This window comes from Haliotis rufescens, unplaced genomic scaffold, assembly GCF_023055435.1.
Source record: "Haliotis rufescens isolate VD_foot unplaced genomic scaffold, xgHalRufe1.0.p SCAF_29, whole genome shotgun sequence".
Lineage (NCBI taxonomy): Eukaryota > Metazoa > Mollusca > Gastropoda > Lepetellida > Haliotidae > Haliotis > Haliotis rufescens.
Window position 1 is genome coordinate 2,458,958 of NW_025963990.1, and position 72,089 is coordinate 2,531,046.

Genomic DNA, 72,089 nt, shown 5'->3' on the forward strand with positions numbered 1-72,089 from the left:
GGTTGGCTGACCCAAACAACAAATCAACATACAATTAAAGGTTTAAAACTATAGATGTTAAAAAATATATATCACATGTCTATATCACTCACAAAACACAAGGGGCGGTGGGGAAGCCTTGTGGTTAAAGCGTTCGTTTGTCACGATGAAAGCCCGGGTTCGATTCCCGACATGGGTACAATGTGTGAAGCCCATTTCTGGGGTCCCCCGCCGTGATATTGCTGGAATATTGCTAAAAGCGGCATAAAACCATATTCAATCAATCACAAAACACAAAGCTTTTCCAGCACAAGGAAAGCCGGAATCAAGCCTGTAAAAGTGAGTGAGTGAGTGAGTTGGGTTTAACGCCGCCTTTAACAGTATTCCAGTTATATCGTGGCGTGTCAGCTTAATGTGGGAGGAAAGCCCGAAGTGATGCAGGTCTCAGACGTTTACCACTTCAGTGAAACCCACGAGCACGGCCACGGTGCTGACAAACCTAGAAACATAATCGGGGCGAACCGGGATTCGAACCCACAATCATAGGTTTCTGGCGCGCCCAAGGGACGCAACTCTGCACAGCGAATCGCAGCGCCTTAGACGACTGGGCCACCCGTGCCCCCCAAAACTATAAAAAGAGGGCTACATTCTAAAACGTTTCTGTGGCAAAGCATTGACGTCACAATAAATTCCGCCTCTTAGCATCATTGGCTGTGGTTGGGGGTTCAAATCAAATAAATGTTTAGGGTGATAAAAGGTTATTGTAGTGCGCAGATACAACATTTCTATTTGACTCAGCATACTGCTGGTTGGACCGCCTCTGTGGTCTAGTGGTAGAGCGTCCGCCCGGAGAGTGGAAGGTCCGGGGTACGATCCCCGGCCGCGTCACACCAAAAGACGTTACAAGATGGTACTTGTTGTTACCCTGTCTGGCGTTCAGTATTAAGGGGCTAAAACAAGGACTGGTCGGCTCGGAGTATACTGTGTCTGAGTGGGATATTCATGTTAAACTGCGGCATGGTATCTCAGTGGGCTAGCACTATAAATCGGCATCACTCCGGACTAGTACAAGCAGCCACACAAACACAAACACGTACATGCACGTCTCTATATAAGTGCAATAATCTTGGACGCGACGTTAAACCCCATTTCACCTCACCTCACCTCACCTCACCTCACCTCACCTCACCTCACCTCATGCTGGTTGGCCATTGAACAATAAAACACCCTTCGATTCCCAATACAAATCCTAAACTGAGAAAGATTTATGAAACCAATGCAGTACATTTCCACTGCTAATAGGCGAGAGTGTTTTAACTATTACATCTCTTGTAGTTTTTTAATCAGCTAGTGTCAGTCGATAAACTCCCCGGAATAGCTAAATAACGAGGGCGATTGGCTTGCTAACGTGAACACCAGATTGGAATGCACGGTAGGGAAGTAACCTGCTGCTGGCGATGATCCTTGCCCCATTGGCCCTGTAGTGAAGACTGTGGGGAAAGAAACACAAATCGGTTCTGACGGCAAATCGCGGTGTATTTCCAAAGCACCGTATCAATGTCATGTCATGTTCTAACGTTACCTCCCCTGGTTTGTCCGTTTCATGGAAGGCTCACAATTTGGTTTGCAGAGTTGCGTCCCTTCACCGTTCTTGGATCTGCTGATCGGTGTTTCGAATCCCTGATTATGACCCTTGGGTCTGTCAGCACATATCGGGTCCTAGGCACAATTTACTGGACAGAGTTGTGTCCCTTTGACGTTTGCTGGATCTGCTTGTCGTTGGTTCGAATCACCAATTGTGAGCTTTGGTCTGTCAGTTGTGCGTGTGAGTTTTCCAGTTTAGTTTTTGTCCGTGACCTGTGTCATTTGGGCTTTTATCTCAAATTGGTTAATGATCGAGTGAGTGAGTGAGTGAGTGTGGTTTTTCCACCTTTAGTAATATTCCAGCAACATCACGACGTTGGACATCAGAAATGCGCTTCACACATTGGGTCCATGTTGGGATAGAACAGGGCCTTCGCCGTGACGAGCAAACGCTTTAACCACTAGACTGCCCAATCGCCCCTCTCTCACATTAAGCTGACGCGTCTTGGTATAACATCTTATAGAGGCATGGGAGTTATGAAAGTCCAGTTTCCACCATTGCCGAACAAGGCCGAATTATGGAATTATGAATTATTATGGTTTGGCTGGACAAACGAGTCTGTGCATAGCCGAATCGAGTTGCGAAATCGACATCCATGGCGTGCAAATTTCGGTCGACTGTAGGATTTGCTGTTACAGTTCAACTTCGGGATCTCGAACAGTCAGAGAGAAGTCGTGAGCTGGAACACAGAATAAATCTCGTGATCTCGAACACAGTCAGAGAAAACTCGTTATGTCGAACAGTCAGAGCAAAGAAAAATCTTTATTTCGAACACAGTTTCGTGAAAACTCGTTATTTCGAACATAGTTACGGAGAAAATTCGTCATTGCGAACATGTTAACGAGGAAACCTCATTCTTTCGAACATTGTTACGAAGAAAATTCGTTATTTCGAACATTGTTACGAAGAAAATTCGTTAATTCGAACATTGTTACGAAGACAATTCGTTATTTCGAACGTGGTTACGGAGACAATGCGTTATACTGACAATGGGTTCAGAGAAAACCCGTTATCAGAATAGGTCCCCAGGACTACCGTAAAGCCACTTAAAAAGTGGATCGACTGGTCAAGATGTATAACCTGGCTTTACGTCATCGTTTGTGACGATATTAACCATGGTCTTCTTGGTACAGACTCGATTACGTACAAACCACAGAATTAAATGAAACGCATAAAAAGATTGCCACGTAACTCAAATTAACCCAAATACATAACAGGGCTCCAGAAAAGCTGTGTATTTGGGGGAAATGCGCAATATAAATCACCATTACCCAATTAGTGTTGTGAAAAAAATTAAAAAACACAGAAGTTTAACAACACTGCGTAATTACGCAATGTAGCCTTTTCAGCTCGTGTACATGCATTTCTTTACAGGTCTTCATTTACTGATCGAGTCCGCTACACTGTAGTGTGTTATGCATAAAAAGAGGCGCCACGTCTCGCTTATTGTTAATGAGACATGTGTCTCGCCTTGTTTGCAACGTGTTACACGCTTCGGGCAGCACTCGAAGAAAAACAAACTAGAAATCACCTGACACAGCATTTCATAGCCGTAAAAATACACAAGGGAGTAAAAATATATTAAACACCAAGGAAAACTAGGACTACTCAAAGTAGATGATAACTTGTGATTTCTCAAAACACGATGTGGAGCCCTGTATATGTTACAGTCAATGTGTAAAATGTGATTTACTGAGGCAGTTATTGAAATGCTTATTTCCTTCATTTTACAAATTGATAGAAAAATCTGTCCATTTATTGGACAAAAAATATCATGTAGTTCAAAAGGGTTTATAAACACCACAACAGGGTCATTACGCTAGGATTGAAAGGGTTTGGGTACAAAATAAATACGTTGACTTTCTTTGTCTTTTAATCCAATCATTTTCAGTCACTGGGTGATGAAATCAAATGTTACAATGGTTGGAATATTACAACTAACGTCATGGGGTATTGTGACGTGTTTGCGAAAAATGTGATACTGTATTCTAAAGGTAGGCCGGAATTCGTTATCACAATAAAATAAGGGGAAACAATTTACTTTCATTTTGTAAAATAACTGATATATCGTAGATGTAACAAATGTTATATTCGGGATAACACTTGGTTAGTAAAGTACAGATTCTTGTACTTTTGGGGGGGGGGGGGGGGGATTTACTTATCCCAAATATATCATTTGTTACGTTTGAACACTTTATAAATGGCATTGTATTTTCTTGTTGTAGCCGTTTTGTAAATTGCCTTAGTGAAACTTTCAGTCATTTTACACATTGCAATTGTATCATATAAACACAACCACACAGCGACGTGAACGCTAACTGCACGACCACGCCAACGGACGTAAGGACACGCCAGCGCACAACATTCTCAGCATTAGAGTAGCCTTCAGCAATTAGAGTGGTTCCCAACCATTTAGCAGCACATTCCCGCAACCCAATGCCTCTGACTGGCTCAACCTCGTTCACCCCTTCTCGGAATCCGAACAGTAGCGTTATTCAATAAGAGGTGTGTCGCCCAGTCGGCGGAGTGAGCGACCGGGCGGGAGCCACGTGTGGCGGATGTATATCTGGTTCTATTGTCTGGGGTCGGGGACACATGTTGAAACACACAGGGGCTGGCCTTCCACACAGGGACACAGTGCCCGGACAAGAACCCCAGGTGAGTTCAGTCACAGACAGTCGCGTGTCTGCACAGTGCCATCTTAATGTCATTGTCAGTACCATTAGTCTACAAACTGCAAGGTGGACAATACCTGTTACCAACTTTCAGTCAAATGGAAAAGTGATGATTTTGTTATTAATTATACGATGAGAACCTCATTTTCCATAGTTTACTATCGAGGTAGGATTTAGATAGTAGTAGTAGTAGCAGTAGTAGTAGTAGTAGTAGTAGTAGTAGTAGAAGTAGTAGTAGTAGTAGTATCATTATTATCATAGTAGTAATAGTTATTATGAAGTTTATATTTCTTTTCTATATGTGTCTTTGATGTTATTTCTTTCTCTATATGTCTTTGATGTTATTTCTTTCTCTTTATGTCTTTGATGTTATTTCTTTTTCCATATGTCATTGGTGTTATTTCTTTCTCTATATGTCATTGGTGTTATTTCTTTCTCTATATGTCATTGATGTTATTTCTTTCCCTATATGTCATTCATGTTATTTCTTTCTCTATGTGTCATTGATGTTATTTCTTTCTCTATGTGTCATTGGTGTTATTTCTTTCTCTATATGTCATTGGTGTTATTTCTTTCTCTATATGTCATTGATGTTATTTCTTTCTCTATGTGTCATTGATGTTATTTCTTTCTCTATGTGTCATTGATGTTATTTCTTTCTCTATGTGTCATTGATGTTGTTTCTTTCTCTATATGTCATTGATGTTAAAACAAGGACTGGTCGGCTCGGAGTCAGTATACTGTGTCTGAGTGGGGTATTTATGTTAAACTGCGGCATGGTATCCCAGTGGGCTAGCACTATAAATCGGCATCAGTCCGGACTAGTACAAGCAGCCACACACACACACACACACACACACACACACACACACACACACACGTGCATGCACGCTATGCTATATAAGTGCAATAATCTTGGACGCGACGTTAAAACCAATTTCACCTCACCTCACCTCACCTCACCTCACCTCACCTCTTTCTCTATATGTCATTCATGTTATTTCTTTTCTTTATATGTCATTAATGTTATATCTACAAAGACGTGTCACCAGTTGACAAATTGCAAGGTTGTAGCTGGATACTATATCATCAAACTGTATGTTTAATGAAGAAGTGATGATGACTAACATTATGATACGTTTATTGCTTGTTTTACGGTTCTTAATGCCATGTATACCTAGCTAGAAGCCGGGGGAATATTTTCCCGAACAGCGTCCACACTTCTCTGTTGTTTAACGGGTTAGGTACATCCCGCCGAGAATATACGCAGGGAGAACATTCTCGTGCGACGTCGAGTAAAACTCAGTCACGTGATAATTTGTTTTTGAATGGGTACAGGTAAATTTCAAAATATACTGTATATTAACGAATATTGAAGTGTTGATCTAATGACTAGCGTCTTTTTACCGTGTCTCTCATGACTGAGAAACGTTCTAAAACATCTACGTTGTTTTTTCACCAATTTATAAACAGAATAATCGAAGAAAATGGTTAATGCATATATCTTAAACATCTGGTTTTTATTACCCTGTCCAAAGAACAGTGCAAATGTATATCATTATCGATTTGCGAATTTTTTCCAATATTCTTGTGCTCGCCGATATTTTTTTTCTATAGAATATTAAACACTACCATCTCAGACCCGATGTCGCTAAACGAACAATTGTCTTATGCATGGCATAATAGACATGACCATACGGCGGTAAACAACAGTCTGATATATGTCAATGTTACCATACGATTGGAATTCAAGTCGCGTTCCTCGGCGCTGCATGTCCCGTCTAGGATCTATGCAAATTTAACCGACTTTCTGGTTATGAGGTTAAGAGCAAAAAACGAAACTAGCGTTAGGTGCATAATTGTTCTGACAGAGTTTAATGTGTTGCCTGATACACGCAACAGGTGGGAAAGCAGGCAGAAAGGTGAGACCCGTCTATGCTTAGTCTGAACGCTGGGTGAATGAGGGGGGCAGATAACAGACAGATAACATCCTTGATAACAGAGCGATAGATGAGGAATCTGTGCGTTCATCTGCATGTAGATGGATGAGATTGGCACTCTTTTCCCTTAAACCCTCCAAACCCCCTCAAAATGCACAACACACGCGTACAACCTGATGAAGTCACCTGATGGGACAACAGGCTCCCCTTACTGCTTTTGATCGAGTATGAGAAGATATTTTATTTCTAAATTACCCAATTCACGGCTGTGTTTCTTTCTTTTAAAGACACCTGTATAAATATACATGGAGGCCCGGCTCATTCATCTCTCGAGGGGAATGTATATGAGACATGTAAACGTTACTGGGTAATGAGTCTGGTGGCGGAAGCACGAACAGGTAGTATGCCGCATGGTGTTTAATTATAAATATGCATTTATTTGTTTTAGTATAAGTGTATAACCCTTTTCTAATGCTTGTGATCTGCTGATTTGTAGCTCTCTCTCCGTCTCTCTCTGTGTCTTTCTGTGTATCACACTCTCTCTCGATCTCTCACTCTCTCTCACACACACACACTTTCTCTCTCGTCCACTTTCTCTCACATACACTTTATCTCTCTCTTCTCTCTACATATATATCACACACACTTTCTTCCTCTCTCTTCTCACCCTCACAGACCCTCTATCTCTCTCTTCTCTCTACATATATATCACACACACTTTCTCCCTCTTTCTTCTCTCTATATATATCACACACTTTCTCCTCTCTCAGATACATGTTATCTCTCCCTCTCTCCCCCTCACACTCTCTCTCTCCCTCTCTCACCCCTCTCTTCTCTCTATACATATCACACACACTCTCTCCCTTTTTTTCCCCCACACACTTTCTTTCTCCTCTCTCGTCTCTCACACACTCTCTCTCTCTCTCTCTCTCTCTCTCTCTCTCTCTCTCTCTCTCTCTCTCTCTCTCTCACACACACACACACACACACACACACACACACACCCCACCCCTTCTCCAACTCTCGAAATATTTCTATCTCACCGTCAATCTCACCAATTCTCCCCCCACCCCACCACCCTTCTCCCAATATCACCCTCCACCCCCCTCCCCAGGCTCCAACCAATCCCACTATTCTGATCACCCTGCCCTACTCCACATTCACCCTATCCTCCGTCACTCGACAGCAGGGAGTGCAATCAGCACCTACCCCCTCCACCCCGCGTCCCCCACACGCATCTCTTTCTCACCCCCATGTCCTACATCCACATTATTATTCTCCGTTATACGACAGCCGGGCTTGCAATCAGTGTTTTATGAAATGCAGGTTTTGGCGCTGATGGCCTCTGCCGCTGTGAACACCGTCGGTCCAGCCAGAAAGCAGAACAAATCCCCCACCAACTCTGTGCGCGATGATAACAGATAGTAGAATCCCTGTAATAATGTTCCCTTCGGAGAATATAAATGTCAACTGAAGCAGCAAATCTTCGACGTAAAAACGTCTTCTGGCAGCCAGCGTTCCAGCGTTGAAACTTGTAACAGAGACTTTTTACGTCTATCAATACGACCCTTGAACTGTAGCCGCATTTCTACATTACGTCAGCCCTTGTGGTGGAAATTGTGCCTCATACGCTGCGGTTAATAATCTCGATGCAAGGACAACTGTACGAAGAAGATTTATAAAAGCTTCTTTAATTAGAAACCTACATATACCTCAGCTGTGGAATATCACCAAGATCACGTGGAATAAGTGTACTGCCTAACGCCGGGATACGTTCGGTGCACGTTAATGGAATATTTCCCCCATACAGACCACCGGCGTCATTCTCTCTGTGGTGATCATCTTCTCAACTTGTGAACTACGTCAACAACTGTGTGATCTATATTATGTAATAATGACGTCACTACGGGACATCATCCATGTGCTGATATCAGTGTTGTTGTTATTATTGGCGGTAGAGGGCGCCACAACCCGGAAGAAGACTAAAGACTCCGACGATGTATGGCTGTCTGATTTGGTAAGTTATTATTATTATTATCATTATAGGGCAACACTTATATAATCATTTATCGAGACAAGGTATATATATATATTGAGCATTTACATACTTTGAAACAGATACGGTTTCGACATATGGTTTCTATTGTTAATTAGTGAGTTCCGCTTCTTCCTGTAATGTGATGTGATGTTATTTTTTCTACTTCTGTTTCAAGGACCAATATTCCGGGACCAGTTATATTTTATCATTGATTGTTTGTGTTTTTGATTTTTTTTTATGTGTGAACGGCAGATACTAAGGAACGAAACTGAATAATTTTAGCCGCCTATGTACTCCTCAGTAGAGCTGGCCCGCTGGTCGACACGGGATTCGTTAGTATTGCTGGTGAACTGTTAGACACGGGACTCGTTAGTAGAGCTGGTCCGCTGGTCGACACGGGATTCGTTAGTAGAGCTGGCACGCTGGTCGACATGGTATTCGTTAGTAAAGCTGGTCGACACGGGACTTGTTAGTAGAGCTGGTCCACTGGTCGACACGGGATTCGTTAGTAGAGCTGGCCCGCTGGTCGACACGGGATTCGTTAGTAGAGCTGGCCCGCTGGTCGACACGGGATTCGTTAGTAGAGCTGGCCCGCTGGTCGACACGGGATTCGTTAGTAGTGCTGGTCCACTGGTCGACACGGGATTCGTTAGTAGAGCTGGCCCGCTGGTCGACACGGGATTCGTTAGTATTGCTGGTGAACTGTTAGACACGGGACTCGTTAGTAGAGCTGGCCCGCTGGTCGACACGGGATCCGTTAGTATTGCTGGTGAACTGTTAGACACGGGACTCGTTAGTAGAGCTGGCCCGCTGGTCGACACGGGATTCGTTAGTATTGCTGGTGAACTGTTAGACACGGGACTCGTTAGTAGAGCTGGCCCGCTGGTCGACACGGGATTCGTTAGTATTGCTGGTGAACTGTTAGACACGGGACTCGTTAGTTGAGCTGGTCCGCTGGTCGACACAGGATTCGTTAGTAGAGCTGGCCCGCTTGTCGACACGGGACTCGTTAGTAGAGCTGGCCCGCTGGTCGACACGGGATTCGTTAGTATTGCTGGTGAACTGTTAGACACGGGACTCGTTAGTTGAGCTGGTCCGCTGGTCGACACAGGATTCGTTAGTAGAGCTGGCCCGCTGGTCGACACGGGACTCGTTAGTAGAGCTGGTCCACAGGTCGACACAGGATTCGTTAGTATTGCTGGTGAACTGTTAGACACGGGATTCGTTAGTAGAGCTGGCCCGCTGGTCGACACGGGTTTCGTTAGTAGAGCTGGTCCGCTGGTCGACACGGGACTCGTTAGTAGAGCTGGCCCGCTGGTCGACACGGGATTCGTTAGTAGAGCTGGCACGCTGGTCGACATGGTATTCGTTAGTAGAGCTGGCCCGCTGGTCGACACGGGACTCGTTAGTAGAGCTGGCCCGCTGGTCGACACAGGATTCGTTAGTGGTACTGGCCCGCTTGGTCGATGCCTTGGTCCCAAATATGTCCCTTTTTTACCATTACCATGCTCATGGGGTTCGCCAACGTTAATGTCATTGACTTAACGTGCCTGTGTCACAAAAGCATATTCATAAGTGTTCGTAATGTATTAATATTGCAGTTACATATTACAATTCATGGCGGCTGTGTTGGCAGTAACGTAGCACAATTTAATTAAATGCAAGAAAACCCTTTCCATGATCACAAGAAATCTCAACTCAGTTGTACGATTCCGACTTTCACATGCATTTGTTTATGTATCACTATCCAATAGTGGTGAGCGTATGCTGCCACACCGGTGGTACACGTCACAAACACATGCAAGGCCAAGTCAATTTTTCACCTGAAAAATATACGGGAACAAATGGTACAAATAGGGGTTTGTATCGGACACTGATGTGTCAAATTTGGAAATAACTTCAACATGTCTACCATGAAACTCTTTGAAAGCTTTCCTAAGGCCTTTAATGTTGTAACCCTGATCAAACAACAAGTTCTACAACGCTTTTTGAAGTATTCACAGATGCCATTTTTCAGCCGCAAGCCTTTAATCAGACATGTTTATAATGCTTTTGTCAGCACTTTGTATCAGTCGAGTCATGCTGTAAATTTACACTGTAAACCGTGCATCGCTACCCCATGCATGGAGTCCATGTTGTCCCTTTCACAAGAAAAGGAAACCTCGGTCTCACTGGATGAAACCAAAAACTCGTTTGCAGTGTTAGACACAAAACGGCAGCTGTTCTGCGTCCAAATAATAATAGCTGGTCTCCGGGAGATCACGTCTTTAATGGCTGACCGTAGCCATGAGGAGAAACAAACAGCATTTGGTTTAAATCTGCTGAACGGCGGCAAGTGCTACAAAGCTAATGGTCTCTTCTTTGAAGTCTGAGGGTGCTGTATGTTTGAGCGAAGGAGGGGGTTGAGAGTAGATTTAAGAGGGGTCGGAGCGTTGAAGGGATCAGACAACCGGGGTCAACTTACTGAGCTACCGTTGATTTGTTTTCCGTCACAGTACTAATTATCTATCTCAAGCCACATATTTCAACGTCTCCGTGCAAACAGCCACGAGGAACACTCAGCGGTGTGCGTTGTAGGTAGATAAATTATATTACAGCCGTGTGTCTGGTACATGTAGCTTGTGTAGGTCAGCTTTGCTCGACTGCGTGTGTATCCTCAAGCCTCTCATTGATGTATTTGTGCTTGAACCGCAAAGGAGTGAGTGTGTATGGTTTTACGCCGCGTTTAGCAATATTCCAGCAATATCACGGCGAGAGACACCAGAAATGGGCTTCACAAATTGTACCCATGTCGGGAATCGAATCCGGGTCTGAAGAGCGACGAGCGAACGCTTTAACCATTAGGCTATCCCACCGCCCATGAACCACGAAGGGGTACTGGTGACCACGTGGTACTTGTGACCAAGTGGTATAAAGTTTCACCGTGCAGAGTTGCGTCCCCTGTGCATGTCTGGATCTGCTGATCGAGCGTTTGATCTGAGATGATCCTTGTTTTGTCAGAACCTTACAGTGCTCAAGGGTTTCACGAAAGAACTATACGACTATCACCGGCGTCTTCTAGGTCCGACAACCTCCGCAACTATAACGCCGTGATATACTTAGACGGGTACCAATTTTGGTACAAACACGCGAGATGCTGATCGTTCAAGGATCCTAAAATGAGATTCAACCCCTCCGCCACGATCCGTGCACGACTGCAGTTGTAACTCTACACCCGTGAAGATCCGGGGTAGAATAGGTCTTCAGCAACCCACGCTTGCCGTAAAAGGTGACTATGCTTGTCGTAAAAGGCGTCTAACGGAATCGGTTGGTCAGGCTCGCTGACTTGGCTGATGCATGTCATCGTATCCCAATTGCGTGGATCCATGCTCATGATGTCAACCACTGGATTGTGTGGTCCAGACTCGATTATTTACAGACCGCCATCATATAGCTGGAATGTTGCTGAGTGCGGCGTTAAACAACAAAGAAATTGTATACATAGTGAACTCGAGCGTCTTAAATCATTGGGCCACCTCTGCGACCACGTGACTGTGTAAACAATCTTGACAGCTGATATGCATGTCAAAGCTGTGTTTCTTTACGTGAACATAAGAGGTGAAAACGTTGCTGTGGAGTTTACCGATAGATGCAGGGAGTAACCACACATCACATATCATCAACTTTTTAAGACTGAGTTATGTAAACATGTTTATATTGCTTCAGACAATTTAACGCTCAGCAGATGCAAGGCGATTTAAGTCTTCTGCACCACTGACGTAAGCCATCAAAAGTTAACTAATTACTTTTTACCACATACTGTTAACGAGTAAGGTTATTTCTAAAATGCTCTGACCGCCTCCGTGGTCTAGTGGTAGAGCGTCCGCCCGGAGAGCGGAAGGTCCGGGGTTCGATCCCCGGCCGCGTCATACCGCGTCGTTAAAAGATGGTACTTGTTGTTACCCTGTCTGGCGCTCGGCATTAAGGGGCTAAAACAAGGACTGGTCGGCTCGGAGTCAGTATACTGTGTCTGAGTGGGGTATTCATGTTAAACTGCGGCAGTATATCTCAGTGAGCTAGCACTTTAAATCGGCATCAGTCCGGACTAGTACAAACAGCAACACAAACACACACACGTACATGCACGTCGCTATATAAGTGCAATAAACCCCATTTCACCTCACCTCACATCTAAAATGCTCTACTTACATACATCGACGAAGTTCCAGAGGTAGTGCAGATCGTACCGATTAGATAATGCAAATTCGAACCCAGTCAGCAATGATATAACATGATATATGTTCCTCCGCTATGGATGCGAATGTAGGAAAAAGACCCAACATCCGGGAAATCTCGACCCATTCGTTACCACTCGTTACTTTCCGTAACCTGCAAGAACAGACTCGTCGCCCTATCGATGAGTGTTGTGTGATAAAAATATGACCAATCAGAATGTGCTTATGATTATGGGTACATTGGTCATATATAGTATCCCGCCTTGATAGTTTTTTTCATAGGAAGAGTTTGTTTTTAAACATGCTAACGTTGCAGTCACAGTTGATTTGCCAAACTGAATTACAAGTGTAGTTGTTTTCTGTTCACAAAAAATCCATAGAAACGCACAAAGCAAAACCGGATGTGGTACAAGAAGTTGACTATGATTGTGGCTGTGCCCGTTTGCGCAAAGACGGAACCAAGTTCATAATATGTCCCTGAGAGGACACGTGTCTCGATGTCCCGGAATAACACTAGTATGGTCGAACTTGAAGCTATGTTTTTTTTTAAAATATTTAATGCTGTTCATCCGCGAAAAAGCTAGAAAAAAAGTTTGTGTACATATGTCACATGTAAATGCACGTGGTCAGAAGGAAAAAGTTGTAACAACACCCAAATGCTTCACTTTAGAGACCATCACCTTAGAGAGCTCAAAAATGATGAAACAGTTTTTTTATAGCTTCTTTGAGTGGCATTTAGAAGTTGGAATGGTAACTAAGACAAAATTGTTATGGATGAGCAACTTCTTTATTACAATTGGGCGACGTTTTTTATGTTTGGGTTTTATGAAAACTTCACAACGCATGCACGTAAAGATAATCCCTCTGAAACCGGAGATAAGATATCTGTATTTGGATGGGATTTTTTGTAGTTGGAAAGGTATATCCGTTATCGTTACGTCACAGTAAACAGTTGCACAGGGTTGCGTAGATATCAGCTTCGATAACACCGATAACCGATACTCAATCGGTACCTCCGGTAACCGATGCTCAATCGATACCTCCGTCTCAGGCCTTACCACTTTGGTGAAACCCACGAGCACCAATAGACATAATCAGGATGATTCTGAGATTCGAACCATCGATCAACATATTCGACTAAAGGACGAAGCTCCACACAGCGATTTGAGACGCATGAGACGACGGGGTAACCCGTCAAAAATGAAAACAAACAATTAAGAAATTCAACTTGCTTAAAATTACAACAAATAAAATAAGTAAAATATATTGAAAAAATGTCTCTGTTATGTATAATGATATTCATGTATAATCTTGAAACATGACCTTTTGGACAACGCCACAAAAGAAACACCTTAAATGTATAATGTGATTGGAATGCATGCCTTGTTGTTCTTGTAAAATGGGGGCGGTCGGGTAGCCTAGTGGTTAAAGCGTTCGCTCGTCACGCCGAAGACCCGGGTTCGATTCCCGATATGGGTACAATGTGTGAAGCCCATTTCTGGTGTCCCCTGTCGTGATATTGCTGGAATATTGCTATAAGCGGCGTAAAACCATATTCACTCACTCACTCTTGTAAAATGAGGTGAGGACCCTTATAACTAGCCAGATAATGAAAATGCTTGGTGTACCTTATCTACAGTTGATACTTAAACTCGGTAAATGGGCGGAAAGCTCAGAAGGCGAGAGTAAAACAAATTACTGTGGACTTCTTTCATGACCGGCATCTCAAACGCCTTCTTCTTAACGAAAGCTAATTAGCTGCTAGTCATAAATTGTCTGCTTGGTGTGGTGGCTAATTAAGACAAGGGTTCCCTGGCAGCTGGTCCATCTGGCCTACCATAGCTGATGAAACCGAGGCCAGAGGTTGGTTATACGATCAGAGGAAATGTATACATGGTATATGATATGATTACATGAAGGTACTGCTTCAGTGGTTTTACATTAGTGCATCGACTGGAACAAATATATACCTTTACTTTACCGCCATTAGTGTACTAGTATACTGCAATGTATCGTGTCCATACCGCAGTCAATAAGTTGTATATATTGATGGCTTAGTGAAACGACTGTGCGTAATTGGTAACGTTGTATTTAGCAGGATGCCGTGCATAAGGAGAATTATGTTTAAGAAGGGTCAGGCAAGCAGACCACATTCCTTGAACAGCAGGTTATGAGTGTATTGCTCCTAGTCCTGCGCCATGAATGTATATTTGTTAGGTATTTTCTTTTACTAAAAGCCTAGGCAAGTCTAGATGAAACTAACCAAGTCTAGTTTGCTTGATTCCACAAAAACAGCAGAAGAGGAAAGGTTCTTTCGAAGAAAAAAGATATAATTATTTTAAAGAAATGTTTTCATTCACTAGGTGTTAGTCTATATTTCTCCTGGATATTGTAACACACATCAAGCACTTTCTTCGTTTACTCTTGCCCTCTTGGGTGTAAGTGAGTGAGTTCGTTTTAACCCCCTTTTCAACAGTATTCCAGTTATATCACGGCGTGTCAGCTAAATGTGGGAGGAAAGCCCAAAGTGATGACGGCCTTAGACGTTTACATTTTTGGTGAAATCTACGAGAACGGTATGGTGCAGACAAACCTAGAAACATTATTGGTGCGAACCGGGATTCGAACCCACGATCTTAGTTTCTGGCTTACAATCTTGAATTAGAATTTTGTTTTTCAAGCTACAACATATTTTTAACACTTATATGGATCATAGGGGGCACGGATGGCCCAGTTGTCTAAGGCGCCGCGATTCGCTGTGCAGAGTTGCGTCCCTTGGGCACGCCAGAAACCTATGATTGTGGGTTCGAATCCCGGTTCGCCCCAATTATGTTTCTAGGTTTGTCAGCACCATACTCGTGCTCGTGGGTTTCACCGAAGTGGTAAACGTCTGAGACCTGCATCACTTCGGGCTTTCCTCCCGCATTAAGCTGACACGCCGTGATATAACTTGAATACTGTTAAAAGCGGCGTTAAACCCAACTCACACACTCACTCACTATATGGATCATACAATATTGTACGGACTGTAGGTCTCTTTCTCACTGATGCTTCATACCCCTCAACGCACAAATACATCCCTTCACTAACATTTAAACAGGTCACTTTTCAACAACCAGATATTCGACCACAGGTCAAGAAGATTGACAAACAAAATTTATCCCAAAGTAAATTTCGTGGAATGGAAGCTGGGCGACGAGCCCGCTAATGCTGACACAGATTCCATTACAAAACCTACAGAGAATGTTTGAGATATCGTCCTATATCGGGAACACGATATGGTTCAAGAACACATTGGACAAACACAGGGTACAGAAGGGGGCTGTGTGCTTAGTACAATCTACAGCTGAGATACTCTACCGAATACAGCTGCCTTGGCGGATTGTCATGCCGGTCAAGTCTTCCAGACCTTAAAAAATATTAATTCGATTTTCTGAAAAATGAAAAGAAATTAGATAACCTTGTTACAGCTGGTCGTCGATGCTGTGTATAGAGAATGAAACACAATCAGCGCCACTCTGAACCTTTCCTTACCACACCTTTTGTAGCGTTTAAGGGAAATGAAATCATCAGTTTAAAAGGGCTTGGACAAATCACTGTATTTTTTATGTTATAAACAAGTTTATACATGTGTAGAAGTTTACGTGTTTAAATAGAATGCATAACATGTATTTTTTCCGTTTTTTACAATGACAAATCACTATAATTTTTATGTTATAAACAAGTTTATACATGTGTAGAAGTTTACGAGTTTAATTAAAATGCATAACATAGCACAATAAGTTAAGTATGGATAAGATTATTGAAATTAGAAACACAATCATCATAAACATGTTTTGACCTAAACACGGAATTGAGGACAAGGAACGTGTTTGGAGATTTGTGTTTAGGGTCTGAACACATTTCTATAAAATGTATTAGTACCATTTATCAATCACGCCGAAGACCCGGGTTCGATTCCCGGCATGGGTGCAATGTGTGAAGCCCATTTCTGGTGTCCCCCCGCCGTGATATTGCCGGAATATTGCTAAACGCGGCGTCAAACCATACTCACTCACTCACTCACTTATACACACACGATGACCCCAGCAACCCCGTTGCTAGGCTGACACGTCATAAGGCATTGTTTCGCCGGTGTCTCTTGCAACAAAATTTCACAACTTACGTCACAGGGTATTGTGACGTGTTTGTAAATTTTGTAGTGCAATGCCCCGTTTCACAAAGCGATCGTAGCTCTACGACAGAAGTAAGTCTATGTAAAGTATGGGAGTTGCGATCACCTTAGCTCTACGACAGTAGTAAGTCTATGTAAAGTATGGGAGTTGCGATCACCTTAGCTCTACGACAGAAGTAAGTCTATGTAAAGTATGGGAGTTGCGATCACCTTAGCTCTAATACAGCTTTACGACAGCTTACGAACGGACCACTGAATTGTAAAGGTAGGCCGTCCTATGGTAAAAAATAATACCTGTCAACTTTTAATGTGTTCGAAATATTATTCTGTAAAACTCAATTTGATTATGCTGTGGATCACGTAGGTATGTCTATTTACACCCCAAACTGAATTCTTTAAAAGTTATAAACGGCAATTAATAAATAAAATAATAAACTCTCTCCCGTTGGAGCTCGTTTAGTATTCTATATATCCCCTCTATTTTGCCTTTCAAGCCCAATGGAATATGTTTCGTCGGATTATCGATCTGGTTATTCCCTGGCGATGACGTTCTATATTTATATATGGTATTTTTTAAATATATTTCATTGTCTAAAAAGAAAAAGAATTGGGCACAAATGTACCACTTATTACCGCCTTCTCCCTATATACAGTTTAACATAATATTTGATAATAAAAATGTACAATTTACACGAAGGTTGACATTGTGGAAACATAGTGCACAATATAAACTAGGCGGCAAAAGAAAGTACATGTATAGGTCGAGTTCCATGATCAATAAAAAAATAACAAGAAGAGGTTTTGTTGTGAATTATAATATAATCTAGGGAGGGGAAACAGATGATTGATCAACCACAGTTTGAATGAAATTGTGCAAACACAGGTAATGTAAGTTCAAGGTAAACAATGTTTGGGTAAGAAATTTCATTTTCAAAAGTTGTCTGAAATGTCACCATAAAATTGTCAGACACACTACAAGTTCATTGTCGACACAGTTGTTTTCAATAGCGTGTATGACCTCCAGCTGACTAAATGCATGACAATGACGTCGGTCTTCCGATGACGTGGACTGGAATCCGTTGCCACTAGTCTCTCAGGGCCTGCTGCAATCTTGTCTGTTGACGGGAGGCTGATGGCGTGCTCTAATCTGTTTGTCACGATGGTCCCACAAATGTTCAATAGGATTCACTGTGAGTGGGCAGACCAGGGCAAAACGTCAACGTTCTGCTGGTTTAGAAAGTTCCGAGTCAGTATTGCAGTATGGGGCCTGGCATTGTCGTGTTGAAACAATGTCTCCTGCTGTTGGTTTTGTAAGAACGGAAGCACAACTGGCTGCAACACTTGGTCTCTGTACTGCACAGCTTTCAGGTTTCCCTGTATAATCACCAAATCAGTCTTCTGATTTGCACAAATACCGTCCCACACCATGACACCTCCCCCGCCGATTGGATGGACCTCTCGAATACACGCCGGAGCCAAACGTTCCCATCTGCGTCGATAAACTCGTTCTCTGCCGTCATTTCGAAACAAGTTAGACCGACTTTCATCAGTAAACAGCACTCGACGCCAATTTCTCACTTGCCAGTGTCGAACCTGCCTCGCCCATCGCAGTCTCAGGCGTCGATGTTGAGCAGCCAGTACCATTCCTCGGAAAGGACGACACGCTCGGATTCCAGCAGCACGAAGTCGTCGTAGTACTGTACGTTGGCTAATGGGATGTCCCAACGCTGTTGCTGCCGTCGCCGTCGCCGTTACGAATCTGTTTCGCAGGTGAATGAGCCGTATCTGACCGTCTACCAGTGGTGTTGTCACTCGGGGTCGTCCGGTTCTAGGCCTGTCCTGTGTCCTCCGTGTCTGCCTGTACCGTTGAATCAGCCTGGCTACTGTCAATGGTGTACAACCAAACCTTCTGGCAATTTAGACCTGTGTTGCCCCAATTTCGGCCATACCGATGGCTCTCTCTCTCTCTGCTCCTGTGACAGTCGTGGCATTTCTTTTGTGTGCTTTCATCACGTGTGGTTATACCCTGCAGACGAACGCATTTATACAGCTAACATGCACGTGCAGTGTATGCCATAGGCGAGAAACCTGGTTCACCATCTTTTTGTGACCGCACGAGCGCCGTCAAAGGTTCGGGTGAGGTGGTTTTTGGTACCTGTTCCTGGGCAGTCATATTCCCAATACCAACTTTCCACTAGTTATCGCTGTTTTTAGGAAAATTACAAATTGCCAACCTATACTTCTTTTGCCGCTTTATATACAACATAATAGCAGTAAAATAAATATCAACGGGTCCTCCTTTTACCGGAGCCAATGAGAACACGAAAGTCGTGTGTCCTGTAGACAACAGTCTAGAGTCTTGTTAACACCCCACCCCAGTGTATGTTCTCACCCTTACCCTAAACCCTGAACAAACACACCCCGTCACCTGACACACCTGTAATCTGCGGTACATCAAAGACCGGCTCGTCTCGCTCCGCTCACCTACAGTTTGATCAGTGTTCGATGTACCAACGTCTGGGGTTTAAGTGGATTAGGGCATGACCCACATGAACACCATTCTCCTGTGTCTGCGACATTTCTGTAAAGGTTAGAATGTCGCTTGGGTCACATGGGAGGTCACATGACGCGCGATGGTTGTCTAGAGTTACTTCCCCTTGAGTGCCTCCAGACACGGGTCTTTGGTCAGGCAACGGCGGATTATCACTATAATCAGTGAGCAGGAAGTGTCTGGAAATCTATACTATATTGGGTGCATTGTTTATACGATCTTGCTGTCATTCAACCCATGTAGACGATACTCTTGCTTAGTGAAGATGAATAGCTGAGGGCAAAAGTGTATCTTGTAATGCAAATTATCACGAAACAACACTTAACATGATATGGCAACGTCCGTATATAAACATTGGAGAATTATCTGTACCAGGAGAGCGAATATTACCCGTTTGATTATGGTCTTGCATTATTTCGTCAGTCTGACCAAAAATTTGTGACCTTGACCTTAACGGAAGACGAGTAACTTTCTTGCTTACTTTCTCCCTCAATCGATAAATGCAACTATTGGTTAAATTAACCCCAGTGAAAGAATTTTAGGCTACGATACATTATCTAGAAGCTATTGTTACTTTAAATATGTTCTAACTATTGCTACGATGTCTTGTGAAGCTGTTGCCCTATGAAATAATCTTCAAACTATTGTTTCTGTAACGCACCTGCTATATGGTAACTTTTTCGTGAAGAGTGTTCATAATTAGCGATAATGACGTCAACGTTGACGTCATAAGGACTAAAACGCGAGCAACATATATTGTATCAGGCGTTACACACTAGGGTTTAACAAAGTGTATTCATTTTTATCTGGGGTTGTGGAGACTCTCACGACTCTCGGTATTACGGATCATTACTATTTTATCTCTATACGAGCTAACACTTCACTCAGAAATCGGGGGCACCGGTGGCCCAGTCGTCTAAGGCGCCGCAATTCTCTGTGCAGAGTTGCCAGAACACGCCAGACACGCCAGAAACCTATGATTGTGGGTTCGAATCCCGGTTCGCCCCGATTATGTTTCTAGGTTTGTCAGCACCATACCCGTGCTCGGGGGTTTACCGAAGTGGTAAACGTCTAAGACCTGCATCACTTCGGGTTTTCCTCCCACATTAAGCTGACACGCCGTGATATTACTGGAATACTGTTAAAAGCGGCGTAAAATTCAACTCACTCACTCACTCGGGAATCTTATCTCACCATAGGGATGTTAGAATGACGACGGTGGTCAGCACTGTTATTTTTATCAGGTCCTGACCTGACATTTGAACTGACATTACTTATCCTTTTTGAATTTTGTGTTTTTGTAAAAGTACAGATCACCATTTTAACTGTTGTGCATTGTGTTTTCCAATGGGTGTAGAATACGAAAATCCCTTTGTGCCAATATGTATTACCTATATGATGAATTTGGAGGGGGAAATACTTATTGCTAGAACATTTACGAAGAAGCCACCATCATTCACCTGCTGGTAAGATAAACCTCGGAACATATGCATAGACCCGTGAAGATTCGGAGTAGAATAGGTCTTCAGTAACCCATGCTTGCCGTAAAAGGCCACTATGCATATCGTAAGAGGCGACTAACGGGATCGGGTGGTCAGGCTCGCTGACTTGCTTGATGCATGTCATCGTATCCCAATTGCGTGAATCGTTGTTCATGATGTCAATCACTGGATTGTCTGGTCCACACGCGATTATTTACAGATTTATAGCTGGAATATTACTGAGTTCGGCGTTAAACAAGAAATATGTGTATAATTATTGCGGAAGTGCTTCCTACATCATGTGTCGCTTTGAACTTCCAACGTCTACCAATCAAAACATTATGAAAATCCCTCGCTACATATATTTTGTATACTAATGTCAGCTAGAAAATATTGCTCTCTGTGTTCACCATGATTTGTTAAAAAGAAAATGTCACCATACCTTCCCTGTATGCATGTACTATGGGCTCTCTCCAGTCAATGTAAGAAAGATTAAATAAAAGAGTGAGTGAGTGAGTGAGTTTGATTTTACGCCGCCTTTAGCAATATTACAGCAATATCACGGCGGGGGATACCAGAAATGGGCTTCACACATTACTCATGTCGGAAAACGAACCCAGGTCTTCGGCGTGACGAGCGAACGCTTTAACCACTAGGCTACCCGACCGCCCCTTAAATAAAAGAAATCACAGACGCAGGTTAGAGAACGCGACTATGATTTGTGTCGGTTAATGTCTCCGTATATATAGCACAACGTTTCGTTTAACCCTTTAAGTGTGAGAATCCGGCTATCAGGGACAACATTATAATGTTAGTGCTTCCGAAATACCCCTGTTGTGATATCATCACCATAGTTTGTCTCATCCGGGCAATATTCTGGCTAAATGCCCCGACCCGGACAATCTCGACTCGTAAAACTACGCGATAACACGAGCTTATCACGAGACATGCACGCTGCCGCTCTACTAAACTAATCTATCGACAAGCGAATTGCCAGTGTAACACACGCCTCGCACTACCTAGTCTGAACTCACTTACCAGGCGGAGGAATGTGACGAGGTCAGTCTGTATTCTTCCGCACAATGCCTAGCAAATGGGGAAATCTTGAAAAACAATGACATTATGTAGACGAATTGTGCTCGTGTACATACCACGCCAATGTGATAAGAAATGTTAAAATGGTATTGGATTTGTCATGTTGATTAATGAACAGCAGATTTTTTGCATCTTGAGAGACAAGACAACAGATATAACAGGTTTCTCCATAAATCAGTTTCAGTTTGTGATATAATCTTTTGACATTCTGACAGCAGGATATGTTTCGGATAATACTAATCACTAATATTCCCTCTGGCCATCACTCAATCACCACCCTGTTTTTTCTTACTCAAACTATCCCCCTCCCTCCTAACTAATATTACATCTGGTTCTTTGTTGTTGTTGTTTTGTGTCTGTGTAAACAGTTAACTGAGGAGTCAATGGTTAGTGTTTGTTTGTTTGTTTGTTTGTTTGTTTGTTTGTTTGTTTAACGCCGCACTCAGCAATATTCCAGCTATATGACGGCGATCTGTAAATAATCAAGTCTGGTCCACACAATCCAGTGATTGACACCATGAGCATCGATCCACGCAATGGGATACGATGACATGCATCAACCAAGTCAGGGGGCACGGGTGGCCCAGTCGTTCAAGGCTCCGCGATTCGCTGTGCAGAGTTGCGTCCCTTGGGCACGCCAGAAACCTATGATTGTGGGTTCGAATCCCGGTTCGCCCCGATTATGTTTCTTGCTTTGTCAGCACCATACTCGTGCTCGTGGGTTTCACCGAAGTGGTAAACGTCTGATACCTGCATCACTTCGGGCTTTCCTCCCACATTAAGCTGACACGGCGCGATATAACTGGAATACTGTTAAACGTGGCGTTAAACCCAACTCACTCACTCAACCAAGGCAGCGAGCCTGACCACCCGATCCCGTTAGTCGTCTCTTACAACAAGCAGATTCGCCTCTAACGGTAAGCATGGGGTGCTGAAGACCTAGTGCTAACTCGGACCTTCACGGGCCCAATGGCTAGTGTGTTCGCTTATCACGCACACACAAGGACCAGGTTCGAATCTAATGAAATGATCTTGCCCATGTTGATTCCGGCACATATAGATCCCAATTGATCACAAAAGGTTAGTGAGGTAATGTGCAACTTGTCCATTGTCTGGCATTCTTCCCCGACGGATTGAAAAGGCGTTGAGGTGTGTTTGCTGTCAGCCACTGGTTTATAAGTTCAGACGGGGCTGCTCCATTGTCGCTTTGATATTCCTCATTACCCCGCTAAATGCATCGCATGGTATCAACAAAGTTCGTTGACGGGATGGTTTTAACGCCAATTTGAACGGTATATCAATTCTCCCGTCAGTAATCTGGGGGGAAGCGCTAAGAAGTGTGTGTGTGTGGGGGGGGGGGGGGGGGGGGGGTGCATGAGGCAGACATTTGTGGCACGGGTGTGGTGTGACTTGTTAAGAATCTCATTAAAGACACTAAGTCAATGAATGCCACACACCAGAGAGAACCATGGAGAATCCACGACCAGCTATCCCGGGACGAATATTACAACTATTGACAGACATTTGCGGTTCTTCAAATCACAGGACCACATAAGTATTACCTTACAAGAACTGCGGAGCTGACACACAGAACTCGTTAAATCAATTATTCGTCATATCTTTGCTTTTTGACACTATTGGTTTTCTTGTTAATTATGAACTCGTTGTGGACTCTTAACAGTATTCAGTTGAAATAAAACTTTCAATTAATTTGAATTATTTTCAGATAGACTATGACTACCTGGGAGATGCCCCAGACGCAGGAAGTGACTTTTGCCCTCCGGTTCCATCAGTGCTGCCTTCCGGTTCCTGTACCCAGACTCCCTGCAACTCAGATCGCGCATGCGCACACATTAGCGGGAAATGCTGCTACAATGGCTGCATCTACACATGTCTTTATCAAGTTGGTATTCCAGGATGTGAGTAGAAGCAAACTTGATTGTTTTAGCTTGAAAAGTCTGCGCACAATGAACTGAAAGAAAGAAAGAAAATATGAGCGTTACGTGTTGGCTCGCAAGTTGAAACGCGAAGGTCAACCTGGAAATCGGTACCTGCAGAACTACTTTGTGAAATCAATAATCAACTTCACAAGATGAATGAATAATTGACATCAAAAATATTTGAAACACACATGGTTGGGTTCACAATAGTAAAATGCAATACACTGGCTAAAATACGCGACAGCAGCAAATTAAATAACCTCAATACAATAGTCAGTGCACTCACGAATATCCAGAATTGGTCACAGTCGAAAGTTTTGAATGATTTCACGTTCTCTGTTCATGAATCTAGGAATCAGTCTGCGCGTAGATGGCGACTTTATTCGCCCTGGTCTCGCTCTTAAAAGTGATGTACAGACACGCCTCGCATAACGACTCAAACTGTGTTGTCAAGCCCAGTGTCGATAACTGTAAACAAGACTGGGGGCTAACGATGTCGGGAAACGTCGGGACTGAGAGAAGACTATAAACCACAACTAAGGGAGGTCCCTTTTAATTATTAGCTGTCAATTTCTCCATCAAACTCGATATTGTACGAGCGCCTCAATCAATTTGCTGCCACTTAGAATCACCGCTACACAACAAAAGTACTGCCACATGACATGATTTTGATTGTATGTTGTTGTTTTTTGTTTGAACGTTTTAGTATACATAAGTGATCAATTTTGCCATATCGATGTAGAAGTAATTGAGAATTACCTTCTTTAAATGTGCCCAAACATCAGGGTGAAATGACTTGAAAAAGACTTGTTTGAAATGAGCTTTTGATTCACACAAGCTATTTAACCCGTGAAGATCCAGGTCAGAATTCGTCTTCGGCAACCAATGTTGCTGGATCGGATTTATGTCATCATATCGTAGATCGATGCTCATGAGATCAATGACTGGATTGTCTGGTCCAAATTCGATTATTTACAGACCGCCGTCGTATAGCTGGAATATTGCTGAGGGCGGCGTTAAATAACAAACAGACAAAGAAAAGAAACAGAATCTATTCATCACAAAGTCTTGACCGTAAATGGAAATGGACGCTACTGCTGAAACAAACTTTTAAAAATTTGCATGAATATCTGGTTTGGAGACAGAAGGCTTTTGTCGTGCAACGGGAGAATCCATTAAAACAAAGTCGCATGAATGTTTGTGTGAACTTGGTCATGCACATTCAAACTGTAATCCTCCAGTAGTCGGTGTATTGCACATAAACTCTCCAATAGTTAACAACTAATGTTCACCCTCCAATAGTTATCAACTAATGTTCACCCTCCAATAGTTATCAACTAATGTTCAACCTCCAATAGTTCTAAACTCCATTACCCGATCATGTCAGTCGAACCGTGTTTGTGATCTTTGATAGACAAAACGTAAAAACGCACCCGCTCAATCAGTTAAGGAACTACGCTCCCCATTGGTTTGCATGTACCAGTCGACGTTCGCACGTTACCCTGCAACACATAACCTGGTTTTGCAGGCTTTTCTTCTGAAATGTAATATGCCGTCGTGATATAACTGAAATTCTGTATTTAAAAAGGGCGCTTGACTCCGAAAACAAGAACCGTCCTGTATATGTGTTAACACTATAAAACTACCATGATTTCCGACATCTGAGGCAAATGAAATGGAGACACATTAGAAATAAATTTATTTCAGAAAGACGACGGCACAGTTGCCCAATCTGGTAATACGAGTTTCATTGATTTTTGTGCTGCACTCTCGGCTGTAGTTGATTCAGTTACTGCGAGAGTTGATGTTTCATCCAGAACCGCTGTAGGTTGGTTGGTTGGTTTGTTGTTTTACGCCGCACTCAGCAATATTCCAGCTATATGACGGCGGTCTGAAAATAATCGAGTCTGGACCAGACGATCCAGTGATTGATATCCTGACAACTCGATCCCGTTAGCCGCCTTTTACGACAAGCATAGTCGCCTTTTACAGCAAGCATGGGTTGCTGAAGACCTTTACTACCCCGGATCTTCACAGGTCACCGATGTAGCTGTCAACATTGTCTCAGCCGATGTAGAGGCAGTGGATGTCAACGTTTTCGAAGTTGAGATAGCAGGACCAGAGGCGGCAGATCCCAAAAGGGCACTAAACCCCAAATACAGGAACCGTCCTGTATTTGTGTTAACACTATAAAACTACCATGATTTCTGACAGAAACAAAATTTGCCTGTCTTTTCTAAATGCCAATACCCTGCTCAGCTAATGACTTCTTTCGAGCATCCAAGACGTTTCTCATCCCCTTGAAATAAGGAGACTCGTTAACGTTAATCTGGATATCTTCGGCGATAGTATTGCGATGAGGCGATCGCGATCAGTTCACATAACGTATTTCCCCGATATTGTTCGCCCTTTAGGTTTCGTACTTCCACCAAGAAACGCATGAGATTTTTTTTTAATATCTGTTTCACGATGCGAAAGAGCAATACTGTCGGGGTTTAACACGACGTCATCACGTAGCCCATGGGGTTGTCTTTCCTTGACCCGCGCTTGGAAGACGTCGACGGCCTATCTACTCTTGTTTTCTGAGAAAAAGCCGAATTACAATTTAGAAGATCTTGCTCTGACACAGGCTTGCTAAACGGTTAGGAATTCCAAATACTATCTGCGTCATCAATGTTATGAGTTGTAACGGGAATTCCACCAAATCTGTATCATTTCCAGACAACTCATCTGATTCCAAGATATCACTTTTACCCACATCAAAATCTGGTACAGCCACGTCAAGTATTTCAATATGAGCATTAATGAGTCTTTCAAAATCTGAGTTAATTGCTGCCTGGTTCGAGCTCGTGTAATGAATGTTCATCACGTACAAAGACTGAAAGCTAAATGAGAAATCGCACGTGCTTTTCCGCGCTCATATTAGACGAGACCTCCAATAGTTTTGCTCGAACTTTAGCGCGTTCATGCGCGCAGTTTCAATCGATTCAGCATAAACAAGAACGACCCTCCATTATATATGCACGTGCATATTAGGTGGACATTAGTTTAACATGTATTTTGAATGGGACTTTGTTTTAAGTTGGATATAGTCCTCAAAGTCACGATTATTTTTGCACGTGGGGCAAGTTCTCGGCCTGACGGCCTCGAACTGACCCCACGTGCAAAAATAATCGTGACTTTTCGGACCATATCCTACACTTATTATCGCTTGCACGGATTATTCCCATCCGCGGGTTCAGTCGTCTGGTCATGGTTTTCTCTTAGTTTGTTTAAGCAAAAGACATCGGAGTCCAATCAATCGTTTATATAAATCCGAAACTTCCGATTAATGCAGAATGAAATGAGTGTATGGACGGCATTCCATCCAACAATGAATATTAATCTTGATTATGAGATGAAACAAACATATTCAACTGATTTATGACCGATGCGTTTGTTTTTTCCGTCAGCATACCTTTTTCAGGTGTTTAGTTTACATCGGACGAATTTATACTACGTTGATCACATCTCATTCAGTGCCACATGGTTGGTACCTTTGTGAAATAGGTTTCTCTGGGTCAGATTATTTTCATAAAGATAAAATAGATAGTATGTATGCACCTAATATACATGCAAGAGCCTCCTTTTAGGGATGAAACTATTTTGTTGCATATATTTTTTACAAGGGGCGGTGTGACATGCAGCTTATCAGAAACATGGTTATTGGGTTCGAATCCCAGATTCTTGGTTTTACATACACGACCTGCATCATCTAGGCTAACACAACAAAAATACTGTTCAAGCATTGGAGCCAACTCATATATTGTTGACACAATATTTTTTTGTTGTTGCAGTTTTTGATTGGTCAAAAGAGCCACGTCGACGTCTAAGTTCGGGTGAGTCATGAAAACTGTAAGACTTATTAACCATGTCATGATATTCATGATAAGACTGAATATGGATAATTCAAGATGGCCGTAGTAATTGTGCTTGAGAAGCGAGCATGTCCTTTCACTGGAGGTAAAACTGATTGTACAGGCTACACGGTCAAAGCCGGCGAGACAAAGTAAATATTTACTATCATGAACTGATCATGAACATTTTTAATTCAAAACATCAACAGAGAAACAGATTAAATTGGGTGTAAAGTGCAAAATAGTGATAAAAAATTATTTAAGAATGGATCACACCTACATGTAGTGTGTATAAGCTCCTCTCAGCGATCTATCATCTCTACACGCAATGTCACTGAATAAGCACAGGGATGTTGGGAGTTTTGTTAGACAAACCTCTTCCCGCAGTACAAAAGCGCCTAATGTGTAAAACAGCTGTATGCTCTATTCAACGGTTGATCTCTTCACGGGCGAGTAATAGTGAGTGAGTATGGTTTTACGCCGCTTTTAGCAATATTCCAGCAATATCACGGCGGGGGACACCGGAAATGGGCTTCACACATTGTACCCATGTCGGGAATCGAACCCGGGTCTTCAGCGTGACGAGCGAACGCTTTAACCATTAGGCTACCCGACAGCCCCACATGACTTGTAAGCATGTCCTCCACCGCTGCTCGCACAGTTTTCAGAAATCTTGCTCTGGGCGATTCATTGGCCACTGCAGGGTTCTGGCTAACGGGTTGTTACACTTCTGTATAGTGAAACCCCGTTAATACGGACATTACCGTTATAAAGAGTAAAGCCTTTGTATGTATGTATGTAGACGTTTCTTTCATCTGGAAAGCAGTGATTAACGGGGTCTGGTCCAAAATAAAAAATTTTGCTTGAGTATTGTTTTTCACGTATCTGATCCCACATTTTTTTCAGGTCGCTCCTGGCTTGTGGATAGTCCGGACACAGTCATTGAAGGTAATAGCCGGACAAGTTGTCTTAAGTTGATCAACTGATAGCGATGTCACATGGTATTAAAACTATATCAGGGGGCTACGCCTGCATTTGACGATCTTGATGATCCTGTAGGATTGTTGACTGATTTGTGGTCCTACTGATACTGACGCTGATGCTTGTAAGAGATGCGACTAACGGGATTGGCTGATGCATGTCATCGTATCCCAATTGCGCAGATCGATGCTCATGATGTCAATCACTGGCTTGTCTGGTTGATTTTTTTTTTATTTAAATTTTTTTTATTCAGATTAAAATGGATTGGGAACAAGTTATCCAACTTAGGCCTCCCTCTCTATGACTTGTCTGGTACAGGCTTTGTTATTTCCGGACCGTCCATATAGCTGGAATATTGCCGTGTGCGGCGTCTAACAACAAACAAACAAACAAACAAAACAAAACAAAACTTCAGGACAGACGTAACAGAGTTGTTCTTCTATTCGCCAGCTGAGCCGTGCAGTACAACTCCAGTAGAGGCTGACGAGGACCCCCTGTTGTGTCCCCATGGTTACGTGTGCAGCATTGATGACCAGGGAAATTCCAGAAAGGGAATTCCCAACAGGGGGCGCTGTGTTATGGAGAATAACGAAAACGAGGACAACGCAGGTACGCATATAGATAGATGATCCCACAGATCGTCTCAACCAGAACTCGTAGGGATTCATATTGGACTTAGGGATCGAGGCGGGACTGATTGTCCCCTAATATTCTTCAAAGAATAATTGTGCACCCAGTCAAAGGTTTCCTCTATTCACTACAGACCTCTCGACAGCGCGGCCGCCAGTACTCCCGCCGAGGATTCAGCGTCAGATGCGGAAAGAGAGGGTGTGTGAGGAGGAGAACGGATTCCTGATACTAGAGGGCGCCACCGTGATGAGAAAGGGGAGACAATGGTATACATTTGCTTTTCATGACCAGGACCACGATTTTGACAATTTCCACTTTAGCATTTTGGCTGCTCTATCACACACACACCTCACTCAAGCATTCCATCAACCCCCCGTCTCAATATCAACAATGATTCCTGCTCAGCCTCACTAACTCACTAGTCGTGAAACTGACGTGACTCAACAGTAATTAAACTAAATTTTCACCTCTTTCGGTTTTGCAGGATAATGATATTGCAAGGAAACTTGTGTACAGTGAAACCTCGTTAATACGGACACTGTTAAACTACACGTTTTGGGCTAGTACTGCTTAAAACGCGTACATTAATACAAAGTTTATCTGAAACTGATTCGTTAATTGGGATATGTATTATTCATACCAGGAACTCTATCGGGTTTTCGCTGAATTTGTCGTCCCTTCCTTACCAGTAGAATACGGCTTTTTCAATGCCTCAAAAAACCATTCCACTCTCCTTTGATTGTTTTCCAGCAAGTGTAGAAGGGGCAAGTTGGTGTGTCCAAGGAGGAGGCAACTTCGTACAACACGAAAACCAATAACCCAAAGGACGGAGGAAGTTTGAAGGTTCTGAAAGTATTTTACCCACCAGAGTTACAAGATCAAATGTCTTGACTGTTGACATGTACAACGATACCGTTTAGCGAATCCCAAACACTATTGCTGCATTGATGAGAACAAATAAAATAGCACCTTTCATTGATTACGAAACACACTGACAATGGGACGGTTGAATTTGGTCACTGTGCTTTCTTTCTGGTTCTGATATGTCATTGTAATATTATTTATTAACGCTACGATGAGCAATATATAGAATACGTTTCTCGAAAGATTCATCATTCCTTCACACGAGACAGGCCCCGTGGGGATTGAATGGGCATGTACAAGCGGCGACTTAATGAACCGGGTGGTCAGGCTCGGTGACCTGGTTGATGGCGTGTCATCATACCCCGACGGCGTGGACTGATGCTCATGGTGTCAATCACTGGATTTTCTGGTCCAGATTCGATTATTTACAGACAGCCGTCATACAGCTAGAATATTGCTGAGTGCGGCGTTAAACAACAAACAAACAAAATGACTGCCCATCCCCAAAACAACCAATAAACAAACAAATAAAACAAAATACGGGAAAGCAATTTTCATAGTTCCCCAAAAAATATCTAAGTACCATCAGTTTTTTTTATAAAACGTTATGCTTTGTGTCGTTTATATTATATATAAATTACTGAAATTGGTTTATCGACGGTCGATGAACTTCAAGAATCTGGCCTTTCCATATTTGCCAACACAGTATTTCTTATGAACTGCCTTCTGTTTTTGTCGAATGACATCTGTTTGTCATAAGCGCGTTATCTTTTATCAAACCCTTAGTTGGCATTCCTATACATACATCGCAAATGTCTCCAGCTTATGCCAGTACGTTTGATTGGGGCCAGGGATTTTGGAAAGTAACGGGATATCTTTTACGTCACTGCCTCAAAACATGCATTTCCCTGTGCAATGAAGAGTCAATTCACTTTTACAACACACCTTTTTCCTCCGAAATTATTTTAGGGGGCAAAAACATTAGGACAATATATCAAACGATCTCATCCCAAAAGGAATACAGACCCGTGAAGATTCCGGGTAAGAATAGGTCTTCAGCAACCCATACTTGCCGTAAAAGGCGACTATGCTTGTCGTAAAAGGGGACTAACGGGATCGGTGGTCAGGCTCACTAACTTGGTTGATACATGTCATCGATCCCAATTGCGTGGATCGATGCTCATGATGTCAATCCCTAGATTGTCTGGTCCAGACTCGATTATTTACAGACCCCGTCATATAGCTGGAATATTGCTGAGTGCGGTGTTAAACAACAAACAATCAAACAAACCAAGGAATACAATACACGCACGCACTTGCACGCACGCATACAAAATATTTAGTCTGTCTTCAAATAGTATTTATTGTAATTTCAGTGTGAAATAAACTGGGGTTGAAATCGACACCGTCATCATGCATCGCTGCCTCCTGTGCGTGTTGGACCAACTGGACTGATCATGAGTGAGTGAATGAGTTTAATTTTACGCCGCTTTTAGCAATATCCCAGCAATATCACGGCGGGGGACACCAGAAATGGGCTTCACACATTGAACCCATGTCGGGAACCGAACCCGGGTCTTCAGCGAGACGAGCGAAAGCTTTAACCACTAGGCTACCCGACCGCCTCGGACTGAGAATGAGACATTATTTGTTTCTTCGTGGACAATGGGAAAACATTGTGAAACTAAATGTCCACAAGTGATCATACAATGTACATGTATGTGGAAGACACAGACTGATTGGATAACGGTTTTTGATGCGAGATGATTGTGCATATATCAAATGTGCTTTGAATGTCAAATGTATCAAAAAAGGTATCAAAAAATATATTTATTCACCTGTAATATATGTTATATTTTGTTATTTATATCGTATACATGATGGAAGGTCGTTATGACAACAACTGTGTATACCTGATATTTAATTCATAATTTACACTGGATAAAAAAATTCATTCCAAGCATTTGCCACAAGCATGTATCCAATCCGGAAATAACATTTTTCTTCTAACAAAAACAAAAACATCACCTTTTCAAACGATCTACTGATTTAATAAATACAGAAAAGTCACACTTTCACAAACAACATAAACCGATACAATGCAAAATTATCAAACACAACTAAACCACGTTCTAAATGGCATAGCCGTGGAAAATGTTTCAATATTGACATTAGGAAAGCTTGAAAAATGAAGTTTTTCGTCCAGTGTGACATGTGCATAAGTTTCTGTATATGTGCTTTGTTCTATTATAAATCATCATGAACTTGGTTGCAATGTGCAGTTGCAGCTACAGGCACAAACCGGAGGTACAAACTAGTAACAAGGCAAAACATATCTGTATAGTATATACGTTTTGCTAATTGCATTCTTTCGGCTATATTCGGTTTATGGCTGTATGAAAACTATTACAATTAAACAAGTGTGTAACCCTTAATGAATTGTTTTGTAAATGCGTATGCATGTACTTTCAGTTATATAAATACACTTTTCGGCGGCTTTTCCTTTTTTACAATATTTTTTTCGCTGCGAAAATATACTACTGTTGTTTCGGGATGTTGATCAATCCTAAAGTAAACCAGGTAAGAGTGACCTCCCTTGTCATTAATATTATGGACATTGACAGAGTGTGTGTGAATGAGTGGTGTCACGCTGCTCATACAACGGTGCAAGTCTGCATCACTCTAGAGAACAACTGGATGACGTTGACGTAGTGTGTGTGAATGAGTGGCGTCACGCTGCTCCAACAACGGTGCAAGTCTGCATCACTCTAGAGAACAACTGGATGACGTTGACGTAGTGTGTGTGAATGAGTGGCGTCACGCTGCTCCAACAACGGTGCAAGTCTGCATCACTCTAGAGAACAACTGGATGACGTTGACGTAGTGTGTGTGAATGAGTGGCGTCACGCTGCTCCTACAACGGTGCAAGTCTGCATCACTCTAGAGAACAACTGGATGACGTTGACGTAGTGTATTTGAATGAGTGGCGTCACGCTGTTCCTACAACGGTGAACAAAGCCTCTATCACCCTAGAGGACACTTAGATGACGTTGACGTAGTGTGTGTGAATGAGTGGCGTCACGCTGCGCCTACAACGGTGAACAAAGCCTTATCCCTCTAGAGGACAACTAGAAGGCGTTGACGTAGTGTGTGTGAATGAGTTGCTTCTACAAGGGTGCAAGTGAAAACATTAATCTTTAATAAAGCCAAAAACTCGCTTCCTTTTTAAGTATCGTTGTAATGCCATTGTTAGTAATGCACTCGTTTGGCAGTGTTTAAAACCGGGATAACAAATCATGGCACTATAAGAAGCGGTGACTTGATAATGCACTTTAATACAACAACGGGTGACTTGACACTGCATGGTAATATAACAAGGGGTGACTTGACGTATAGCTCTACAACGAGGGGTGACTTGATACTACATGGTAATATAAGAAGGGTTGACATGATGATAGCACTACAACGAGGGGTGACGTGACACTGCATGGTAATATAAGAAGGGGTGACATAACGTATAGCACTACAACGATGGGTGACTTGATACTGCATGGTAATATAAGAAGGGGTGACATAACGTATAGCACTACAACGAGGGGTGACTTGATACTGCATGGTAATATAAGAAGGGGTGACATAACGTATAGCACTACAACGATGGGTGACTTGATACTACATGGTAATATAACAAGGGGTGACATGGCGTATAGCACTACAACAACGGGTGATTTGATACTACATGGTAATATAACAAGGGGTGACATGACGTATAGCACTACAACAACGGGTGATTTGATACTACATGGTAATATAACAAGAGGTGACATGGCGTATAGCACTACAACGAGGGGTGACTTGACACTGCATGGTAATATAACAAGGTGTGACATGGCGTATAGCACTACAACGAGGGGTGACTTGATACTGCATGGAAATATAACAAGGGGTGACATGGCGTATAGCACTACAACGAGGAGTGACACATCTTTCCGAGGCAAGGGAGCTAACTGACTGTAAACTGACTGTAACTCCCTTGCATCGGGAAGATTGGTGTGGCACAAGAGCAAGAACACTAAATCATACGAGTACTTTGTTTCTAAACCCGTCGTTCTGGTGAGTTAAACGAGAAACGTAACAGTGCCGCACTGATACAAACTGTAAGTGATTTTACTCGCTCCTTCGAGTGAGGAGAAATTAAATCGTGGTTACACGAGAATTTGTGTCCGCTCTGCAACTGGCGGTGCTACTAAACCCTCTAAAAATAACATGATTAACAGCATTCCATAATAACTATGTTACTTTCATCAATTTTGATTATTGCTTCCTTCACTACAGACTAGTGACACATTCCTCGGGAGCTCCATGTTTGACATTGACACTGCACAGTATTATTTCAGTGCTTTCAAGAGCAGAGATTCGTCCCTTGAAAAGGATAAGCAGCTGGTTCACATCCCACCAATAATCATCTTCTATCTGTCAACACCATACCCATGTGCTCGATAGTTACAAGTTATTTTAGGCACACACACACCTACACCCACACACCCACACGTTCACAAACACGCACACCTACACACACACGTTCACACACACGCACTCCTACACACACACGTTCACACACAGCACACCTACACACACACACACGTTGACACACACGCACGCAAGCACACACACATTAGCACGCATGCACACACACTCGTTCACCTACACACACACGATCACACCTACACACACATGCACACCGCCACCCATACACACACGTTCACACATACGCACACCTACACACACACGTACACACATACGCACCCCTACACAAACACACGCACACACGTTCACACATACACACACAAGTTCACACATACGCGCACCTACACACACACACGTACACACACAGACGTTCACATACACGCACACCTACACACACACGTTCACCCATACGCACACCTACACACACACACGCACACCTACACCCATACACACTAACACAATCACAGATGCGCACACCTACACACACACGCACACCTACACACACACACACGTTCACACATACGCACACAAACACACGTTCACACATACGCACACCTACACGCACACGCACACACGTTCACACATACGCACACCTACAAGCACACACTCATAAGTACACCTACACACACACGCACACCTACACACACGTTCACACACACGCACACCTACACACACACGTTCACACATACGCACACTTACACACACACGCACACCTACACCCACACCCACACGTTCACGCACACCTACACACACACACGTTCACACACACACACACGACGGCACCCACATACCCACACACCCCAACCCGCCTGCATCCCCCCCCCCCCCCCCCCCACACACACACACCCATCTGCCTGCAACTCCACACACACACACACACACACACACACACACACACACACACACACACACACACACACACACACAAACACACACACATAAACCCGCCTGCACCCCATCCCACGTACACACACGTGCTCGCGCGTATTCAGACACAACCACATACCCCACCCGAACGTAATTTGGATTGGACACGGGTGGCCCAGTTGTCTAAGGCGACGCGACTCGACGTGCAGAGTTGCGTCCCTTGGGCAAGCCAGAAACATATGATTGTGGGTTCGAATCCCGGTTCGCCCCGATTATGTTTCTAGGTTTGTCAGCACCATACCAGTGCTCGTTGACTTCACCGAAGTGGTAAACGTCTGAGACCTGCATCACTTCTGGCTTTCCTCCCACATTAAGCTGACACGCCGTGATATAACTTGAATACTGTTAAAAGCGTGCATTAGGTGTGTACCAAAACTATACTCTAATTTTAGGACATAAGTTCACATTATTTATTTACAATCCATGTGATTTTATTGTTCACTGATAAAACAATATGAAAAAACAGCGCCAGGTAATAATGCCTCGATTATCCCCTAGAACAGAAGACTGAAAAGGGAAAATAGGGCTGACAATTTTATAAATGGATCATTAAAAGATCAGTGTAAGGATAAGTAAGTCTCGCTCTACTGGTAGCAGTCCTACCAAATCATGGATAATTTTAATAGAAAAGCGACCTTTCCATATTCAAAATAATAATAAAAAAGCGAGAAAACCCTTTCCATAACCCATAGAAATATCTGCATGAAGCAGAGTCGATTTACGATTCCGATTATATCATGAGCACGTGTTTATGAATCACTATCAAATAGTAATGATACAAGGTGTTCACGAAAAGGTAAGCGTATCCTGCCCACCGGTGGCACCCGTCACATACACATGCAAAGGCAAGTCAATTGTTAACCTGAAAAAACACGGGAACATATGGTACAATCCAAAATAGGGAATTGCAGAGGACAATTTTGGTCACTGATGCGTCAAATTTGGACATGTCCACACCATAAAACATTCTACCATAAAACGTTTTGAAAGCTCTAATGGGGCCATGAATGTTGCAACCTTGATCAATTAAACAACTTCTGAGCAAGAGTTGTATGATGCTCTTTGAAATCTTTGTAGAAAAAACATCCTAGACTAGTACTGTACCTCAAGAGTTGTGAAATGAAGGCACCAAGGGCTGGATCTGCAGGAATATTGCTCGACATAAGGGGGGAAGTTGACTATTGGAAAGTTGATGTCATCCCACTTATCATATAGTATTGTAGATAGTGTTTTGTCATGTTGAATCCTTATGCAAAAATCAAAACATGAAATAGATAAAGCAGTCACGCTGGTCATATTTCTGGTTCAGAAGGGTAAATCCGTGGAAGGAATTGGCTATTTGATTGTTATTGAACGATATCAGATCATCGATGTAGCTGAAGCTTAAGATAAACTTCTTGGCCAGATGACCTTCTTTTGACTTTGCCCAACCAAGGAGACCTTCTGGTTCAAATGCACGGAACCAGATCAGCAAGAGGGGAGCACAGTTGGTGCCCATGGGGATGCCTACTACTTTCCAAAATGTCTTACCCCCAAATTTTACAATGTTATCAATGAGGAAGTCCAGCATTTTACACACAAAATTCTCAGGAAACTTCAGATAGCATAACACATGTTTTACGCGTGCAACTCTTAACACGTCATCAATTATCGTTGCCCATTTCTTTTTAAAAAAAAAAAAATCAAACTCATTTGGCATTACTCATAGAAGTATATGATGCAGATATGTATGCCTCGATAATACTATTTGGAGACACTCATAATTAGAAATTAATAAATCTTGATGAAAATTGATTCAGTTTTCCAAAATATACAAAACATTAATTGTCTTTTCTTGCTTTCAATTCCAATACAGTCATCTTTAAGATAATCCTTGGACAGTGTTGGACACTGTCCAAGGATTATCTTAAAGATGACTGTACAGTGTTCTCTGTGACATGAAGGAGAGGTGAGGTGAGGTGAGGTGAGGTGAGGTGAGGTAAAATGGGGTTTAACGTCGCGTCCAAGATTATTGCACTTATATAGCGACGTGCATGTACGTGTGTGTGTGTGTGTGGCTGCTTGTACTAATCCGGACTGATGCCGATTTATAGTGCTAGCTGAGATACCATGCCGCAGTTTAACATGGCTACCCCACTCAGACACAGTATACTGACTCCGAGCCGACCAGTCCTTGTTTTAGCCCCTTAATGCCGAGCGCCAGACAGGGTATAACAAGTACCATCTTTAAAAGTCCTTTGGTATGACACGGCCGGGGATCGAACCCCGGACCTTCCGCTCTCCGGGCGGACGCTCTACCACTAGACCAAGGAGGCGGTCATGAAGGAGAGTACTACACGTACAGATAAGTAAGAAATGTGTACTGTGTGTTAAGTTTTAAGAGAACCTAACGTATATAAGTGAGTGAGTGAGTGAGTGAGTGAGGTTTTACGCCGCTTTTAGCAATATTCCAACAATATCACGGCGGGGGACACCAGAATAACGTATATAAGGAGCGGCGGGGTAGCCTAGTGGTTAAAGCGTTCGCTCGTCACGCCGAAGACACGGGTTCGATTCCCCACATGGGTACAATGTGAGAAGCCCATTTCTGGTGTCCCACCGCCGTAATATTGTTGGAATGTTGCTAAAAGCGGCGTAAAACAATACTCACTCACTCACTAACATATATAAGGTGTGTCTTTAGAGCCGATAAAAGTGAATTGGGTGGTCAGGCTCGGCGAATTGGTTGATTCCTCGTCAACGTATCCCGGCAGTGCAGGACGTTGCTCAGAATAAGAACTACTGTTTTCCGTCTAGTACAGAAGGACTTTTTAAAGGCTGCCCTGATATAGCTATGATATCACCGACTATGGCATAAAACATCATTCGTTCACTCATTCAATGTAAGACGGGGATGAGGTCAGCCGAGTACTTTGACGGAAGGTGCAATACGTTAATCATTGTCATCTTCACAACAAGTATAAATGATATGTGTCACATTATGTGATCACAGAAAACTTTCCATAGAATATCAATACATGTATACAGGTCATATAAGATAGGTATACACTGTGTCACGACGTGTCAGTGACCTTCTTTCAGGTCACATTGTACTTTAAACGCTGTTTTCATTATGATTATTATTATTATTGTTGTTGTTGTTGTTGTTATTGTTATTATTATTTACGGATTAAAACTCATTGACTGGGTGAATAATGTAACCCTTTGAGGGTGTAGATTTCGTGAATTATTATTATGTACAGATTAAAATAGAAAATGCAGCCAAGAGGGTTTGGGTGATCCTGGCACAGTCAGGCTGGTTAGGCTCATCATCAGCTCGGGGCGGTCAGGTAGCCTTGTGGTTAAAGCATTCGCTCGTCACGCCGAAGACCCGGGTTCGATTCCCGACATGGGTACAATGTGTGAAGCCCATTTCTGGTGTCCCCCGCCGTGATATTGCTGGAATATTGCTAAAAGCGGCGTAAAACCATACTCACTCACTCATCATCAGCCCAGGCCCCTTGCTCTTACAGCAGCCCAGACAGCGAATGGGACTTCTCCCAGGAAGCGCTGGCTAGTCAAACCCACCCAGAACTTTTCGGAGAAATGTGAAGACTCCCAAACACTGCAGCCTTCTGCATTACCTAGATTGTCAGAAGGGCTGTATTCCTGGCAGCAAACCCGGGTACTTTCCCATGACGAAGACGGTAATAAAATGATCGAGCCTCTTCATCATGTCGCTTAAGACACTGTGTCTGTGCCAAAGCTTGGCATCCACTGACAATGTGTTGGACAGTCTCAATTTATCATTGCATAATCTACATTTCATATCTATATTTTGATGTATTTTGACGGTTTCGAGTGGGAAGTGACTGGTCCTGAGCAGCAAACAGAAAGCCTACTGTTTCACTTTTCAGGCCAGCCGACTTCATTTAAGAGAAGGGTTGCTGTCGTGCTAGGTTCTTAACGCACAACACATAAACGCGATGCAGTCGTCGTTCAGATAACTGAAGCGGGCCTGAACTGAGTCTTGGCCGATTTGATATGACACTTCGCTTGGTTGACACTCATTTCTCTACCATCCATCCCACATCCTTGGCTCGTTTAAGGAAACTATGGAATGCCCTGTTGTTGTTATTATTATCATTGTTGTTTGTTATTATTTATATAAGGTGATTGTCTTCATACTACGGGTGTCCCAGAGATCTAAACAAACGCTAAGCTATATCCTTTATATGCCAGAATCAAATGTTCATGGGTGCGAATCCTAGGTTCTCATAGATTATGATCTATTCATTCACCTGATCAGACACTGGTGGCATTATAACACATCCTCCAAATAATTCTTATATGGCAGTGTATTTCAGTGTTTAACATTGATTGTAGCTGTGTTGCGTTGTTGCGTTGTTGCTGTTCAGTTTCAGTTTCAGTTTATTATTCTCCAAACCACCGTCGGTGGTACAAAAGAGTACATAAGAACAAGCATGTAAACAAAGTATTAATATGTGACAAGATGACAGTATGTCATGCATGAATATGTTATATCTTTTCTGTTTTGTGTTTTCTTACTGCTTTAAATATTTCATCAATAAATCTCGATAGGTTCTTAAGATACCTCGTGTTTTGACTGGATAAAACCTCTTGAATGTATATAAATTAGAATTGGGATTCGGTAGACGCTCATTGCATTGTCAGAAAGTTAATATATTTATATGCTTGTGTGGTGTGTAAAATTACGGTCCGGTATACCACGGACGGTGATCGTAAGTTATGGAAAATTGTTTAATGTTCTAGTGCTGATGAACTGGTGAGGGCAGTGTGTGAAACTTTCCAGTGGCTGGGTTGGTTGTAATTGAGGGGACAATAGCGTGTTTACGTATCTCTCACGCATTTCATCGCTTCGGAACCAGCATTCATGTGAGGATCGCTCATCATCCGAGATTCCCTTCCTGGGCCCATCTCGGAAGCTTGACCACAGTCGTCGCTGGGTGAATATATATTTTTATCACTGACTTATACTATCACCACTGTATTTTTATATTTGATACTGACCACGGCCATCTTATTTTATACTGTCATTAAATATTGTACTTCTCAATTGTGTACTACCATTGTAATTGCTGTGCAGTAATTTGTATTGATTTGTAAACCTAGTTAATTTTTGTAATACATGTGTTGATTGTGTACCACTTGTTGGTTGTTTGTTTGTTTCACACCATGTTATTATACATACAGATACTATCAAATTATCGACATAGGTAACAATATTTTCTCGAGTAATCTACACTACGTAGATGATACTATTATCTAGATAAAAATATAATCTACGTAGAAGATAAACAAATTTAGACTGTGACACTAATACGCTTCCGTAGCTATGCGACAGATAAGAGCACGTGATTAAAAGCAAAATGTAGCATGTTCCCAGGTAAATCACTTCATGACAATGGTTATTTCTTTCTCAGCCCTGTCAAGAAAACGAAAAAACAAAGCGTTCTGGTTAAACGTTTACTAAACCAGTCAGCACATAAACTGCCCATGTAAAACAAATTGTAACAAAATATTTGTGCGATATATAAAATAACACAAAGCACAGCAAGTACAGTAACACAATGATCTGACACAAGGCAGCTTCATTTCACTCATCAGAATACATAAGCCAATCAGAATTAGGATTGGACAGAACAAAACAAAATAACACTCATATACAGGCGTTTGTGGTTCACTCTCACACATAGCTACTACTATTAATTGTGACTCCTATATATTCAAATATTTTTTGCCATTTTAAAATACCATAGACGTGTAAAAAGATTAAGACATGTGAAAGAAAGAAAGACATCCATTATTTCAACAACAAAACCTTGACCACTTTAAGTAATAAAAACAATTTACCAAAATATCTGACCTGGTGACATACACGAAAAGTACCAGATCGTGAGCCGAAACGAAAACAACCAGAAATCATGCTGAAACCAACATATAGGTCACGTAACTAGGCTATCTTGACATCTGTAGAGCCCCACACATTGACCCAGATAACAAATTATCAAAACGCCTGTTTTTATAACTCCGAGAACGTCTCATACAGTTTTCGATTGAGTCATTTTATGATCCCCACAGAATCTACTCAAGTTCACCGATCTTATAGCAGTGATTAGTTTGTTTAGAGTGAGTGAGTGAGTGAGTTAGGTTTTAAGTCACTTTTAGCAATATTCCAGCAATATCACGGCGGGGTACACAAGAAATGGGTTTGCACATTGTACCCATGTAGGGAATCAAACCCGGACTTCGGCGTGACAAGCGAACGTATTAACCACTAGGCTACCCCGCCGCTTCTCTAATGCTGTCTTCTCTAGTACAATGACTCGATACAGTATGGTTCTTGGGAAGTTATGACTATAGAAAGTTGCTGGTGTTATTTAAAACTATTGTCTATAGGGAAACCATTTAAGAATTAATTTATTTATAACACATTATTACGCAGGATAAACACCATGTCCCACGAACTGTATTTTCTTTATCTAAACATAAGGCAAAATTCCCCTTTCCTTTAATTTCATTAACAAATTATGTTTTCCTATCCTCTTAAATTCATCTCGATAATGTTTAAATCTAAAAAGTTAAGAGCTCTCCAGTTAGTTCACGAGTCACATCGATGACGTTAAATAACTTTTAGATGAGTTTACGAGTCCTGCGGTTCGGCATTTTATGACCCTGGATAGTGGGATTGTTTAACTCAGGAATATATTCTCTAGCTCCGTCCGATCCTTTTACATACGGATATTAAGATATCATTATACATAATACTATACATAATATAGTATACTATATATTAGTATACTATCCAACATGCTGTTTGTTATTTCCTCAAGAGACGTGACTGTGCCTAAGTTTCTCTCACATACGGTACTTCACCAATACGAAAAGATTAGAGAACGAAAAATTGGTGAAGTTAGTTGCATACACCTGGAAAAAAGTATTTTTCATTTTAAAACAAATCGTATCCTGCATAATTTTCGAATGAACCACTCTTATTTTTGTTGCATACCCAGAATGAATGTGCGTTTGTTTGTTTGTTGTTTAACGCCGCACTGAGCAATATTCCAGCCTTATGGCTGCTGTCTGTAAATAATCGAATCTGGACCAGACAATCCAGTCATTGACATCATAAGCATCGATCCAAACAATTAGGATACGATGACATGCATGAACCAAGTAAGGGAGCCTGACCAACCGATCCCGTTAGTCGCCTCTTACGACAAGCATGGGTTGCTGAAGGCCTATTCTACCCCGGATCTTCACGGGTCCACATTGAAATACAAAAAGGACAATATTTACTGGATTGGTCTTCCAGTGGCTTCTTCTGCTAGGTTAGTATGATAGTACATAGTATTTGCAACAACGTGTGTGTGTGTGTGTGTGTGTGTGTGTGTGTGTGTGTCCCTGAGCATGATAAATAGAAAAGACCCATCACTGGAGGTGAGGTGAAATTTGGTTATTACAAATATATAGCGACGTGCATGCATGTTTGTAGTAGTCCGGACTAATGTCGATTTGAAGATACCATGCCGCAGTTGAACAAGAATACCCCACTTAAACACAGTATACTGACTCCGAGCCGACCAGTACTAGTTTTAGCCCTTTAGTGCCGAGCGCCAGACAGGGTAACAACAAGTATCATCTTTTAACGTATTTTGGTATGAGGCGGCCGGGGATCGAACCCCGGACCTTCCGCTCTCCGGGCACTCTACCACTTTACCACGGAGGCGGACGTTTCTCAGCTGGAATGAGTTGCATCCTAGATATTTTTTAAAATGTCATCAATGTCATATGTAATTATTCCAAACGGCACATGACATTTTGTGATATACCAGCATAAGGAAATGATGCTTAACTTTTGTTCCAGGTGTATAGTATGAGATTAGAGTTAGGCCAATACACATTCAGACCCCGCATCTTCAAACACGTAAAACTCCAAGTAAATGTTAAAACCTGACCGCGTTACAATTCTATACCATCTTTTCCCTAAAGGGTTGAACATAGCATCAAGATCAAACAATAAAAACACTGGAATGTCTTCTCTTTGATAGATCAAGTGTGGCAGAACACATATTTGGCTGACAATTGGACAAAGCACCTCAATCACCATTTTAGAAATATTTTATCGTTTTTTCTATGACCTTACAATCAAACAAATTTAGTTGTTATCATTTAGAAATTATCGGTACAGAGACTATATTCGGCAGAAAAAATGTATGTCACGAAACGTTTAGATCAACTTGATAAATGGACTTTAGATACGATGTAATAACAATGTTAATTCAATTGGTCCATTTGGTTTTCCAGCCTATTTTCTGAACATGTTCGTCTCACCCTTTTAACACTAACTGGCATTACTAACATTTACACATTAAACACGATACAACAAGTCAATTATTATATCAAAATCATTCTGTTATATTGGTTGTCTTTTGGGTTTTTTTAATCATTTTCGTTTATAATTTCTAAAACCACGTCTAAACCACGTCATAATAACATAAAACATCACGATTTTTCACAACTGTGCGTAACACCATAACATATAAAATGAGAAAAAATGAAACCCTTCAATGTTTTAAACTCTGTAAGCAACGGTTTGGCTCACGAGTGTCCATCGGTATTTCCGAAGGGGATTCTATGGCACATCCATGTATATAGTGCTATTTGCAAAACAACCGACCTGCTAACACAGCTATAATTTCATACCGGAAAAGAGCGCCATCTTGAACCAGATGTATGGTCATTGCAGGAGACGTGTCCACCAGGTGAGCCAATTGGTCCTGTTATTTAACATTCAAGTCACATATTGGTCACCTTAGCTGACCACAATATCGCTAGGCGAACCATATGGACTGTACACTTCAGTGTCAATCTTCAGTAGTGTAGAGTATGCACAGAGCACATACTGCTCTCTTGCCGCATATTTAATAATACCAGTTCTGGCAAGTAGGGATAAAACTGTTTCACAGTCTGACATTTGTTATGTCTTCTTCTATGCTTTGAATCCTCGAATTCAGATTTCGAGGCGTCATCCTCAACGAATTTGAATACTCTGTGGACTCATTCTTCTTCTGTCGTTGGAGCCCATATTAATTTTCATGTCCTCATGTCGTATGCATTCAACATTGAATATATGACCACATAAGTCACACTTCGCAATCTCTATTCATTAATCAAGACATGACATGGTGGATATTACATCCTGACTCTCTCCTTGCAGTAATAGTCAGAGACCCATTGCGCCATTGAACAGTCATGGTGTGGAACTGTTTATGCATCTAGCTGATGGTTGAAACAGTAGTTGTTGATGCTGCTGCCGATGATGCGGACTTGAACCCAGAGGTGCTTCTTTTCCATCTCATATTCTCAATTGCCTTGATCCTTTTCTTCAGTCTGACCCAGAGTCCTTTATAAAGATAGAAGACGCGTCGCTTGGTGACAAAGGCAAAGAAAATAAAGAGTCCTTGTGAACAATTGAACGTAACGAAGAGGAGACCCAGGATGTGCTCTGTGTAACAAGCCACAACTGTAGGAGGAGTGGAGACAGCGCTGACTATAGAGGAAGCCAGTCCAAAGATCCACGTGAACCCCATGACAGTTGACATGCGCACATACAACATGACGTCATTGCGGCCATTGCGTCGGTTGACCGACGATCTTCGTGTGTGGTCATTGGTAAATTTAGCAGTTTTTCTTATACAAAGAATTGTCTTCACAAACAGGCAACTATTCATCAGAAATATTATTACAATCGGGGCCCCAAAAGCAGTCATGGAGGCAAATGGATTCTGTATCCAGCAACCAAGGGACTCAACGTCTTGTACATCATCCTCTGTCGAGTTCCAATCTTCTGAGGTAATGTTAACGCTGGAGTCTTCAGTGTAGCCTTGACTACCGTATCCAATCTCGACACCAGGTATGACTTTAGTGAAGTCTAAAATTACACAGATGGCAACAATAATCGCAGGAGAACCCCATGAATATAGAACATACTTACAGAGGTATTTGCTCTTTTCTCGTATCTCTGGAAGGACGTAGGTTTTGTTACCAAAGGTACGGAACAGATCATAGGACATCACGTTCATCCAGAAGAATGAGGCCAGGAAGAAGTAATGGAGGAGAATGGCAACTAGACTGCACACTATGGGAAAATCAACACTTCCTTCCCAAGTAATGAATATACTCTCGGCTATCAGCAAAGCAAGGGTGAGGTTCATTGTATTCACGCCTGGTAGATTCCGGAGCTTCGGAAACAGACAATAAGTCATAAGCACTATAGCCAAAGCTGCGATAGAGATCCTTCCCAAGACTGCTGTCATGTAGGCCTCGGCTTTTATGAAAGTCTCAAAACCCCTGTCACAGCCCTGGACAAAATGATAGGAGTTGTTCTGTGACTGTGATTGTAGTATGGACTGTGGTACACATATCTCAATAATTCCCTTGGCCTCATCAACATATTCATACTCGGTCATATTGTACAACCCTTCTCCTAGTATAATTGACTTGTTACGCAATAAAATATACTTGTCGGAAGAAATCTTAAACCTACCACACCCCCTATGTGAAATCCTTGGCATGACACATACAAATGCATAACCCATGATGTCTGTGAGATTAGCCGCAGATCCAACGTTGCCTGCTATCCACATTGTCAAATCAAACTTTCCAGGACCATATATACTGTTGGTAGATTTGACAAATATATGAGTGATTGTATTATTGCCTGATCTGTCCACAGCGTTGATGACGTCAAGTTGATCTGCAAAGTAAAACTGCATTTGCCCTCTGCTGCAGAATGTACCCGTCAATTCAGGATTAGCTGTATTAACCACATTCACAACTGTAACTTCAGTACCATTAAGGGAAAGAGTAAATTTCTTTTGATCAAAAAGACTGTTCATTTTCTGCTTTATACTTGACACTGTTCCCTCGTGAAGCCTCGAGGACCTTGGTGGTAGAAGCAGGAATTGTAATTTTAAAGTTATCGTCTCCTCATCAAATCCAACTTTTGATTGTGCAGTAGGATTTGTGTGCCTCTTTGCATGGCGTGGCGGGGCCATCTGCCCTGGAACTTGCTGCATTTGTTGCTCGCCACTTTTTCCTTCTTTCTCTTTTCTGGCATTCCTATCAATAGCGTCACCAGCATCAAGTGTATTTGGAAGCATAACTCCATCTTGTTCAGGGGTTATTGAAAACGTTTCAGGCAAGTCTGGATCAGGGTCAGTCTTGGTATAAACAATTTCTGGCAAAACAGTTGTGGCAGTACTTGGTAAAGCAGTATCCAGTGATATTTCCTTTGTTTGTGATAATCCATTAACCTCCTCAGAAGAAACATTATCAGGGTTCAGCGTTCTGCCAATTATTTTCTCCAAAGGCTCGAGGACAGGTTTCTCGTCAAGGGTCTTAACAGCAACCTCTGGTTCGGATGTGTTTGCCATATTTATTGTTAAATTCAGAATCCTTTCTGAACTTATATTGAGTAAGGTCGCCATGCCTTCTATCATTATGGATTTGAAGTCTGGGGACAGCAATGCCAGTAAGTCGCTGCGTGTGACGTTCACCATCAGGGTAATCACAGCAACATCAGGGAGATGAGTGAGAGTCTGAACATTGGGCAAAGTCCCATCTACTGAGGAGGAAGGTCCGGCATTCACATCCCTGAGGCATTCCTCCTTGACAAGCTTGTAGCCTGCAGGGCATACCACTTCTCGACACTGATCATACCTGGAATCGTAGACTTGGTTCGGTTCAGGACATCGGTTCATATTGTCCGTAGACAATTCTTCATGAGTGGTGCTGAACAGGATATGAGTCTTACCATCAAACCCGAAATTCATGAGTACCGAAAATGACACAGGGTAGGTAACAGTTTCTTCACTTTGTCTGTTCCTGTGGTTTGCCCTCCTCCGATTACGAACTTGTTTTGTCATTAAACACGTCTCCACCTTGTCTGGTTGTTGCGGCCAAAGAGTCTGTCTACAGTGTCTTGCAGCTGCCAGAGTGGGCATGAGGGTCATAAGAACATTGCCATCGATGAAGAAGAAGGACGACACTCCATCACAGAGTACCACAACATCCCAAGCCCGTGTGTTCGCAGCCTGGTTACACTTGGCACAGAATATGTTTCTGTAAACCATACCATGCTGGTCTTGAACAGGGAGGTTTAACACATCAATGGTATTATCATCCGCTGTTTCATACTGAGGCACACACAGACGTTCTATAGTTTTATTGTTCCAGGATGCGGGACAGGCAGAAACAAGTTTGATCCATTGGCGGTTGTAAGGCATTAGAAAGTGACAGTCAACTGATGGAGGGGCCAGCATCGGAGCAGCATACTCTTGTTCTCTGGTAAGTAATGTAGCATCCTCAGAGCCCATGTCAGCCTCATCATCATCCTCCATGAACTGACTCTCTACAAAACGCTCAGCTATCGTACCTTCGCTGTCCACTGGTACAGAATAGTTCACATCCATCACGCTGATCCCCATGCTTGATAGCCGTGTGTCGTCGTTTGATTGGACGGTATATTCCTCAATAGTTGCTTTGGTAAGAGATAGACGGGTAAAGCAGGTATCGGGATCCATTCCAATTTCCTCTTCGAAGACCCACGGATCAAGCTCAAGCCTCTGAGCCCCCTTTAGCTTTCCGATATGTTCATAGATATCTAATGTATCCCCTGTGTCTATGGCAGTGATATTCACGTCTTGAAAGAGTTCCGAAGCTAAGGGAGTATTACCTTTTCTTCGCGATGTCTCTGCAGTTGTTGTTTCCACATCCATTTCTGCTGCCTGCGTGCTGACATTCTTCGTAGGCCCTATATATGCGTTTCTTCTCGGGCGTTCCTTATGGTCAGATGAGGTGTATAAAGTCTCTGTTGGGTTGATTCGGCTTGAAGATCTTCCACCATTATTCCTAATCACACCATTGAACTTTTCTTTCCCATTTTCGTAAGGTCCTTTATGTAATGATAACATGTCAGATCCGGGTGTGATTAAGTTAGATCCATCCCGTGATCTTGTAACGTCACTTCCAACGGGTCGGTCGTTGAAGGGGTGATTTTCATCCATCGTTTCTCCGTCGTTCTTACTAAATTCTGTAAAGTGATGATCTTCATACCCTTTGGATGTTTCTGGCCGGTCAACTGGCACCGCTGCAGTCACAAACAGCAAGAAAACCAACAAGAACATGATGACATTACAATATGCCAAAGACCTATAGACGAGCTGACAGGTAAACAACATGACCGACGGCCATTGCTTCCAACCGTGTTGTCCGAGTCAGAACAAACTTATCAGAGTTAGAACGTGACAGGTGGCAAGGCTCTCGCGACGCTTGCAGTCCCAGCCCCGGCCCACAGATAACAGCACTGAGCCTCAGTGGGAAGACACTTCACCCACACCACAACAAGTGGAACATTAAGGCTTAACATGATTGTTAAACAAACCAAGATAATACAGAATCAATTGCACTCATGCAATAGGCTTAAGTGTATTGATTTCTTGGAGAATGGTAACATTCTATGAATGATACTATTATAAAAACCTTGTATCTCAGTGTAGTTTTTCAGTGTCCATGGAGAGAATGTAACATGATTTTGTTAGCCCTTGGATAGCATCCAAATTGCACGTTCGGTAAAACTAAGAAACGGAGTAGGTGGCTTGGGTTGGTGGGTGGGTGAGTGAGGGAGGGAGGGAGCGAGTTTGAACAGAATTTGAAATACAATGTACATCGGCTCTATATAGGAGAAAGCCAACACTTATTTTGGGTGGTAACAAAACCGTACCATAATCAGGGCTTCGATATAGCAATCAGTGGATCCTGGCATGGCTAAGGGGCGCAACTCTACACAGCAAGTTTGGCGCCTCAAACGACGGGTCACACGCGCCCAAAAGATGATATTAAACGTCACTGTAATAATCACGTGAATATTTACAATGTTGGCTTCCCTCGGGGGAATTTGAATGTTTTGTTTCGGTATATCTTACTTATATCCGCTATTATATCGTTAATTATATGTTAATTTGTTCTATTGTCTAATGTCAACTTCATCTGTTTGTCTGGCAGTCAGTTTATAAAATACGAACATCGTCGTTTCCAAGAGTTTTTTTTTTTTTATTCTTGTGATACAGTGAGAGGCAGAAGAAATTTGGACCTTACAAAACATGTAAGTAGACGGGGAGGTGAAAGAAAGAATGTTGGCTTTTGACGAAGCACTCGGCAATATTATAGCTATTTATCACATCAGCGTGTCAATAATGAGCAAATGACCCCGGGGCGTACCATGATACACTAACGGCAAGTCTACATGACGACAAGCCGATCTAAACTGTATTCGGTGAGGTGAGGTGAAATTTGGGTTTAACGTCACATTCAAGATATAAAGCCACGGGTGTGTGCGTGCGTGCGTGCGTGCGTGCGTGTGTGTGTGTGTGTGCGTGCGTGCGTGTGTGTGCTTGTACTAGTCCGGACTAATGCCGGTTTTAAAGTGCAAAGCCCTCTGAGATACCATGCCGCAGTTTAAACATGAATACCCCATTTAGACACAGTATACTGACTCCGAGCCCCTTAACGCCGAGCGCCAGGCAGGGTATCAAGTACTATCTTTTGACGTGTTTTGGTATGAACGTCACAATATAAGTGCGATAATTGTACACGACGTGAAACCCCGTTTCACCTTCACCTTGTTTGACGCTATTGTTTTTATTATTATTAATATTATTATTATTATTCCAATTGTAAAGCGCATAATTCCATTTGCAATGTATGCCCGAAGCTCCGTATTATGATTAACCAGCTCTTTCTCAGCTCCATGGGGAGTACACAGCCCAGTACAATCTCAACCCTACCGGGTACCCATTCACTGCTGGGTGAAAAAAGGCAAAGATCGAACAAGTTTAAAATATTATAGAAAAATGTACAGTAATGTACATTATGTATTGTATCATATTGTATATACTACATTAAGGGGCACCACATATTGTAATACTATTGAATCTGTGCATATTAAATTTTGAAAATCTAGTAAAAAGGTTGGTAAATCAACTTGTAGTAACATGGTTCGAGGTGAATGTGGAAGAGTGCCTTTTCAGTTTATAAATATAACAAAGGCTATTAAGTATTGGAGTAGAATATTACACTGAGCAAACAATAGGCTACCAAAACAATGTTATATTATGTTAAAATCTTTGGATGACGTAGGCCTTAATACAAGGGACCGCCTCCGTGGTCTAGTGGTAGAGCGTCCGCCCGGAGAGCGGAAGGTCCGGGGTTCGATGCCCGGCCGCGTCATACCAACAAACGTTAAAAGATCGTACTTGTTGTTACCCTGTGTGGCGTTCGACATCAAGAGGCTTAAACAAGGACTGGTCGGCTCGGTGTCAGTATACTGTGTCTGAGTGGGGTATTCATGTTAAACTGCGGCATGGTATCTCAGTGAGCTAGCACTATAAATCGGCATCAGTCCGGACTAGTACAAGTAGCAACAGACACACACACACACACACACACGCGCGCGCGCGCGCGCACGTGCAATATAAATGCAATAATCTTGGACGCTACGTTAAACCCAATTTAACCTCACCTCACCTCACCTCACCTCACCTCACCTCACCTCACCTCACCCGTCATACATGGGCAACACAAATAAGAAATAGAAATTTAGATTTGGCTTTGCCTGGATTATTAAGGAAACATAACCAAGCTGCCTTCATTGAACTTTTAGGCAGATTACAGTATGATAATCTCATTCATTATTTACAATAATTTTCCTTAACATTTGAAAACATCCTAGTCTCGATTTAGATGTTGCAATTTCAAGCGTGCTCTTGAAACTGGCAGATATGAAAACAATTTATAATAAAAAATACTGTATGTCATGCAAGCTTCAAGGCTATTTTGCAGTTGAAGATGAATTGAACATTTTCTATGTATGTCACATAAACTCTGAATTGAGAAACAGTTCATTGTAAAATATTTTAGTAAATATCCTATACTTAACATTTTATTTCCATCATGCAGAGTAAGAACACTGACGTTGTCAGAAATGTCAGTCTATTCTGACAAAATGATCATGCTTGTGTATGTTTTGGTTTGGTTTGGTTTGGTTTGTTGTTTTACGCCGCACTCAGCAATATTCCATCTATATGACGGCAGTCTGTAAATAATCGAGTCGGGACCAGACAATCCAGTGATTTACATCATGAACATCGATCCACGCAATTGGGATCGATGACATGCATCAACCAAGTCAGCGAGCCTGACCACCCGTATTTTGAACCGGGGGCGTTATAATGAATAAAACTGTCTGTCTGTATACTGTTACGGCAATGTTACTACATGAATCATACACATATGTTATTCTGGTGAGAATAACCTAGCTTATATCAGTTCATTATCAGATTATATCCTATCTAACTCCAGGGCATAACGCTGATAATGTTCTGATAATACCGGAATAGTATTTACTCACAAAAAAATTATCGTGATTAAACCACAATACATCGTGTGAGTCGACATACATTAATAGAAGTTATATCTGTCGCACTATTTTTCGTGTCGAGACTGTAATCTCTGTACGAAGTAATGTTATCTATAACAACTTGACGGTTCACAGGACATTTCGCTTCACATCCGGTCACTCTTGTGACGGAAGTTGCCGGAAACACCCGACCTCACCCCGTCTGTTCACGAATTACCAGCACGGTGATTTTAGTGGATGGTTGTCGGGTGGAGATAACGGAACATTATCGACCCAATCCGAATGGCGCAACATTATTGACCTCATGTGTGCGTACATACTCAGAGACTCATCAGCATGACGCAGGCTATTATACGTTTTATTTATTTTAATTATGTGTTTGTTTTGTTTTTTGTTTTGTTTTTTTGTTTGACACCACAATATTATATGACGGCGACCTGAAAATAATCGAGTCTGGACCAACTAGTGATTGTTATTTACGATGGCATCAATCAAGTCACCTAGCCTGACCTCACGATCCATTACGGCTCCTCATACAACAGGCATAGGTTGCCGGGGACCAGATAACACGGAATCTCCCACGCGATCGTCCTTGAATAAAAGGGGCGGTGGGGTAGCCTTGTGGTTAAAGCGTTCGCTCGTCACGCCGAAGACCCGGGTTCGATTCCCGACATGGGTACAATGTGTGAAGCCCATTTCTGGTGTCCCCCGCCGTGATATTGCTGGAATATTGCTAAAAGCGGCGTAAAACCATACTCACTCACTCACTTGAATAAAAACCGAAAAGCCATCAGCACTTCAAATTAGGTCATTTGATTGAGAATATATTCCTCTGTTTTGTCATTACCAAAATCATTTTTATTTCATTCTTTCTATATTTCCTCACATCATGGAAAATTAAAGAGTTCGCGAAATATTAACTGTTTTAGAAAAATAGCGTGAATGAGGATTGCATTGAACCGTATTTCAGTTAAACTGTAGGGCAAAAGAAACTATACCTCTGATTTGATTTTATCAAACGTTTGAATTTCAATTGAAAATATCCTAAATTAGAGATATAATATATAAAAATGAATTGTACTGAAGCTTAGTTAGTACTCAAAGGAGGCGTTCGGGTAGCCTTGTGGTTAAAGCGTTTTCTCGTCACGCCGAAGACCCGGGTTCGATTCCCGACATGGGTACAATGTGTGAAGCCCATTTCTGGTGTCCCCCGCCGTGATATTGCTGGAATATTGCTAAAAGCGGCATAAAACCATACTCAGTCAGTCAGTACTCAAAGAGTACTTCAACGAGGTTGGTTTTCTTTAATTAAACATAATTTCATTTCAAACTTTTAAGAATTAAACAAATGCACAATACACAATCTTATCTTTGAAAATCAATAAATTTGCTTTATCGGGATAAATTTGCTACATTACAAGGATGGTTGGGGTCATGTGGTTGCAGATTCATTTCCAGTCTTCATTGAACCAATTTATTTTTACACAAGGGGCGGTGGGGTGGCCTAGTGATTCAAGCGTTCGCTCGTCACGCTCGAAGCGGCGTAAAACCACACTCACTCACTATTTTTACATAATTACCCCGCCACAGATTGCCTTTTACAAAATGTTACAGGACTGAGTGATGGTTAAATAGACATGATCAACTTTAACAACAATTCTTTCAAATTTAAATTGCTTAAAAAACAAACTCGGTATACTTTCTTTTCCCTCAGTGCGTATGGCGGTGTGGGAGGCCTCGGAAAGCCCGAATTGATCCATGTGGTAGACGTTTAACACATTCCTGTAACCCACGTGCACGGGTATGGTGCTGAGGAACCTGGAAACAGAATCCACCCGTGAAGATCCGGGTCTTCAGCAACTCATGCTTGCTGTAAAAGGCGACTATGCGTCTCGTAAGAGGCGACTTACGGGATCGGTGGTCAGGCTCGCTGACTTGGTTGATGCATGTCATCGTATCCCAATTGCGTGGATCGATGTTCCTGATGTCAGTCACTGGATTGTCTGGTCAGACACGATTATTTTCAGACTGCCGTCATATAGCTGGAATATTGCTGAGTGCGGCGTTAAACAACAAACAAACAGAAACAGAATCAATTGCCAATTGCAAATTTTTTGGATTCCATGAGTTTCTGACTCGTCTATAGCTGATGGGCCACTATGGCGATTTAGATGACTTGGCCCACCTGTGTCTCCATAGATGAGGGATAGCGGCGTTTGTTCTTAAAGTCTTAGGGAGTATTATCCGTTTTGTTACCTTGTCGACATTCTTTGTTTTGACAACAAAGATAAGGCGATTCCGACGACCAAACAAGCAGCTTGTTCGTGTGGCATCTAATTGTGCTTTTCCGTGGTTCTTTTACGTACGGTTCGATTGAATAGCAACCAAGTATCACATTGCCTCACTCGGCACCCATCTCCGCCAGCAGAGGGAGGCATCCGTCTTGGAACTGGTTTCTCTAGTTCACGTGACTATAACCCTCCACAGTACAATATCGTGGCAGTCGTGACCCGTCTATATATTTCTTGATTTCAAATTGTATACTTAGCATCCGGCTTAGAATTGGATGGTCTAAGGCATACGGTCCGCATCAACAACAAAGGTTTGTCTGTGGTCCACAACGTTTATTTAGACCAGACGTCTGACGTGTATCAGGCGCAGGCCAAGTATGAACTAAACTGGCCAGGTCACTGGTCTCTTACATAGTCACCATCAGCTGAATGTCTAAGGCGCCGCAATTCGCTGTGCAGAGTTGCGTCCCTTGGGCACGCCAGAAACCTATGATTGTGGGTTCGAATCCAGGTTCGCCCCGATTATGTTTCTAGGTTTGTCAGCACCATAACCGTGCTCGTGGGTTTCACCGAAGTGGTAAACGTCTGAGACCTGCATCACTTCGGGCTTTCCTCCCACATTAAGCTGACACGCCGTGATATGACTGGAATACTGTTAAAAGCGGCGCTAAACCCAACTCACTCACTCACTCACTCATCAGCTGAATTATCACGGTCAGCCCCTTGTCCACAAATATCGAGGGGCGTTCAATGAGTTTTGCAACTTCAATATAAGATCAAGTCGCAGAATATCTTTTGCACTTTTATTTTTCAATATCATCTCCATTCATCTCAATACACTTATTCCATTTGTCCTTGTCATGTTACGATACGAAGTGAAACGGCATGGGTAGCCTTGCTCCAAGTCTGTACTGAACGATTTGGAAGTGTAGTCATTCTCTCCTCCTGACAGGCAAGTCTAGATATATGGACAGTAAGGACTCCTGTCTTGTCTAGGCTCAACTTGTTCTTATTATTTACATAATCTAGAAACTATGATTTAAACTAATAAGTATTGCCTTAGAGACTTGTGCAAGTCTACGGCATGGGTTGAGGTCAGTGTTTTCAGCGGGTTGTCTATCTGAATTATGGAAACGCGGATAATAGCCATAACACAAAGATTGGTGTTGTATGTGTTCAAAAATCGTCTTTCTGTACATCATTATACTTCACTGGCGCATCACACAGGCATTGAAAGTAGTGTGTTACTATTAAGACGAAGTAAGACGAGTTCTATGGATGAACAGCTTCTTTATTACAATTAGTGCGACGTTTCGGTGTAGATCCTAACACCTTTATCAAGCAAGTGATGGATAGGGCTAAACAACATAGGTATATATACACTTATTGACATCTAAGTTGTTACAGTGACTAGTTGATGGACACAGAGAGGTGATTAAGCTAATTGGAAGCCAGTGGATGACTAATGAACACAGAGTATACTAGCAGAGTAAACTGATGGAGATGATGGTTTACTTCCTTCATCACTCCAACTTCTAAATGCCACTCAAAGAAGTACTATTAAGACGTCAAATCGCAACTTCCAGCTCTCTGTGATCAATCGAAATACGTTCTCTTAGTTGATAACTATCATGTTTTCCGCCCAAATGTATTGCCACAATTATTTTGAAGATAGGAGCAACTCTTCAGTTTGTCAGCTATAATTGTACATAATATAGTTCTTTACAAAATGCCTACCGACAATGACTGAGGAAACTATTTTTCTATGGATGCGGCTTTCAAATCGGCTGTTTCAGTCAGGGGTGACTAATCTGAGTGAGTGAGTATGTTTTACGCCGCTTTTAGCAATATTCAAGCAATATCACGGCGGGGGACACCAGAAATGGGCTTCACACATTGTGCCCATGTCGGGAATCGAACCCCGGTCTTCGGCGTGACGAGCGAACGCTTTAACCACTAGGCTACCCGACCGCCCCGACTAATCTGACAAATCACAATAACAACCTCTGATTCAACAGTCAGAGTCGAGTTATTCCCAAATTCATAGTAGAAATCACAATAACAACCTCTGATTCAACAATCAGAGTCGAGTTATTCCCAAATTCATAGTAGAAATCACAATAACAACCTCTGATTCAACAATCAGAGTCGAGTTATTCCCAAATTCATAGTAGAAATCACAATAACAACCTCTGATTCAACAATCAGAGTCGAGTTATTCCCAAATTCATAGTAGAAATCACAATAATAACCTCTGATTCAACAATCAGAGTCGAGTTATTCCCAAATTCATAGTAGAAATTACAATAACAACCTCTGATTCAACAGTCAGAGTCGAGTTATTCCCAAATTCATAGTAGAAATCACAATAACAAGCTCTTACTCATCAATCGGAGTCGAGTGATTTCCAACATTTGATATTATAATTACTTTATATTTATAAATAGCCAATTGCCATTAAAAGTTAAATTCGAAATCCCGACCACTACACTTATGAGAGAAGTCACGTGGCAAGTATTGCCAGACACTCAGTATTTTTATTTAAAAAATATATACAATAGAATCTCGTTGTGTCGAGCTCCCGGAGACCTGTGATTCGACTGCCTAGTGCAATATTGATGAAGGATATACCTGGCCTTTCTATAATGAGGATAGAGAAAAAATTATATGTTTACTTCTTACCAAAGGATGTCAACACGACAATGCGACATTATCTACTAGTATATGTCCCATAGCGTTGTCCCGCTTTGGTTAATTTTGGCACTTTGTGCTTGTTTTTGTCAGGGCGACAATGTCCTTCCTGGGGTTCCATAATAAAGGCTTGTATTGAAACGCTTTCTAGTGCAACACAATGCTTGTTAACACAATTCGCTGTGCAGAGTTGCGTCCCTTGGGCACGCCAGAAACCTATGATTCTGGCTTCGAATCCCGGTTCCCCCCGATTATGTTTCTCGTGGGTTTCACCGAAGTGGTAAACGTCTGAGACCTGCATCACTTCGGGCTTTCCTCCCACATTAAGCTGACACCCCGCGATATAACTGGAATACTGTTAAAAGCGGCGTTAAACCCAACTCACTCACTCACTCAATTGTTAACACCAAGTGGTGTACGCCAGGGATGTATATTATGTCCAGTTTTGATTATCATCTTCATTAATGAGCTCGTCAGAGAAATATCTAATGAATGTTATTATGGTGTGTATGTTAGACCAGATAGTATCGATGTAATGTTACTTCTATTTGCTGATGAGATTATAATGTTTTCATACACTGTTAATGGTCAACAAAAACAACTGAATGTATAATCGTATTCCTATGGCAACTAATGGGCTCTGGAAGTTAAATCGTCATACACAAATGTTATTGTGTTTAGAAATGGAGGTATCATTGCCAAACATGAAAAATCGACATATAAATTGTATCACATTAAAAATTATAAATGATAAGCTTAACAGACAGACAGACAGACAGACAGACAGTGTATTCAGTATGTAAGGCCATATGGCCCATAGTACAGTTCAGTTTTAACAGATACATAAAAATCAACGTGGTCTTAAACATTGCATTATATATTCACCTGAGTCTAAATACATGTTTCAAATACATTGCTAAAGATTTGATAACTTCTTCATAGGTCGAATTCAATAAATTGATCATTAATTGATTTTCTTTATGTGCAATATCTAAATTAGGTAGAAACTTTAATCTCAACGTTTTATTTTTTTCACATATAAAAAGAACATGAAACTCGAGTTCCCAATAGAGTTTTATCTTGTAATATGCTTAAATATTTATTTTCTGGTTGTAACAATGATTTAATACTAGCATAATGCTTGAGAAAGTGTGAGAGGAAACTTGCTGGTGCCAGTTTTGCTGAAATATGACTAATAATCTTTGTTTAATAGTCCTGAATAGTCCTAAATACTGATAACAACTTGCAATTTTTTAATGTTTATCACCATATATCCAATTTTTATGCTTCGATACAATTCCAACATTTCTAAAAACAATGGCATTGGTTTTCTCAAGATTTACTTCTAAACCCCACTTAATACAAAAGTAGAAATATGGAGCGCAAAATATATGGCGCTATTGAAAAAGTAAATACTTCTAACATTAAACGCGTTTGAATGGTCGCTATCCTATTTATATATTAAGTCAAATTCGAATTGTAAGATAAAGGTTAAAATTACTAAGGATGTCGATGGGGTCGCAAAGATAACCGTGTAAATGTTATGAACTAGTGAAAGCTTTTGATGACAATTGTAAAACGAATTGGGTGTCCAATGTCAGATATTTATTGTTTTAAAGCGGTTATTCATTTTTGTGGATTTCCCAAGGTGTAGGTAATAAAAATGTGTTAAGCAAGTTAAGCAAAGATAATGTGATATTTGTAGTCAGAACTGGCATGATAGTATTTCTTTCTCACGTTTCATCTCCCATTACAGCTATAATAAGCCTGATATTGAGTCATATATTATAAGCATGTTAGATGATCGGTTATTAGAGCTCTATGTGAATTCAAAGATATAAATTTGAGACTTAAATGCGTATGAAAATATAGATGTTGAAATGAGGATATGTAGAAATTGTCGCTGAGGGGAAATCTTCGAGAAAAGTACCGAAAGTTTAACAATATTCATAGAAACAAGATGTTCGTTATTAGTGTTAATCCAGCAACCCTCGTGGGGAGTCTGGGATTTTATCGAAAAAAATAAATTGTACCAGGAAAATGTTAAAAATATAATTATGTTTCAGAAAAAAATCCGGCCACAAAATACGTTGTTGCAAGACGTTTTGTATTTAAATAATAATATGTAGGCTCGTAGTTGTTTTGGGTTATTTTTAATATCTGGTTTTGAGATGTAGCTGAATAAATATCTAATCTCGATACACAATCCCAGCCCCATCAAATATCACATCGTGGGTCTTTATATAGCGACGTCGACGTGCGTGCATGCGTGTGGCTACTTGTACGAGTCCGGGCTACTGCCGATTTGACTGTGCTTAACCATGGACCATGCCGCAGTTTAACATGAATACCCATACTGATCCCGAGCCAACTAGTCCTTATTTATCTATTTATCGGGGGGGTGTCGAACCACCGGCCTTCCGCTCTCCGTGCAAACGCGTACGCTCATCGCTTCCTGACGTAGTATGTAGGGGACGGAATACGCCGAGTGGAGCCGAATGGCCTTGATCCGTTATAGAATACTAAATATAGGATTTATGCACCAGCTGTATATTCGTCAGATATAACAGTTTTGATATAAGAAACATTACTATATTCTCACCCAAAAAAAACAATTTACAAACAATGAAATCAAGTTTTTTCAATTTTTAAAATTTAATGCAATTTCTTTCAGCAATCGGACCTTTCGATAACTCGGAATGACACTAGCCTGTGCGTACCCGTTTAAGGAAACTGTACCTATTGGAAATGTGGAACGCCCATCACAAGGAAGGTTTATTTGGTTTTAAAGGAAGCCATCGAGTAATGGCCAGGGTCTCGAAGACCCGAAATAACACGTGACCTACCTACGTTAGAATGGCATTCCCTTTCTGCACAAGACACACGTGTTATAAGTACCATCCGAGCGCTCAAATTAGCACGAAAATCTTAGCCTCGTTTGGGGAATACGCAGCGTTTGGATTGACTGATCGATGACTACCTTTAGAAGCTGCGACATACGACATTAATACACTGTAAAATGACTGACATCCTGTGAAGAATTAATTCTCGAAGTTACTTGAAACATGAAAGGGTCTTCGTTTCCAGCCTCTTTGGCGCCGCCTTTTCAAATTTATCCACATTAAAGTGTCTTACCGAACTACCGTAACGTGTTTCAAATTTGTCTGCAATTGAGTAACATGTAATCCGTGCCTAAGACTTTTAAACGAAATTCTTTACCCTGGACAGTGATGTAGGGATTTGACTTAAAAGATGGATGAGCAACGACCTTAATAACGACGTAAAGAGTTATCTCCCCTTGACCTGCTGACGTGATGTCCCAGAGACGTTGAAACAGGAAACTGCGCCGTAGCCAAGACTTTGTCTGAGTCGGGTGGACAAGAATTCTTATTCACATTCTTACAGATAAAGATTGACAGGAACTGCTCTCCAAATTGTTCAACCATTCTGTCTTGTTCGAGTATTTGTTGAAATAAATCAACAACAGTGTTTTGTTTTTATATTATTACTCCGTGTTCCATGTCGTGTTTGTAGCATCCCACACATTTTTATCAACGTATCTCGGAAGTTGTTTCTAGGTCAATCTTGGGTACATAACACCAGAAATACTCTACTATCAGAGCGGCGCGGCGATGACTCACTGGTGACGAGTTCTGTAAATGGAATTTAATACACACTGTGATTGATAATTCACTGCGAGACAAGCATACGTCATATGTGTTCCACGGGGACTAGAGTGGGCGTATCAAGCATGATATCTTGATCTGAGTAGTGAGTGAGTGAGTGAGTGAGTGTTTGTTTGTTTGTTTGTTTGTTTAACGCCACACTCAGCAATATTCCAGCTATATGACGGCGGTCTGTAAATCGATCTATACGCAAGTGGTATACGATGACATGCGTCAACCAAGTCAGCAAGCCTGACCACCAGATCCCGTTAGTCGAAGACCTATTCTACCCCGGATCTCCACGGGTCTTTTCGAACACTGACCAACAAACTCTCACAACTAACTAGTGTCATTCCGAGTTATCGATTGGTCCGATTGCTGAAAGAAATTGCATTAAATTTTAAAAATTGAAAAAACTTGTTTTGATTGTTTGTAAATTGTTTTTGGGGGGTGATAATCTGGTAATGTTTCTGATTTCAAAACTGTTATATCTGACGAATATACAACTGGAGCATAAATCATATATTTAGTATTATAACGGATCAAGGCCATTCGGCTCCACTCGGCGTATTTCCGTCCCCTACATACTACGCCAGGAAGCGATGAGCGTACGCGTCTGCACGGAGAGCGGAAGGCCGGTGGTTCGATCCCCGGTCGCGTCGTACTAAACGACGTTAAAAATATGTCACTTATTACTAACCCCACCCAGCCCCATTGCAACAACGTATTTTGTGGCCGGATTTTTTTCTGAAACATAATTATATTTTTAAGCTTTTCCTGGTACAATTTATCCCCACGAGGGTTGCTGGATTAACACTTTTAATTAACATCTTGTTTCTATGAATATTGTTAAACTTTCGGTACTTTTCTCGAAGATTTCCCCTCAGCGACAATTTCTACATATACTCATTTCAACTTCGCTATTTTCATACGCATTTAAGTCTCAAATTTAAATCTTATAATTCATCTAGAGCTCTAATAACCGATCATCTAACATGCTTATGAAACCGGGACCGCTTCATGACACGAAGGACAGACACAGGTGTATTTCGCAGTTACAGCCAAGTTTATCACTGATTAATTTTTTTATTTTTTCATACGTAATGTAATCAAAATGGGTTTTTTAAAACATTTCAGTACACATGAATGCTTTGCTATGATATTTGGCATCGAACCCATAGTCTGCAAAGTCCCATTTCAGACTCGAAATACATGTAATAAATTTAGTTATTTATGTAGCAATATCAGCTTTTAGGTATAATGTCTGATTAATCAAAAGCATTCATGTCTACTGAAATGTTTAAAAACCAATTTTGATTACATTACGAATGAAAAAATAATGAAATGAATGAAAAATAATATTTGTTGTGAAGTCAGCAGACTGGCGATTTTTAAGAAAGTTAAAGACAAATGTCTTTCTGTATGACGTCACAGCGCAATTTAATCCTAGCCCCAGCACCCACAAGGTCCTTTTTCTCCTAGCGGGTTACAATTATCACAGGTCATGACATGCATACTTGTTAAAGTTCTGTAAGATCAAGGTCGTGTGTATTAGTGTTAACAACGACCATGACCCAGAGGACCAGGACAATTGAGTGATATCATCCAGGTTTGCTCTGGATGGGGCTGACCCAAAGGACCAGGACAATTGAGTGATATCATCCAGGTTTGCTCTGGATTGGGCTGACCCAAAGGGCCAGGACAATTGAGTGATATCATTCAGGTTTGCTCTGGCCTATGGGTGAGGGTCCTGACCCAAAGGACCAGGACAATTGAGTGATATCATTCAGGTTTGCTCTGGGTGAGGGTCCTGACCCAAAGGACCAGGACAATTGAGTGACATCATTCAGGTTTGCTCTGGGTAGGGGTCCTGACCCAAATGACCAGGACAATTGAGTGATATCATCCAGGTTTGCTCTGGATGGGGCTGACCCAAAGGACCAGGACAATTGAGTGATATAATCCAGGTTTGCTCTGGATGGGGCTGACCCACAGGACCAGGACAATTGAGTGATATCATTCAGGTTTGCTCTGGATTGGGCTGACCCAAAGGGCCAGGACAATTGAGTGATATCATTCAGGTTTGCTCTGGCCCATGGGTGAGGGTCCTGACCCAAAGGACCAGGACAATTGAGTGATATCATTCAGGTTTGCTCTGGGTGAGGGTCCTGACCCAAAGGACCAGGACAACTGAGTGACATCATTCAGGTTTGCTCTGGGTAGGGGTCCTGAGCCAAAGGACCAGGACAATTGAGTGATATCATTCAGGTTTGCTCTGGGCGAGGGTCCTGACCCAAAGGACCAGGACAATTAAGTGATATCATCCAGGTTTGCTCCGGACGAGGGTCCTGACCCAAAGGACCAGGACAATTAAGTGATATCATCCAGGTTTGCTCCGGACGAGGGTCCTGACCCAAAGGACCTGGACAATTGAGTGATATCATCCAGGTTTGCTCTGGGCGAGGGTCCTGACCCAAAGGACCTGGACAATTGAGTGATATCATCCAGGTTTGCTCTGGGCGAGGGTCCTGACCCAAAGGACCAGGACAATTGAGTGATATCATCCAGGTTTGCTCTGGGCGAGGGTCCTGACCCAAAGGACCAGGAAAATTAAGTGATATCATCCAGGTTTGCTCTGGGTGGGGGTCCTGACCCAAAGGACCAGGACAATTGAGTGATATCATTCAGGTTTGCTCTGGGCGAGGGTCCTTACCCAAAGGACCAGGACAATTAAGTGATATCATCCAGGTTTGCTCTGGTTGGGGGTCCTGACCCAAAGGACCAGGACAATTAAATGATATCATCCAGGTTTGCTCTGGGTGGGGGTCCTGACCCAAAGGACCAGGACAATTGAGTGATATCATCCAGGTTTGCTCTGGGCGAGGGTCCTGACCCAAAGGACCAGGACAATTAAGTGATATCATCCAGGTTTGCTCTGATTGGGGGTCCTGACCCAAAGGACCAGGACAATTAAATGATATCATCCAGGTTTGCTCTGGGTGGGGGTCCTGACCCAAAGGGCCAGGACAATTGAGTGATATCATCCAGGTTTGCTCTGAGCGAGGGTCCTGACCCAAAGGACCAGAACAATTAAGTGATATCATTCAGGTTTGCTCCGGACGAGGGTCCTGACCAAAAGGACCTGGACAATTGAGTGATATCTTCTGGGTGGGGGTCTTCATTATAGACCTTGGGATCCCGAGATCGTCCTCTTGCAGTGCTGGAAAACGTTGATGCGCTATAGGACGTTAGGGTACATGACATCCAAGTACATCCGACAAATGTCCAACAGGTTCCAGGAACTTCAGGTAAAGTAAGCACCGGGTGTTCCTATTCCTCAAAGATCCCATTACTCATAAATTCCTGTGATACAGGAGCTGTGGGTGGGTGCGTGGGCGTTCCCCTGTTGGTATTCACCAGACGACCTACGCGCATAGAGTACTGCGCCGCAAAAAACACCTTAATCAGCATTGCGGCGATATTTTGAACCTGCAGCTGTCAACCGATTGCACAATGTTGATAATGCTTGAAGAGGGCCCTAATCTACCACTTAACGCTGCATACCCGGGAAGATCCGGGGTAGAATAGGCCGTCATCAACCGATGCTTGCTGTTAATGTTGACTATGCTTATCGTAAGAGGCGACTAACGGGATCGTGTAGTCAGGTTGATGCATATTATCGTATCCCAATTGCGTGGATCGATGCTCATGATATCACTCACTGGATTGTCTGGACTCGCTTATTTACAGACCGCAGTCATATAGCTGGAATATTGCTGAGTGCGGCGTTAAACAAACAAACAAACAAACAAACAAAGCGGCGTTAAACCCAACTCACTCACTCACTTTGATCAAAACAACGTTCTTGTTGCCCTTTAAGGTTGTTGTTGATTGCACTTCCCAGGGACGTGAGACCGCAGTCATATAGCTGGAATATTGCTGAGTGCGGCGTTAAACAAAAAAACAAACAAACATGTACCGCGTCGAACTTATCATGAAGGTTAGCTACTGTACCGAGCTTAAATGTGAGTGAGTAAGTGAGTTTGGTTTAACGCCGCTTTTAACATTATTCTAGTTATATCGCGGCGTGTCAGCTTACTGTGGGAGGAAAGCCCGAAGTGATGCAGGTCTCAGACGTTTACCACTTCGGTGAAACCCACGAGCACGGGTATGGTGCTGACAAACCTAGAAACATAAGCGGGGCGAACCGGGATTCGAACCCACAATCATAGGTTTCTGGCTTGCCCAAGGGACGCAACTCTGCACAGCGAATCGTGGCGCCTTAGACGACTGGGCCACCCGTGCCCCCCTTAAATTGTAATAAAGAAGTTGTCCTTACTGAGTACTCCAACTTCTAAATGCCTATCAAAGAAGTTGTACCGAGGCGATGTTTATTACGAGCGCTGGTCGGGGCTAAGTTTTAATCCAGTGCCGTTACACAGCCCCAGGTACTGACCCTGGCATCCACATTCACCTGACAATCACATTAAAATACATCTCCCATGTCTTTGTAGTGTTGATGATCCTTCCAACCGATTTACCTTCCATTATGAATGAGGTGGTGAGGTGAAATGGGGTTTAACGTCGCGTCCAAGATTATTGCACTTATATAGCGACGTGCATGTAGGTGTGTGTGTTTATGTGGCTGCTTGTACTAGTCCGGACTGATGCCGATTTATAGTGCTAGCTCACTGAGATACCATGCCGCAGTTTAACATGAATACCCCACTCAGACACAATATACTGACTCCGAGCCGACCAGTCCTTGTTTTAGCCCCTTAATGCCGAGCGCCAGACAGGGTAACAACAAGTACCATCTTTTAACGTCTTTTGGTATGACGCGGCCGGGGATCGAACCCCGGACCTTCCGCTCTCCGGGCGGACGCTCTACCACTAGACCACGGAGGCGGTCCATTATGAATGAATGTAAACAACACCACATATCGATATTTACTTGAACTTATTAGAAACAATTATGACTATCGATGTTGGTGTCAATCCATCGATGCCTGCGATGGCAACGTTGAAACCACCTGTACACGTTCACATCGTGGTCGTCATCGTAGTCTTGATCACAGCATTGTTACTTATATGAACTGAGAACGACCTACATTATGATTGATAATCGATTTGTTGTACGAGTTGTGAAAGATCATTGTCTCGTGATCAGTCAGTCAACATTGACTAGCACACATTGACTAGGGAACACTATCTACAGAAGATTGGGGGAGGTCGGGTAAGCTAATGGTTAAAGCGTTAGTTCGTCACGCCGAAGACCCATGGGTACAACGTGTGAAGCCCATTTCTGGTGTACCCCGCCGTGATATTGCTGGAATATTGCTAAAAGCGGCGAAAAACCATACTCACTCACTCACTCAATTCTATACGTGGGTGACTGATTGTTTTGGTGATCGGGAAGAGAGAAAATGAAGCGAAAATGTTGTCAGAAATGAAAGAGAGTGAGTGAATATTACTGGAATATTGCTAAAAGCGGCGAAAAAACATACTAACTCACTCCAGAAGACTGTAGTTGCAGCGCCATAATTTGTTGGGTAGAGTTGCGTCCCTTTACTCCACAAGGATCCCAGACTGCTGAATGATGGCCCAAAATAACCCAGGTTTTTATGGATTGGAGAAAACACGCTCACGAGGTTTTGGTAGACAGAGCATGACCCTCGGGAGAGGGAAAAACCAAGGGGGCGACGCCCCCGCGGTTTTTCCCGACCCCAAGGGCATGCTCTGTCTACCAAAACCGTGGGAAAGTGTTTTTCCATACTTATAAACCGTCTAAATTGATTAAATGTTATAACGAGCATCTATAAATGAGGCGCTTCATTATAGCGCTTCACTTGAAGACGTGGTATCATATCTTGCACGTGAAATTCGCTGACTTGCCAGGCGTTCAAGAGCACTTGGATGTGTCAACAACAAAACACAACTAAAATACTTACTTTTAAATGAAAGTGAAATCTTCGGTCTCAAAATGTTTGTGTTGCAATATTCCACTTCCTTTAAACTTTTCAAAACGAAAATTCGCAAATTTAAAAGGTGTCTTTTGCTTTACAAGATTTACGACTTTAAACAATCCAACTGTTACATAGAGGTAGTTGTGACCTAACGGCTAGCAGTTACTTCACTTGCAAATTGTGCAGCATTGATAAGCACTTGTTTAAAAGCACGTGTTTTGAGACCTCGCTGTCCTTTCACCAGACTCTGAAGTGGAAAGATGAGCGACGACGACTTTCATTTTGTTTCCCAGTCTTCATTCACTGTACACATGACATTCAATTTTAATTGAATTAAAATTTTGAATTGCTACTTGTAGTCATTTTTTCAGTTATTTGGGTAAATTTGGGATTTGAGGTTTAATATTCAAAGTAAAACCTCCAGAACGAAAATAAAACCTCATAATAGGTTTTACTTTGAAATTAAAACCTCTTAATAGGTTTTACTTTGAAAGTAAAACCTCACAATAGGTTTTAATGCCTATAGAAACAACTCTCTTACTTAATAGAGATCCCAATGAATAGGTTTATAAAACTCGAGAAACGCACGCTTACGGGTATGGTGCAGATAGATCTGATATGATCATTGTCTCTAAACTGGGATTCGAACCCTTGTGTCAGGAACATCGTTCTGGATCCGCATGTCATCATTCTCTGCAAAATAAAGCAACTTTATTCATAGGCGGATCCAGAGGGGGAGGGGGTGTTTAAGTCACTTTTCTATTTAATGGTTAGACAAACAACAACATTGCTTGTGTTAAAAGTTTAAACTCTGCTAGGGTATCAATCAGGAAGAAGTCCCTATGGTCCGAAGAGTGATGGCCAAACAGTAGCCTAATACGTCACAAAATGCTGCGATGTGGCTCCTCGAATGTTATACATCTGTCTAGACCCGTGAAGATCCGGGGTAGAATAGGTCTTCAGCAACCCATGCATGGTGTAAAAGGCGACTATGCTTGTCGTAAGAGGCGACTAACGGGATCGGATGGTCAGGCTCACTGACTTGGTTGATGCATGTCATTTATCCTAAATGCGTGGATCGATGCTCATGATATCAATCACTGGAGTGTCTCGATTATTTACAGACCCCCGTATATAGCTGGGAAATTGCTGAGTGTGGCGTTATACAACAAACAAACAATCAAACATATCCGTCTTGTCCAAAGAATAAAAAATAGGTTATTAAAATGCTTGTGCAGCTTTTATTTACCGATTGTATAATGAGAATTATCACATTTGCAACTCTGCAATATTATGAATGTCAAAACCATGAAGTCTTAGCATCAGTAGATGAGTGTGTGATGAGAATTGTCATATTCCTAAATACCAAATCGCTCAAACGTTATTTACTTAAATGTCAAATTTAAAGGCTGCGCGTGTTATTGGACATGGAATATAATTGTGTATAAAGCTAAATTTATAGCGGAATAATATTTCATCAGAACTCAAAATCAAGCCATTTTGTCACGACCTACCTGTCCCTCCGTTGTCATCGTCATATGCAAATACTGTCTCTATAATTATTGAATAACTTCAATGATACAATCATTTTCTCCAGAAAGATTAATCCGATCTTAAGTGTGACCAGGGGTAGTGGTGTGACCGTGGTTGAAATGTTCGCTCGTCACGCCAAAGTTCCGGGTTTGATTCCCGTACACATGGGTCCAGCATGTGAAGTCTTTATTGAGAAAAAACATTTATATCCATTACACTGCCATTTTGGCATCACTCACTCACTCACTCAACTAGGGCACAATGTCACACAATCAACTAGGCCGGAATGTAACACAATAAACTAGGTCACATAGACACACAATCAACTAGGTCACATAGACACACAATCAACCAGGTCACAATGACACACATTCAATTGATATATGCTATTTTCATAGCCCTTTGACTCGTATTTATTTAAAGAAGCAAAAAAACCATTCTTTTTGCATTTCCGAAAGTACTTTAGGTCACAATGACACAAAATCACCAAAGGCAAAATGACACACAGTCAACCCGGTCACAGTCAAATAGATACACAATCAACCAGGTCACAATGACACACAATCAACTAGGTCACATAGACACACAATCAACCAGGTCACAATGACACACAATCAACTAGGTCACAATGAAACACAATCAACCAGGTCACAATGACGCACAATCAACCAGGTCACAATGACACACAATCAACTAGGTCACAATGAAACACAATCAACGAGGTCACAATGACACACAATCAACCAGGTCACAATGACACACAATCAACTATGTCACATAGACACACAATCAACAAGGTCACAATGACACACAATCAACGAGGTCACAATAACACACAATCAACTTGGCCACAATGACACACAGCAAACAAGGTCACAATGACACACAATCAACCAGGTCACATGGGCACACAATCAGCCAGGTCACAATGACACACAACCAACCAGGTCACACTGACACACAATCAACTAGGCACTATGACACACAATCAACCAGGTCACAATGACACACAATCAACTAGGCACTATGACACACAATCAACCAGGTCACAATGACACACAATCAACCAGGTCACAATGACACACAATCAACCAGGTCACAATGACACACATCCAACCAGGTCACAATAACACACAATCAACTTGGCTACAATGACACACAGCAAACAAGGTCACAATGACACACAATCAACTATGTCACATAGACACACAATCAACTAGGTCACAATAACACACAATCAACTTGGCCACAATGACACACAATCAACCAGGTCACAATGACACACAATCAACTATGTCACATAGACACACAATCAACAAGGTCACAATGACACACAATCAACGAGGTCACAATAACACACAATCAACTTGGCCACAATGACACACAGCAAACAAGGTCACAATGACACACAATCAACCAGGTCACATGGGCACACAATCAGCCAGGTCACAATGACACACAACCAACCAGGTCACACTGACACACAATCAACTAGGCACTATGGCACACAATCAACCAGGTCACAATGACACACAATCAACTAGGCACTATGACACACAATCAACCAGGTCACAATGACACACAATCAACCAGGTCACAATGACACACAATCAACCAGGTCACAATGACACACATCCAACCAGGTCACAATTACACACAATCAATTAGGCACTATGACACACAAACAACCAAGTCACAATGACACACAATCAACCAGGTCACTATGACACACAATCAACCAGGTCACAATGACACACAATCAATTAGGTCACATAGACACACAATCAACCAGGTCACAATGACAGACAATCAATTAGGTCACATAGACACACAATCAACCAGGTCACAATGACACACAATCAACTAGGTCACAACGACACACACTCAACTAGGCCACAATGACACACAATCAATTAGGTCACAATGACACATAATCAACCAGGTCACAATGACACACATCCAACCAGGTCACAATGACACACAATCAATTAGGCACTATGACACACAAACAACCAGGTCACAATGACACACAAGCAACCAGGTCACAATGACACACAATCAACTAGGCACTATGACACACAAACAACCAGGTCACTATGACACACAATCAACCAGGTCACAATGACACACAATCAACCAGGTCACAATGACACACAATCAACCAGGTCACATGGACACACAATCAACCAGGTCACAATGACACACAATCAACTAGGTCACAATGACACACAATCAACCAGGTCACAATGACACACAATAAACTAGCCCACAATGACACACACTCAACTAGGCCACAATGACACACAATCAACTAGGTCACAATGACACACAATCAACCAGGTCACAATGACACACAATTAACCAGGTCACAATGACACACAACCAGCCAGGTCACATAGACACACAATCAACTAGGCACAATAACACAAAATCAACCAGGTCACAATAACACACAATCAACCAGGTCACAATAACACACAATCAACCAGGTCACAATGACACACAATCAATTAAGGCACATAGACACACAATCAACTAAAGAACTGTACTGTCGGCAATGCTAGAAAAATGCTTTTTGCTCGTTCAAAAAGGGATAGATATCTGTCCAATGATGGCAGTCTAAAACGGACTATAAAAATATGAGTACGTGACTCCGTTATAATGATAATAATGTATTCTTCCGAAAACATCTTATCAACACACAAAAATCACATGGAGAAAATTCTGGATGTGCATCTTCTAAAATAACAAAATGACGCAGCGTTTGTTTTATCAACACTGCAACATCGGCAGATGGACAAAGAGCACCCATGGTACCATCAGGTAAAGGTGTCATTGTTTGGCACGCTGCAACCAATGATATGGGGCTTATTGCTGGATGGGTGCTAGTTTTCGAGGTGATAAAGAAAACTGGTGATTTCCATAAGGGAACTGTAGGAGTGATGTGTTCATAGATTGGTTGGAATATCAGCTATTGTCTATTCTAAACAACCTCAGTGGCATAGTCATGGACAACGCCAGTTAATCTAACGTCCGGGAATCAGATACTGTCGGCCAAACCACGAGAGGTCTGAAGGCGACCACACATGACATTGTCGACTTCAGACCATCTGAAACAAAAGTTCATGGAGAGTGAGTGAGTGAGTGAGTATGGTTTTACGCCGCTTTTAGCAATATTCCAGCAATATCACGGCGGGGGACACCAGAAATGGGCTTCACACATTGTACCCATGTCGGGAATCGAACCCGGGTCTTCGGCGTGACGAGCGAACGCTTTAACCACTAGGCTACCCGACCGCCCAGTTCATGGAGAAAATTCGGCTAAATAAGAAACAAGTAAAGTACAAGATATATGTGTTGGCGGCACAACACGGTCACGTTGTCTGACGTACGCCATTCAGACAGTGTGAGCTCAACCCTGTTGATCCTATCTAACTGTACAGGGCTCGTTGCAAGACGTAACACAACACTCAAACTCACACATGTCAAAGAGGATCAACGCAGTCTTTGCTAGCTGTCAGCCTTATTGAACCAGTTATAATACCTTTGGGTGATAGTACAGATTCATATACGTCAGGGGGCACGGGTGGCCCAGTTGTCTAAGGCGGCGCGATTCGCTTTGCAGAGTTGCGTCCCTTGGGCAGGCCAGAAACCCATGACTGTGGGTTCGAACCCCGGTTCGCCCCGATTATGTTTCTAGGTTTGTCACCACCATACTCGTGCTCGTGGGTTTCACCGAAGTGGTAAACGTCTGAGACCTACATCAGGTACATCGGTCTTTCCTCCCACATTAAGTTGACACGCCGTGACATAACTGGAATACTGTTAAAAGCGGCGTTAAACCCAACTCACTCACTCACTCCACTAAAAGACAATGAAAGTTTA

The 72,089-nt window shown here is 42.2% G+C and overlaps 2 protein-coding genes across 4 annotated transcripts; one reads left to right on the forward strand and one right to left on the reverse strand.

Annotated features, from left to right (window-relative positions):
• The first annotated feature begins 4,120 nt into the window (after positions 1 to 4,120).
• Positions 4,121 to 31,947, forward strand: LOC124137721 (WAP four-disulfide core domain protein 1-like). 3 transcript variants are annotated; one of them, XM_048402772.1, is made up of 9 exons: positions 4,121 to 4,282; positions 7,566 to 8,256; positions 23,519 to 23,711; positions 27,569 to 27,610; positions 28,535 to 28,576; positions 29,060 to 29,218; positions 29,373 to 29,505; positions 29,990 to 30,091; positions 31,480 to 31,947. In XM_048402772.1, exons 2-8 carry the CDS (start codon positions 8,134 to 8,136, stop codon positions 30,078 to 30,080), a joined length of 783 nt encoding a protein of 260 aa, XP_048258729.1. In that variant the 5' UTR covers positions 4,121 to 4,282; positions 7,566 to 8,133; the 3' UTR covers positions 30,081 to 30,091; positions 31,480 to 31,947. The 3 variants fall into 3 exon arrangements, with proteins under 3 accessions (XP_048258729.1, XP_048258728.1, XP_046360103.2); XM_048402771.1 differs by having other exon boundaries at positions 4,124 to 4,282; positions 29,990 to 30,082; XM_046504147.2 differs by lacking the exon at positions 4,121 to 4,282 and adding an exon at positions 6,498 to 6,637 and having other exon boundaries at positions 29,990 to 30,082.
• Positions 31,948 to 43,182: 11,235 nt separating this feature from the next.
• On the reverse strand, positions 43,183 to 48,832 carry LOC124137722. The gene has a single exon (XM_046504149.2). The coding sequence runs from the start codon at positions 48,820 to 48,822 to the stop codon at positions 44,857 to 44,859; it is 3,966 nt and encodes a 1,321-aa protein (XP_046360105.2). The 5' UTR covers positions 48,823 to 48,832; the 3' UTR covers positions 43,183 to 44,856.
• Positions 48,833 to 72,089: the final 23,257 nt, after the last annotated feature.

Excerpts from the sequence above, each read along its gene's own strand:
- LOC124137721 (XM_048402772.1), top strand. The coding sequence starts at position 8,134 with ATGACGTCACTACGGGACATCATCCATGTGCTGATATCAGTGTTGTTG. Across the intron at positions 8,257-23,518 it reads ATGTATGGCTGTCTGATTTG|ATAGACTATGACTACCTGGG; the intron begins GTAAGTTATTAT and ends AATTATTTTCAG. Across the intron at positions 29,506-29,989 it reads ATGAGAAAGGGGAGACAATG|CAAGTGTAGAAGGGGCAAGT; the intron begins GTATACATTTGC and ends ATTGTTTTCCAG.
- LOC124137722 (XM_046504149.2), bottom strand. The coding sequence starts at position 48,822 with ATGTTGTTTACCTGTCAGCTCGTCTATAGGTCTTTGGCATATTGTAAT.